Genomic DNA, 60,948 nt, shown 5'->3' on the forward strand with positions numbered 1-60,948 from the left:
GACCTGAATCTGATTTTTTTTTAAGACAGTCTAACCGGCTCAATTCAGATTTTTTTTTTCTTTCAATTCCGACCTGGGCCACCTTCAGCTTCACATATTAAAAGTCTTTAAACCGGCTAAATCAATCTTCCGATTTTAAGTGGAACCTAGTATAGAATATGCAGTTTACTCGCTTTACAAATGTTTTCTTCTTTTTAAAGGCTTAGGGTAGGAGATTTTCATAAGAGTAATATAAGATATTAAAATTACCATTTCACCGGAAAATCTTGTTCAGAACAAATTACGTATGTAGACAATTAACCTTTTATCACACTGCCATCAGTGCAATTTAACATTTCCTTTGAAACATACTACGTGGAAATCCAATTTCTTTTCTACGAGTGTATTTGAAGCACTATTTGAGATAATTGAAGAAAGAAAAACATTAGTTGGGGATCTAAATGAATGAAAATTCCCTTTGTATTGACAAGCTAATTGAAGAGCGCCACATGGAAGAGACTTGTATCATTGCAATTTTAAGCAGGATGAATGGGAAGGACACTATGGCTCCCTCCCCCGCAGGGTAACATTAGCAGCATGTCCTCGGTCATGATGCTTAAATGAAGTGAGCCGCTCTATTTTTCATATTTCACAGAATGTCTTAGAGTAAGTTATAAAGGAAAGCCAAACAATTATGAGGCTTTAGTTGCGCCTCGGTGGTCGTGCTAATGCCTCATCTGTGAGGGGAAGTGTTCGATCTTACTTAGAGGTGCTGTCACCCTGGCAATTTTGTATCCATCTCTGCTTGGGAATTTGTGCTGGCCATTTATGATACTTCACAGTGGAACTTTGGTTGTTGCGATTAATCCGAACTAAAATGCGTGACTGAAAGATTTTTTATTTAGCCCACACAGGGATGATTCGAAAAGTGAAGCAACATTTTCCATAGGATATAATACAAATCCGATTAATCCATTACAAACCCCACAAAATGTTAACAGAAAAATATTTTTGAGCTGAGGGGAAAGAAAACTGTCGAGGAATCGCATACCATGTACTTGTACTAAGATGGAATGAGTTAAAAATTCAACCTTATGGAAAAAACAAGGTGAGGACTGCTCTGGATTTTTGTGATGAAGACATTTTAGTTGAATGCATAAATGTAAAACACACAAAATTGTGGTGCATAAGCACCAAATTAGGGTGTTCAAATTCCCATTTTGATTGGAATAATTTGGCAGCCTTCTCACACAGTCAACCAATGTGGGAGTCTGAGACGGTTATAATTAAAACAGTGATCAAAGGAAATATATTTGGAGGCCGTGCAGGTGATTTGCAGCCATTTTTTTTTTTTTTTTGCCATGAGGCAGCTGTAGTGGTGGACGGGAGAGAAAATCTCTGCTGCAAATGGATAATTCATAAATGTGCTGAATCCCAGGAGCATATACACACACACACACACACACACACACGTATGTATATATATATATATATATACGTATATATATATATACACGTATATATAAACACGGAAAAGCCAACAGATGTACAATACACGTTGGAGAGGAAAAGTGCATGCAGATGCCATATGAGTGCTGATGGTTGGTACAGGTGCTCCATTATTCAAAGTATCTCCTAGGGCTTTATACCTCTGACAGAGAACTTGACAAGGTTTCTTCCTCTCCTGAGCACCCTACTCAGCCGGCAAAAAAATATTACCAGGGCTTCCCTGGGAAGACGGCAAAAAGGGAAACGTGATATGGAAGAGCAGGCGAATCCGCCACAACAACAGATGTTTCCAAATCACAACAACCTGGGGAAGAGTTGTGGGTGATATTTTATGGGCAGTGAGGGACCAGCGATGCTCATTTATTCATCTCCACCGTCAGTGTCACTGCCCGTATTTATGTGGAAAAAAATAATTGTGTCTCTTAAAATTCAAATTTCCACTCAAGTCTGGTCCAGTTTTTGCTCACTCGTATCGACAGCACTTCTGACTAATTTGAGAGCAATTTCACCCACGCATACATCAATAATATAGGACCCAGCAAGATTTAGATGAACCTTTACAAGTGTCATTCTCATGCCGTTGCTTTAGAATTGTAATTACATGCTTAACAAATACGCCGTGCGCACGAATATTCACGCGCACACAATGAGCAGGGATGCGAATTAGTCCAGAGCTGACACCAAAAGAACACAAGCCTCTGCTGGGGCTAAATTGCCCAAGATGTGTGGGAGTGGAATACAAATACAATTATTAGTAGTTGAAGCGGGCTAATCTAGGGCAGCAAGCTTGGACCCGCCTGGTTTTGCTCTGTCCCTCAGTAAATGAATCCTGAATTTGTTTTGGGATTTTTGTGACTACTGTTTCGTCGTCCTACTTAGGTACTTACAGTTTGGTAATCGAAAAGATTATCCACAATATGTCTTCATGTGCTTCTGACATCGATGTGGAGTCTTATTTAGCATTTGGATCGATTCCTCCAGCCTTGTTTGGCAATTTAGTTTATTCATTACCACCAGCAAGGGCAAAGGCGAGGGCTATTGTTTTGATCTGCCATTAGTGTAAAAATGCCAAAGCTATCAGCAATTTCCACAAAAGTCAAGCTCAAGAAGAAATTTGAGTGCAAATTGGGAAAACGTGTGAAGATTTTTCTATTTTCCCCAATTTGATTCATGATGAAATGATTCCCCGTGTATGCAAATGGTATGGTTTGCTTTCCAATCAACTTTCCTATTGTTGAACCTCAAGATGGTAAATCTCTACTTGTGGCTACCGTTAGGTAGTCCTCAAGCATCTGCTTTTTTGGGAGAACGTCTTAAACGAGTTTGCTCCTCTGCCACTACCTCGCACTCCGAACTCAATCCCCAGACCCACAAAAAACGATATTCCAGTCCTCCCAAACAAGACGAGAGCTGCGAAAATACACAGTCTCTCCCCTCTTGGCATTGTTAGAGAGAGACAGAAGACAAAGAAAGACAGCGAGAAAATATCCCATCAATCTACAGGATATTAACTTGAAGGCATCGCTTGGTACTGCCAATGATGCAAGCCCATCGGTGCCAGCATGAGCAAGTGCCACAATAAATGACTTCTTTAATCGGATCACGGCGCTCGCTCGCCCGCTCGCTCTGTGTGGGTTGTGTGATTTCGAGATGAAGATTGTGTTGCCGTGGCTGGATGTCTTTGGTGTTTAGTGGGAGGTGAGGCTTTGAAAACATAATTTATCACTTATGCTTATGATGACGCTAAAGATTTGGTGAGCCTGTCCAGCCCGCCTTAATACGACGGGACTTTTGTCGGCGTAGTCTTTTAAGTTTTCAGCCATTCTGCTTGTAAACCCAACAGATGAATCATTTAATCAATCCTCAGCAAAACATCTAAAATATAAATAATAGCGAAAGATGGTAGTGGTTCTTTTCTCCGCCGCGAAATAATGACGCCGCAGTCTGAGTTCTTGGCTTACCTCTCCTTTCCCTTCTAACTTATTCAAACCTTTAACAATCGATCATTTTCTACTAACTGATTAAAACAGAAGAGATATACAAATAGACATCAGTGGAACTACGTGTTTGACAATGTGACTGCTAATTACTGTATGACTGCTACGAACACCGCGGTCGGACACGTGCAATAGTTCCATAGTCAAGATAAATACAACTGCGGCTTCACTATGAGTGGCTACTTATTCTTAATGTTCACGGCGCATTAACCTCTGATTTAACACCAGACTCACAATACGGGCAGATAATTGAGGGAAAACTAAAGCTATGCTAACAGATGTTGGGCTAAATAATTTGATTACCGTATTTTCCGCCCTATAAGGCGCACCTAAAAACCTAAATTTTTATCAAAAGTCGACAGTGCGCCTTATAGTCCGGTGCGCCTTATATATGAATCAAGTGATGAATTTGTTGATCCATACCGGTTGTACACAGTGCTCTGCCAAAATGTTTTAGTACGTTTTAGTACGACTAGTAAATTACAAGGTCGCATCGCTTCCCAACATTACGGTAACTGTAGTTAGGGTGCGTCACCGAATAGCTGTTGTACCCGCGAGGCTATTTCATTTCAAAATAGACTGCTCCGTTAATGTTTCGAGTAAATCTACGGATCGATATGGAAGGGAAACAGGTAAGTAGTACCAATGCGTTAGATCGAACTTTAGTCAGTTCTTGACTAGGGTTGCGGTATGCACCCACTAGCCAATAACCAACGAGCCCTCTGTAAACAATCGCGTTTCTCAAACGATCTCCTATAAAATGATTGGAACTGACTAAAGTTCGATCTAACGCATTGGGACTACTTACCTATGTTTCCCTTCCATCTCGATCCGTAGATTTACTCGAAACATTAACAAAGCAGCCTATTTTGACATGAAATAGCCTCGCGCGTATAGCAGCTATCGTTATAGCATTAGCCATCCGCAATTTCCTATGAGCCTCAGCTCGCAATCTCCCATGAGCCTCAGCAAAGTGTAAACAATCGCGTTTCTCAAACGATCTCCTATAAAATGATCAGAACTGACTAAAGTTCGATGTAACGCATTGGTACTACTTACCTATGTTTCCCTTCGGTATCGATCCGTAGATTTACTCGAAACATTAACAGAGCAGCCTATTTTGACATGAAATAGCCTTGCACGTATAGCAGCTATCGTTATAGCATTAGCCATCCGCAAAAACCCATGACCCTCAACTCGCAATCTCCCATGAGCCTCAGCAAAGTGTAAACAGTCGTGTTTCTCAAACGATCTCCTATAAAATGATCAGAACTGACTAAAGTTCGATCTAACGCATTGGTATTACTTACCTATGTTTCCTTTCCATATCGATCCGTAGATTTACTCGAAACATGAACAGAGCAGCCTATTTTGACATGAAATAGCCTCGTGCGTATAGCAGCTATCGTTATAGCATTAGCCATCCGCAATTTCCTATGAGCCTCAGCTCGCAATCTCCCATGAGCCTCACCAAAGTGTAAACAATCGCGTTTCTCAAACGATCTATAAAATGATCAGAACTGACTAAAGTTCGATCTAACGCATTAGTACTACTTACCTATGTTTCTCTTCCATATCGATCCGTAGATTTACTCGAAACATTAACAGAGCAGCCTATTTTGACATGAAATAGCCTCACGCGTATAGCAGCTATCGTTATAGCATTAGCCATCCGCAATTTCCTATGAGCCTCAGCTCGCAATCTCCCATGAGCCTCAGCAAAGTGTAAACAATCGCGTTTCTCAAACGATCTCCTATAAAATGATCAGAACTGACTAAAGTTTGATCTAACGCATTGGTACTACTTACCTATGTTTCCCTTCCATATCGATCCGTACATTTACTCGAAACATTAACGGAGCAGCCTATTTTGAAATGAAATAGCCTCGCGGGTACAACAGCTATTCGGTGACCCGCTGACTACAGTTACCGTAATGTTGGGAAGCGATGCGACCTTGTAATTTACTAGTCGTACTAAAACGTACTAAAACATTTTGGCAGAGCACTGTGTACAACCAGTATGGATCAACAAATTCATCACTGGATCCATATATAAGGCGCACCGGACTATTGATAAAAATGTAGGTTTTTAGGTGCGCCTTATAGGGCGGAAAATACGGTAATCACACAAATTTGATGCATAATTTGTCTTCAGGGGCCACACAAAATGAATCTGGCTCCCGGGCCTTGAATTTGACACTTGTAATTTAAACCCAAGTTTGAAACCCTAACTCTAGTATGAACCCTAGTTTAAAACCCTAGCCCGAGCTTTAAACCCTACTTTGAAACTCCAACCTTAGCTTTAAAGCCTACTTTGAAACCGTCACCCTAGCTTTAAACCCTATTTTGAAACCCTAACCCTAGTATGAAACCCTACTTTGAAGCCCTAACCCTAACTTTAACCCTACTTTGAAACCCTAACTCTAGTATAAAACCCTGTTTTGAAACCCTAACCCTAGTTTGAAACCCTTGTTTGAAATCCTAACCATAGCTTTAAACCCATGTTTGAAACCCTAACCCTAGCTTTGAACCCTACTTTGAAACCCTAACTCTTGTATTAAACCCTACTTTGAAACCCTAATCCTAGATTGAAACCAGTGGTGTCAAACTCTTTTTTTTTGCAGGCCATTGTAGTCATAGCTTCTTTCGGAGGGTTATTGACTGTCAACCCGAATAAATGTATGAGCACCTCAAATTATATACAGTTAAAGCTTCAAAACAAATTAACAAATAACTCGTTTTCAAATCAGACGAGTAAAAACTGGTCAAATATTAAAAATACATTATTAAAAGTGAAGACAATTTGAAATTCTAGTAATGACACACACATTTGATGCACAATTTGTCTTTGCGGGCCACATAAAATGGTGTGGCGGGCCAGATCTGGCCCCCGGGCCTTGAGTTTGACACTTGTGATTTAGACAATAAGAAATATTTACTTCAACTGACGTTCTTTCTGCTATGTCGTCTGCAGCAACGCCATGTTTACTGACCTGGCAAAATGTCATATTGTGTCAAGTTCTTAGTCCTAAGAAGACTCGCTGAAGAGAAAGGTCAGAAAAAAGCACGCTTGTAAAGACATGTGGACAGCTTTTAGCCCGTGGCTTTGCTTTAATCAGAGCCACATGCAGTTGAAGTCAGAAAACACTTCGAATTTACTCATTCAACAGTGAACATTTGCTCTGAGTAAGACCTGTAGGATTTGTGGCATTGAGGGCATTGACTAAGCAACAGCAACATTTTCTCAGAGGTAAGATGCTCGTGTGTGTGCGTGTGAGAGAGAGAGTGTGTGATAGTGAGCATGAGTGCTGGTTGTCCTTGTGGCCAATTTGCGCCCTGGGCTGTTTTCCCCCCACATATTTTCGATGTCATCACCATGTGAGATGAAGCAAAGCACCTGTAAGTCATGGCATTAAGTCACCACTGCTGCGCACTTCGCAGTCCTTGCTTGTCCAAGCTTGTTTATTTCTTGAGCTTACAAAACTTCCAAATACTGCATTTGCTGCGTTCCAATTCGACCGCATCGCTGCTCGTAGGTTGTTGTGATTTGTAAAACGCTCCTCTATCACAATTAAAGACAGCCCACGCGGCTTCAAATCGCTGATGAGTTTATTTTTAAACGGAAGGGCTGCCCTGGCGTCTGGTTTCCATGTGGGGACAGAGAAAATGTAGAGCAGATTTCCAGGCTAATTCTTGTAGGGCAAGGCTTGCTACTCTGTAATTAACCAATTAACAAGCAACATGGCCCGCCAACACCGCTCCTGATTCACTTTGCAATCACGGACGCTTGTCTGCAAAGTTTTAATTGTGCCCGAGGCAATAACTTACTGTTTGTAATCACATTCTCGCTCTGCTCTATATTGCACCACAGTGCGTTTGGGACGTCCAAACTTACTCGTGCAAGCTAAATCTGCAAACCTCCACGTTGGAGGTGAGCACAGTGCGCATTAGCTGCAATGCTTGGGCTTTTGCTGAACAACACAATGTGAGTTAATAAGCTGGCCAAATTGTTTTATATCCTCTGATGAGACGTGAGAGGCAGGTAGGGAGCACTCGCTCGACTTGCCCCTCAGCTGGAAATGAAAAATGTTTCAAGGCTGAAGATGAGCAAGGTTGAGCTAAACGGGAATGACTGAGGTTGGATTTTCGGGTCGCTAATTTACTCGGTTGAGTCGAGATTGCGGCCGTATGCAGATGGGATATTTCCCTCCCTTCATACTCCACAAAGAATTGTCACTTTAAAGCTACCTGAACATAAAGGAGACAGGATCGCTTCACAGGTCTCGAAAGCCGCACGCTCGGCTCGGCTCGGCTCGCTCGGTGGAGTTGAGGCCCGTGCCAGAACTAATCATCACTCAGGAGGCTGACTTTCCGCTTGGAGGACATGAATCACTCAGCTGCCATGTGTCTGTTTCACATTCTGACTGTAGCAAAGCAAATTATAGGTGAGTCAGTGAGCTTCTTTTTTTTTTTTGGTGTCCTGCCAGACCATGTACTGAGCTGAGAGGCGGAAATATGGTCCGTCATATGGAAGCCCTCATTGATCAAAAAACGAATTTTCTCCATTTAGAAAAAAGGAAAAACATACAGATGACAGGATTGGCTAGTCCAGACTCCAAAAAATTACAAATGTGCATAATATGATCAACGCAGGGAAGATTCAGGATTAGTTTTGCCAATTGATGTCACAAACACAGACCCAAGATGCACAACACATATAATCTAGGCCAGCTACTTCACATCCAATTGTTGCGGACATGTAGCCAGATAGTTTCAGGCAGTAGGCAGAGTTTGGAGCACCACAAACCAATTAGGCACGTTTCCAAAGCAATACTCCACTATGTTGCCCAGAGGAGTGCAGCAGAACAACACTTTGATTTTCAACAGTGTGATCGTAATTTCATATTCCTCTGAAAGGCGACATGGTGGCAGTGGCTAAAGTCTCCAAAAGACCATTGGATGAAATTGTATGGTTATTTGTAAGATAATTCTTAAATCAACATGTAGAATAGTTGGAGGCCATTTTTGTATTCGGCAGACCTCGCTGGGTCTTCCCTGCAGACAAAGGGCATTTTTTATTACACGCTCCTGGCGCATCTGAGAATTCGGTGACAGAAATGAGACCGGTGAAAGCAGGTCAAAGTTATAACGCAGGTGGTATAGAAGGATTTTCGTGAATTTGACAAATTCTGCAATATGTGTGGTGGATGTTATCGTATTTCAATCATAAATATGTGTTCATTCCCACAACGGCGGAGATGCCCATTTCTAACTGCGCCTGTCTACAAAAAAATTTGAAACAAAGAAAACTCTATCCATGCTCACAGCTGGACTGCACTTTTCACTCGAGCCCAGTGTCTCTGGCAATTAGCCACATGTTCCATGAAAAATTCAATCCACGAAGGACTCTTTGATAAGAGCCGCCATGGCATCCCTCGGTACGTTAAGACTTGATCAGTCCATGTGCCTAGAAAAACTTCTGCATGCATTAAAAACAAACAAAGTCAAGGTGAAAACAATGAGGGGTCCTCACAATACTGAGCGGCAGTTTTGCTGCTACGCATCACACAGCTCAACAGAGGGTGGAGGAGGCGTGTAATTGGAGCCGAGAGATTCACAACAGTATTTATAGAGGGTGTGAGATTGTTTAGAACTGATTGTTTCTTGCACTGTATTTAAGAACACAGAGTCTGGACAAACATCATTTGTTGGAATTTCCATAGAGGTCATTTTTATGATGTATCTTCAAGTCCTCTCTTGCATCACGACATGAAATAGTTTTCCTCAAGGGTTGGGAGTCATGGAGGGGGAAGATAATCATCTCAATCGAATAACAGTTTCATTTGAGATGATGAGAGGAGAGACAATTGTTCAAATAAATCTTGGACCATTCTCGATGAATGGCCGGGAATTCTGGCTCATTTGTCACCAGGGAGGTGATGTACTAAAACGCCCCAAAGAGAGCAGAGGTGTTACTGTACGGAGGCGGCCATATTAGCCCGTCTATTCTTTGGGATTACGTGGCCCCTTTCGACCCAAGATGGGAATTTGTCAGCAAAAGTGCAGATACAGCTCTATCAATAATCTCGAGCATTGTGTATTTCCCATCTGATGCCATTATACGAGCGGAGCTATGACAGCGTTCACCGTCTCCATCATCTTATCAACAGGGACCAGGATCTCATAAAGCGCTCTCAACAAAGACATCTCATATAACGGGTAATAACTCCAGCCAGTTAATACAGAGGAATTATCAGACGGAGGAGCAATGAACCTGGCAAAAAAAAATGAAAAATCGGGTGGCCGCTACGTTATTATCGTGAACACGGAGAAAGGAGGTAGGTGGAAATAGAGAGTGTGCCAGATAAAGCCGACAGTTTGCTGAAGATAAGACCAGGAGGGGAAAATAAGAGGTGAGCTTGTCATGTGAGACATGAGCAGCAGGAGCGGAGGACAAGGACACAAATAAGTGGAAGCGCATTCATTGAAAACTCGGGAACAAATTATTCAAAATAAAATAAAAATCTCCCTAATCCAATCAAAGTCTGCTTTATTGTCAACGTCTTCACATGCCGAGACACACAAAGAGATCAAAATTACGTTTTCTCTATCCCACGGTGACAAGACATATTACACGATAGACATACAAGTAAACGACGCAATATAAAAAACAAGAAGGCACAAACAATAAATAATAAGAGTAATAATAAATAACTAGAATTTGCAATTCCTGAAGGAATTGCGTGTGAAGGTGAAGAAGTTGAATAAATATTGAAGGAATGCTGCAAAATGATGTTGAAACGAGTTGAATCGGTTGAAAAATGTAGAAATGAGAAGGGAAAAAGGAACTGGGTGTGAATTTCAAAATAAAAGATGTGAAGTTTTTGGTAAGTTGTGGAATAGGTAAAAAAATGATGAACAGTTGAAAGTTGGAATGGGTTGAATCGGTTGAAAAATGTAGAAATGAGAAGGGAAAAAGGAATTGGGTGTGAATTTCAAAATAAAAGACGTGGAGTTTTTGGTAAGTGGGAAGTTGTGGAATAGGTAGAAAAATGATGAACAGTTGAAAGTTGGAATGGGTTGAATCGGTTGAAAAATGTAGAAATGAGAAGGGAAAAAGGAATTGGGTGTGAATTTCAAAATAAAAGATGTGAAATTTTTGGTAAGTGGGAAATTGTGGAATAGGTAGAAAAATGATGAACAGTTGAAAGTTGGAATGGGTTGAATCGGTGGAAAAATGTAGAAATGAGAAGGGAAAAAGGAATTGGGTGTGAATTTCAAAATAAAAGATGTGAAGTTTTTGGTAAGTTGTGGAATAGGTAGAAAAATGATGAACAGTTGAAAGTTGGAATGGGTTGAATCGGTTGAAAAATGTAGAAATGAGAAGGGAAAAGGGAATTGGGTGTGAATTTCAAAATAAAAGATGTGAAGTTTTTGGTAAGTGGGAAGTTGTGGAATAGGTAGGCAAAAGATAAACAGTTGAAAGTTGGAATGGGTTGAATCGGTTGAAAAATGTAGAAATGAGAAGGGAAAAAGAAATTGGGTGTGAATTTCAAAATAAAAGATGTGAAGTTTTTGGTAAGTGGGAAGTTGTGGAATAGGTAGAAAAAGGATGAACAGTTGAAAGTTGGAATGGGTTGAATTGGTTGAAAAATGTAGAAATGAGAAAGGAAAAAGGAATTGGGTGTGAATTTCAAAATAAAAGAAGTGAAGTTTTTAATAAGTGGGAAGTTGTGGAATAGGTAGAAAAATGATGAACAGTTGAAAGTTGGAATGGGTTGAATCGGTTGAAAAATGTAGAAATGAGAAGGGAAAAAGGATTTGGGAGTGAATTTCAAAATAAAAGATGTGAAGTATTTGGTAAATTGTGGAATAGGTAGAAAAATGATGAACAGTTGAAAGTTGGAATGGGTTGAATCGGTTGAAAAATGTAGAAATTAGAGTAGAAAAACGAAATTTTAGAGAATTTTGGTTGAATTTCAAAATAATAGATGTGAAGTTTTTGGTAAGTGGGAAGTTGTGGAATAGGTAGGCAAAAGATGAATAGTTGAAAGTTTGAACGAGTTGAATCGGTGGAAAAATGTAGACGTTAGAAGTGAAAAACGAAATTTTATGAAAAGCAGAGATTTTATGCAAATTTTAAAAGTGAAAACGTGAAATTTTTGAATTTGGCAAGTTTGAGAATGTCCCCAATGTGATTTGAATGTGTTGAATGATGTGAATTTCAAACTGGAACAACGTAAATGTGAAATGTTGAATCTGCCATTAAGAATGAATGGGGCAAAAATCGCCATAAATTTATGAATTATGCGAAAACGGAAAATTTTTGGAACGAGAAAAATGTGAGCAGTCGTGCCATGAATATTTGGAATAAGTGAAAAGTGGAACGGAGTGAATCGGGTGAAGTATGTGGAACTAGTTAAAAAAGTGAGCGGACGTTGAATAATAATAATAAAGGACAGGAATAACAATAGTGTGAAGGTCTTCACCTTCACACTAATAAATAACAGATAACACAACAAATAAGAGCCAATGTGCATACAGACAGTAAAAGTACAGGACGCTACGCAGAACGGGGAAGCGAGTTCAGGATCCTAACAGCCTGGAGTATGAAGCTGTTTGAGAGTCTGGAGAGTACAGGCGGTGCTGGGCTTTCTTTGCCAATGATGCGGTGTTGGTGGACCAGGAGAGATCCTCACTGATGTGCACCCCCAGGAACTTGGCGCTGCTCACTCTCTCCACCACAGCACCGTCGATGGTCAGCGGCAGGTGTTGGGTGTGACCCTTCCGGAAGTCCACAACAATCTCCTTGGTCTTGTCGACGTTCAGCAGGAGGTTGTTGTCCCTGCACCATGTGGTCAGAAGGTCAACCTCCAGCCTGTATTGAGTCTCGTCTCCCTTGGTGATGAGACCCACCAGAGTCGTGTCGTCAGCAAACTTCACTATACGGTTGTCGCTGTAGGTTGCAGCGCAGTCATGCGTCAGGAGGGTGAAGAGCAGCGGACTGAGCACGCAGCCTTGGGGGGCCCCCGTGCTCAGCGTGATGCTGGCGGAGATTTTGTCGCCAACACGTACTACCTGTGGCCTCTGACAGAGGAAGTCCAGTAGCCAGTTGCAGAGGTAGGTACTGAGGCCCAGCGTGTCAAGTTTGCTGATGAGGCGTTGTGGCACAATGGTGTTGAAGGCAGAACTGAAGTCCACAAACAGCAATCTTACATACGAGTCCCTTCTCTCCAGGTGGGTGAGGGCTGAGTGGAGGGCAGAGCAGATGGCATCCTCAGAGGACCGTTTGGCTCGGTACGCAAACTGGAAGGGGTCAATGGTGGGGGGGAGAACGGATCGGATGTGCTCCATGACAAGCCGCTCAAAGCACTTCATGATGATGGGCGTAAGTGCCACGGGGCGGTAGTCATTGAAGCAGGACGGAGCGGGTTTCTTCGGCACAGGTACAATGGTGGCAGCTTTGAAACACGACGGGACGATGGCCTGCTGCAGGGAAGTATTAAAGATGTCTGTGAAGACATCCGTCAGCTCACCAGCGCAGTCCTTCAGCGCTCGACCCGGGATGTTGTCAGGGCCCGCCGCCTTACGGATGTTGATAGCGGGAAGCGCCCTCCTCACGCTGTCGGCGGAGAGGCACAGGGGCAGTGGCCTTCAGCGGGCAAGTGCTGTTCTGAGCGTCGAAGCGAGCAAAGAAGCGGTTGAGGTCATTGAGCAGACGGACGTCGCCTTCACAGCTCTGCGGCGCGGGCTTGTAATCCGTGATGGTCTGAATGCCCTGCCAAAGGCTCCGTGCGTCCCTGCTGTCCTTGAAGTGGGCGGTAATTTTGCACAAAAACCACCTCTTTGCATCTTTGATGCCCCGGGACAGGTCAGCCCTCGCAGTCCTCAAGCCACCCTCATCCCCCGCTCTAAAGGCTTTGTCCCTGGGCCTCAGCAGCCTGAAGACAGCACCTGTCAGCCATGGCTTCCGGTTAGCCCGAGTGACGATGGATTTTGAGTCACATCATCAATGCACTTCCTGATGTTGGAGGAAACAGAGTCAGTATACTCCTCAATGTCTGTCCGATCGTCGCAAGTGGCAGCCCTCCTAAACATGTCCCAGTCAGTAGAGCCAAAGCAGTCACGCAGTGCATCAGAGGCACCCTCAGGCCACACCCGTACCTGCTTGCGAACTGGCCTGGACGCTCTCACCATTTGTCTGTATGCGGGCAAAAGCATAACAGTGATATCGTCAGAAAGTCCAAGATGAGGGAGGGGGGCGGCTTTGAAAGCTCCTTTATGCGAAGAGTAGACCAGGTCCAGGAAGCTGTCGCCACGCGTAGGAAAATTAACATGCTGGTGAAGCCTCGGAAAAACAGACTTCAGGTTAGCATGATTAAAATCCCCAGCGAAGATGGTGAAACCGTCAGGGTGCGCTGTCTCTTGTTCACTGACACTTCCTGGTACAGTTCACTAAGTGCCGCGATCCTGTCGCCTTCGATGTTGGAAGGCGGGATGTAAACCGCGACGAGCAGAATCGCAGTAAATTCCCTTGGCAGGTAAAAAGGACGGCACTTAATGATCACGAACTCCGCCAGTGGCGAGCAGTGCTTGCATACCACTACAGAGTCCCGGCACCATTCGTCACGGATGTAGACGCATGTTCCACCTCCACGAGATTTCCCCCCTTGTACAATGGCCCGGTCCGCCCGATAGCACGCTAGCCGCTCCAGATGTACGGCAGAGTCCGGAATGTTGACAGTCAACCAAGTCTCAGTGAACACGAGCACACAGCAGTCCAGCACTGTCCGGTTTGTAGATCGCAGCAAGCGAATGTAATCCATTTTGTTGTCCAGCGATCGAACATTCGCCAGAAGAATGGAAGGCACGGCCGGGCGAGCAGGGTTGGCCGAAGGCCTGGCCCGGACGCCCCCGCGTTTGCCCCTCTTCAGCCTCCTCGCACACCGCTTTTGACGCTTCCCAACCGGGGGAGGAATAGCAGACGAGCCCGGCGACGCTTCAGGACGTAGCAGTCCGAGCTCCTTTAATGTTCCCGCATCAAAGTCCAGAACTCGACAAAACTCGCTTTGGCCGATGTCAAGCAGAACCTGGCTGCCGTACTTGTAGCACGACTCAGTACGATGAGACGAACAAAAAAAACTGCCGGACAAACATTCATTAGACGGACAAAACACCGTTTGGGCGGGACAGAGAGAGGTCGCTGCGTATGCACGCGCCGCCATCATGTTTTTATATTTAAAATTTCCTTTCTAGATACAATGAAAAAATGCTTTCCTGTGATCTTCAACTCAAACACACATTCCTGTAAACCTGTAACCTGTAATTTTAGTAATGACACAAAGTCGATACAAACTCTGTCTTTGCGGGCTACATAAAATGATTTGGCGGGCCACATCTGGCCCCCTGGCCTTGGGTTTGACACCTATGCTGTAAACGCTGTCAGTTTCTTTGCCTAGCCACTTAATAGTTGTCCAGCTTTCTCAGGGGAGAAGCAACAAATAGAGATTTGAAGTTGTGCTAATCTGTGTCTGTCGCTGTCTGTAATGGTCTGGGAATGGTTTTTGAGCCTTAGTGCTTGTGTCGTATTAGCCCTCTGAGATCTCTGAGATCAAATTGACCTTAGGGTCCCCTCACTCAAAGCCGAGCCTTGTTCGGTGACTACGTTTACATTCAGTCAATATTCGGCTTCAGGTCAAAGTTGTGGTTTCTGAAACATTGACCAAACATTGACACAAACCTCCATCATCATTTTTCTCACAGGCTAGCCTCCTAGGTAACGTTAGCTCTCCAACACGCCCTTCATTTAACCATCAAAACAAGACAGCAGTATGTCCACGTAAAAATAGTTAATGAACGACACGGCGTCTGTGAGCGTTAGGCCGCTAATGACTCCAGTTGCAGTCTTATCAGGCCACTATTGCTTCCAATGTCCCTTTTTAGGGGAAAGGAGGGATGACTTGAATAGTATCCAGGTGGCCGTAACCTCCCCACAGGATGCCGCTAAGTCGTGCACACTGGTCCCTTTAAATGTGGGCGTGTGCCAAACATAGGCACTATTAGCAGGCAAAGTCGCAGGAGGGGGAAAATAAATATATAAGCCAGCAAGCAAGATATCCAGTGTTTGCATTTCAGCAGACAATAAAGAGGGCCATCTGTTCCTGTCATTCCTGCTTTATTGTTTGTTTTCCTTGGCGGGGCCACTCACTTTGAAATGGCACATCGACCCCCCCCCCCCCCCCCCCCACACACACACACACACAGACACACACTGCCCTCCAGGCCCCCGCCCCGCAGACATACAAAAATTGTGTACACACAAGTTCGAGCACACAAAAACGCATAGAATGGGCTCAGAGGACATCATTGCAAAAAACAAAAACAAATGATGAGCTGCCCAAGGGGGCCATGACTTTGATTACATTTGTTGCCCTTGTCCCTCGTTTTGACACCAACAGACACAGCAAATGTTGCCAAATGTTTTTCTTCAATCCTGTGGCACAAACCATTTGGAGAGGATAGAAGGGTTGAGCTCAAGCTTCATTTTTAATATTTTTTTTTCTATCCTGTTATTGACATCCCAAAACATTTGGTTTCGGATTGTCAAGGTAAGATTCTTATGAACGTTATTTTATTCAGGAGCGAGCAAGGGATTTCTTGATATTTTTATTACGTCATCGTATGTCAAAATCAGTGCAATAGATTTTAGTTGCTTTGGAGAAGAACCAAAGTGATCATTTGCATCTGGAATCTTGGGCCATCAAGTAATAATAGCGCCCTATTTCTTATTTACCAGGAGGAAAATCAAACCAATGCATGTTTTCTCATTTCTCTTCTGATTTTCTTTCAACACCAAGGCCTGACTCGCTCCTAAACATTATTAATTACAAATTAAACCTTCTATGATTTATACATAATATCCCTCACAAGCAGTGTTTCCTCACCACCAGTGACCTGACTGCTTGCAAGATTTGCAGGTGCTTTTCCATCACAGTCAGCAAGGTTAAACTCCAGAGAAATTAAACAAATTGCTTCTCTAATGCCGAATAAAACAAATGGAGAACTTTAGTGCACACATGGAGGCCTCTTGGGTTCTAATTATGTAAAACTATCGACATCAGAAGGTAGTGCCTGTAGTCAGGTAGAGACCTTCCGGGTTCTCTGCCGGACGCCCTCTTCCTTCTCAGCCAGACTCCCAATACTTTTCAGGCTTGGACGATTTTGTTTTCTCCAGCGTGGAACTCATCTCCCTGACTCTAAAGTAAGTTTGAATCTTTTATTACACTGTCGATCTTTTTTTTTTTTCACAGTTGGAGTGCCTGGGAGAGCGGAGGCTTCGTGGCCGTTTGTCTGCCGTCGATCATCGGACACAAAGTATGGCTGCGGATCGAGAGGTTTGTGTGGCTTCGTGCACCAACTGCACCCTTCTCTTAGAGAGGTTGTCCCTGCTAGAGGGACGTGTCCGCCAGTTAGAGCAGAATTGCGCGATAACTGTAGATGTGGCGGATACAGACGCGGGCTGTAGTCAGCCTGCTAGCCCAGTTAGCATTAGCCCCAAGCGGCTTGCTAATCGCGATGAGCCAGGTAAGACGCATAGCCGTCCAAAGTCATCTCGGTCTACTGGCCCTCGCACTTTGGTCATAGGTGACTCCATTACCCGAAATATTACGCTTACAAATCCAGCCACGGTAATGTGTATTCCTGGGGGCAGAGCACCCGACATAGAAGCTAATCTTAGGGAGCTGACTCGCAATAGGTCTAGTCAACAGCGTAGTTCCATCAACACTAGCTACTCGGACATAGTGATACACGTCGGCTCCAATGATGTTAGGATGAGGCAGTCGGAGATCACAAAGAGAAACATAGCGAGGACTTGTGATCTCGCTAGAAAGATGAGTCGGCATCGAGTATTTGTCTCTGGCCCCCTGCCTGGGAGAGGCACTGATGAGAGGCTTAGTAGATTAGTCTCCCTTAATCGATGGATGGCTGGGTTCTGTAAGAAGCAGGGACTGTATTTCATAGATAACTGGCCTTCCTTCTGGGGCCGCCCCGACCTGCTGAGGAAGGACGGCCTTCACCCTAACCGTGAAGGCGCCTTCACTCTTTCTAGGAATATAGATTACTGTTTGAGCCACACATGACAGGTCACTTTAGAGCAGGCCGGGTCACAGGTGATTAGACCACCTGTCAGGATGGGTTTGGAGTCTGTTAAGATAAAGTTAACTAGCGCTAGGCTAGACTCCCAGCATGCACATAGCTCCTTGTGTAGACTAGAGCGTGATAGTTTGAATAGTGCGACAGTACACATAAACACACTTTCTACTGGGGTAGTAGACAAATCCAATCATTCCACCCCGACCGGTTTTGCTGAGGAAACGGTGCCGGTTTCAGATAATTCTACACGTGTAACAAATATTTACTATCAGATTCCCACGGTCGTATCAGCCCACCGCGCTAACAAACATTTGAGAGGTGATGTCAGGCTTAGAGAACACAATCTTACTCGCATTTCGTATAAATATCCTTCGATAAATACGCACCCGGATCGACCAATTACACTTAAACTTGGTTTTATGAATATTAGATCGCTTCATACGAAAGCCATTCTCGTTAATGATCTCATCACAGAACATAATCTAAACGCTTTTGGTCTCTGCGAGACCTGGTTAAAACCTAATGAACTGATGCCGCTTAATGAGGCCTCGCCTCCAAATTTTGTGAGCTCGCATGTGGCGCGTCCTCGAAAAAAGGGTGGGGGTGTCGCCCTCATCTCGAATTCCGAGCTTAGTTTTAGGCCTCGTTCGATCAACGTATTTAAAACATTTGAGGTTCTCATTGTCCGATCCACCGCTTTACCGTCATTTTATCTTGTTGTTATTTACCGTCCACCCGGGGCTTACTCTGGCTTCCTGGATGAATTTTCAGAATTTGTGGCTGATCTCGTAACCAATGCGGATAATATAATTATCATGGGCGATTTCAACATCCACATGAATTTACCGTCAGAGCCACTTACTTCGGCGTTTCAGACTTTAACTGATACCTTTGGTTTTACGCAAGCTGTACAGGCAGCAACGCATAAGAATGGAAATACCATAGATCTGGTATTATCCCGAGGACTTGCAACCTCAAATATAGCAGTACTGCCATACACTACTGTTTTGTCTGATCATTACTTAATAAAGTTTGAAATTATAGTTCCTTGTCAAAGACAAGAGAGCAATCAGCATTATAGGAGCCGTCATTTCAACTCTATGACTGCAACTGCGCTATCTGAAATACTGTCGCCGGCAACCACTAATTTTCTCACATACGCCGACTCTATTGATAATCTTACGAATGAATTCAATGCGACATTGTTAAATGCCATTGACTCTGTGGCGCCGTTACGTCTGAAAACTCGCCGTAGAGTGCCTACTCCATGGTTCACAGATGAAACGCGTACGCTTAAGCAATTATGTAGAAAGCATGAGCGCAGATGGCGTCTAACCAAACTTGAGGTTTTCCATCAGGCATGGCAGGATAGCCTCCTGAAATATAAAGATGCGCTTATCTTAGCAAAAACTCGATATTTTTCGCAAGTTATTAATCTCAATAAAAACAATCCGAAACACCTATTTGATACAGTGGCAAAGCTGACTCTGCGCCAGCCGACCTCCGATAGTTCCTTCCACTCAGCTGACGAGTTCATGAAATTTTTTGCTCAAAAGATTGAATCCATTAGGGATGAGATCAAGAATAGCATTCCAATCGCTCGGTCGAGCACGCCGTTTACCAACGCTGATGATCATGCAACAACCCTCTCAACTTTTAAAAGCGTGTCTCTTGAAAGGCTTACACAAATTGTTAGTGCGGCTAAACAAACAACATGTTTACTCGACCCTCTTCCAGCCAAACTACTTAAAGAATTATTTCAAATTTTAGGACCGTCCGTCTTAAATATAATCAATCTGTCTGTCTCCTCTGGGATAGTGCCAACAGCCTTTAAAACCGCTATCATTAAACCGTTACTTAAGCGACCAAATCTTGACCCGGACTGTCTCAGTAATTATAGGCCAGTTTCAAACCTCCCATTCATAGCAAAACTTCTTGAAAAAGTAGTAGCGCAGCAGCTTATTGATTACATGGTCGCCAATAATCGATACGACACTTTTCAGTCTGGTTTTAGAGCTAATCATTCCACTGAGACAGCACTTGCGAAAGTGACTAATGATCTCCTCGTAGCTATGGATTCAAACATTTCGTCTGTACTGTTACTACTCGATCTTAGTGCTGCCTTCGACACTGTAGACTTCGATATTTTATTAGGGCGTCTTAAAAGTTGTGTTGGTATTTCAGGGTCAGCACTAGGCTGGTTCCATTCCTATCTATCAAACAGGACGCACCGAGTGGTCCATGGCAATGCGTCCTCGGAGCTCTATAATGTTACATGTGGTGTCCCACAGGGATCGGTTCTCGGACCAATTCTTTTTAATATTTATATGATTCCGCTTGGGGACATAATACGTAAATATAATATCAGTTTTCAATGCTATGCGGATGACACCCAATTATATATGCCGTTATCGATGACAGATCCGCGGGATTGTTGTAATCTTGAGAAGTGCCTTGCGGAGATCAAGCAATGGATGTCTCTCAACTTCCTTCGTCTTAACCCAGATAAAACTGAGATGTTGATAATTGGTCCAGCTCGTTATCAACACTTATTCAAGGAAACCGCTATAACTATAGATAACCGTACTATCACTCAAAGCGATACTGTAACTAATCTCGGGGTAATATTTGACCAAACTCTCTCCTTTCAAAAGCACATTAAGAATATAACCAGAATTGCGTTTTTTCACCTTCGTAATATTGCAAAGATTCGTCCGATCCTTTCGACCGGTGATGCGGAAACTATTATACATGCGTTCGTCACGTCGCGCCTGGACTACTGTAATGTACTATTTTCGGGTCTTCCTAAGTCCCGCATCAAAAGTCTACAGTTAGTACAAAATGCCGCTGCAAGGCTGCTCTCTCGGACAAGAAAATTTGATCACATTACCCCAATACTAGCCAACTTACATTGGCTTCCGGTCCATTTAAGATGTGACTTCAAGGTTCTTCTATTAACCTATAAATCGCTGCATGGCTTAGCGCCTTCATATCTCGTCGACCTAGTTGTTCCTTATGTTCCGTCTCGTAACCTTCGTTCGCAAAACGCTACCCTTTTAGCGACACCGAGGGCTAAGAAAATGTCTGCAGGCTCTAGAGCATTTTCTATTCGGGCTCCAGAGCTTTGGAATGCCCTACCAATGGATATTAGGACTGCTACCTCAGTAGAAACATTTAAGACACGTTTAAAGACACATTTCTATGACATGGCCTTTAACTAACCTGTAGTGGCCGATTCGGCTGGAGTTTGTTTTCTCTCCCTCTCCACCCCCTCCCTCCCCCCTCCCCGGCCGGGGAGGTGGTTAGGTGGTACCCATGCTGACAGCGGCTATCTGGATTCTCGTGGCCAATTCAGGATAGGGGAACTGCAGCTCAACCTCCTCGAAGAGCACTGCCAGGACAATTGAGGGCTCCTTTCGGCAGCCCTCTGCTGTGACATGGACATCCACTTTTTATTTAATTGATTTTCATGTTGTATCATTTGTGCCCTCTCTGCATCCATTTCAACCTGGTGATCCTGAAAGGGGGATCCTTCCATCTGTGGTCCCTTCTCAAGGTTTCTCATTTTCCCCCTGCTAGGGGTTTTTAAGTTTTTCCTTGCCCTTTTGGGAGCTTAAGATCAGGGGATGCTTTGAGAATAATTGTCAATTTCTGTCTATGTGAAGCCCTTTGAGACTGCTTGTGATTTAGGGCTATACAAATAAACTTGACTTGACTTGACTTGACTGAATTCTTTAATGAGCACTTGAGAGAACAAAGGGAATTTAAGTACATCTTAATAAGAGAGGCGAGACAATAGGAGGAGGCAAAATGCCACAGAAAGAATAGAAACACATTAAGTCATGTCCGCCGATTCTATCATGAAATAAATCTTCATCTCAGGTAGTTTTTGGCAGCTATATGAGCATGCTGCTTATAGCTTCCCAGCGCTACAATACGCGTCCGATTAAACTGAATCGAGTGGGAGAAGATTGTATTTGCGTTGCAGCCTCTCAACTCCATCACAACCACGCTTGGAAAAAAAATGTGAGAAGTTCCTTCTAGAATTAAGATCACTTCAAAAAGAAAACAGGCGTCGTGCATTCCGGAAACGCCGTTCCACATCGCCGCTTGTTACGCTGGCTAATTAGCATTGACAAAGACTCCCATGGGAAAAGGCAGGCGCAACACCGCCCAGATAGAGCATTTCTGTTCTGGAGCCAAAATAGATTGCACTGCGGGAGGTCCTTTAATCCTAAATGCTCCTCTGAATCACGTTTGAAATCACGTATTAGTGGCGCTGGATAACACACAGCAGCCATATGTTTGTTCACGGGAATGTGCTATGCTACATCACTATATGTGTGTGTGTATTACTACGCATACTCATACCACTTGGATTTAAAAAATAAATAAATAAAATCAAGCAGTCCATATAATGTTAAACTATTCAAACCGACATTAATGCAAACGCATACTTTGGGTAGTGTATGTTAGGGGCCCGGGGCTAAACACTGCCCTGCGCTTGACTCTATCTTGCTAGCTTACGTTAGCCAAAATGACTCAATAGCCTTCCAACAGAGGTAATAAATAAAATGTCTATCTCATGATGTCCTTTTTTGTGTTATCAAATTTTTGTTGGTGTTATAGATAAAGATCTTAAATAATTTTTGGACTTGATAATAATTAGAATAATAAGTTATGTCATCAGTGTTTTGAAAACAATTCTTGACATTTGCTGACAGATGGTTGCACTTTGCTTGGTTAAGGTAAAAAGCAAACTGATCCATGTGGTCTTGCACTTCATGCACTTAAAAAATCCCCAAATATGTTTTTACAACGTCAACAAGACCAGGGAGATTGTTGTTGACTTCCAAAAGGGTCACACCCAACACCTGACGCTGACCATCGACGGTGCTGTGGTGGAGAGAGTGAGCAGCACCAGGTTCCTGGGCGTGCACGTCAGTGAGGATCTCTCCTGGTCCACCAACACCGCATCACTGACGAAGAAGGCCCAGCGCCCCCTGTACTTCCTGCGGAAACTCAGGCGAGCGTGTGCTTCTCCGGCCGTCATGACTACATTTTACCGTGGCACCATTGAGAGCGTCCTCTCCAGTTGTATTGCTGTTTGGGGTGGTAGCTGCACTGACTACGACATGAAGGCCCTCCAGCGCGTAGTGAACACGGCTGGTAAGATTATTGGTGCTTCACTCCCCTCCTTGAAAAACATTTACACCTCCCATCTCACCCGCAAGGCGACCACGATTGTGAGTGATGCGAGTCACCCCGCTTACTCTTTGTTCGATCTTCTGCCCTCTGGGAAGAGGTACAGGCGCCTGCGCTCCCGCACCACCAGACTCACCAACACTTTATACGCCAGGCTGTTAGAATCCTGAACACTCTCCCTCCTTCTGCGTAGCGTCCTGTACTTATGCGCTATATTCTGACTGTCTGCTGTATGCACACTTGGTCCGTTTTGCTCCTCTTATTTATTGTGTGAAGGCGATGGCCTTTATTGTTAGTGTGAAGGTGAAGATCTTCACACTATTGTTAGTATGAAGGTGAAGACCTTCACACTATTGTCATTCTACAACATTTTGCGCTAGCTTTCCGCTAACTTTCTTTGGCGCTTAACTAGTTCCACATACTTCAACCGATTCACTCCGTTCCACTTTTCACTTATTCCAAATATTCATGGGTGCTTACATTTTTTTTTGTTCCAAAACTTTTCAGTTTTCGCAAAATTCACAAATTTACGGCAATTTTTTCCCCATTCATTCTTAATGGCAGATTCAACATTTCACATTTAAGTCAAAGTCAAAGTCTGCTTTATTGTCAACATCTTCACATGCCGAGACACACAAAGAGATCGAAATTACGTTTTCCCTATCCCACGGTGACAAGACATATTACACGATAGACATACAAGTAAACGACGCAATATAAAAAACAAGAAGGCACAAACAATGAATAATAAGAGTAACAATAAATAATAAATAAATAGATAACACAACGAATAAAAGCCAGTGTGCATACAGACAGTAAAAGTACAGAACGCTACGCACAACGGGGAAGCGAGTTCAGGATCCTGACAGCCTGGAGTATGAAGCTGTTTGAGAGTCTGGTGGTGCGGGAGTGCAGGCTTCTGTACCTCTTCCCAGAGGGCAGAAGCTCGAACAAAGAGTGAGCGGGGTGACTCACATCACTCACAATCGTGGTCGCCTTGCGGGTGAGATGGGAGGTGTAAATGTCCTTCAAGGAGGGGAGCGAAGCACCAATAATCTTACCAGCCGTGTTCACTATGCGCTGCAGGGCCTTCAAGTTGTAGTCAGTGCAGCCGCCACCCCAAACAGCAATACAGCTGGAGAGGACGCTCTCAATGGTTACGTTGTTCCAGTTTGAAATTCACATAATTCAACACATTCAAATCACATTGGGGACATTCCCAAACTTGCCAAATTAAAAAATTTCACATTTTCACTTTTAAAATTTGCACAAAATTTGCAAAATTTCACAAAATTTAGTTTTTCACTTCTAATTTCTACATTTTTCCACCGATTAAACTCGTTCCAACTTTCAACTGTTCATCTTTTGCCTACCTATTCCACAACTTCCCACTTACCAAAAATTCTAAATTTTCAAATTTGAAATTCAACCAAATTTCTCTAAAATTTCGTTTTTCTACTCTAATTTCTACATTTTCAACCGATTGAACTCGTTCCAACTTTCAACTGTTCATCTTTTGCCTACCTATTCCACAACTTCCCACTTACCAAAAATTCTAAATTTTCAAATTTGAAATTCAACTAAATTTCTCTAAAATTTCGTTTTTCTACTCTAATTTCTACATTTTCAACCGATTCAACCCATTCCAACTTTCAACTGTTCATCTTTTGCCTACCTATTCCACAACTTCCCAATTACCAAAAATTCCAAACTTTCAAACCAAATTCTCCAAAATTTTATTTTTCTACTCTAATTTCTACATTTTTCGACCGATTCAACCCATTCCAAATTTATTCACTTTATTCACCTTATGTTTCCCACATTCACTCCCATTCACCCCCACTTCCACTATGTTTACTCAATTCAACCCTTGACCCCCAATTCCAGTGTGGCGGCCATCTTGGATTGACCCTGAAGTGCCCCCAATGAACCCAGAATGAACCGGAAGTGCCCCAAATCAAACCTGAAGTGACCCCAAATTGACCGGAAGTGACCTCAGGTAAACCGGAAGTGACCCCAAATCAAACCGGAAGTGACCCCAAATGAACCAGAAGTGATCTTTTTAAACCGGAAGTGACCCCAAATAAACCGGAGGTGACCTCAGCTAAACCGGAAATGACCTCTCTAAACCGGAAGTGACCTAAATTAAACCGAAAGTGCCCCAAATAAACCGGAAGTGACCTTATTTCAACACTTAGTGCCCCAAATAGCTACATTTGCGCTAACTTTTGCATTTTTGTCCGATTAAACCCGTTTCAACATTTTAACCCCAAAAGTGAACCTCCTGAAGCCATTTTTTTTTTCGTTTTGTTCCAAATTTCAAAACATTTTGGCGCAATTGCTTTCTTTTTTCCAATTCATTCTCTATGGGGATTCAACATTTGCTCTAACGTCTACATTTTTTAACTGATTCAACCCGTTGCAACTTTCTTTTGCCTACCTATTCCACAACTTCCCATTTACCAAAAATTCCAAATTTTCAAATTTGAAATTCAACCAAATTCTCTACAATTTTGTTTTTCTACTCTAATTTCTACATTTTTTAACCGATTCAACCCATTCCAACTTTCAACTGTTCATCTTTTGCCTACCTATTCCACAACGTCCCACTTACCAAATATTCCAAACTTTCAATTTTGAAATTCACCACAAATTCTCCAAATTTTCTACATTTCTCAAGTAATTCAACACGTTTCAACATCATTCGGCAGCATTCCCCGAAGAAGTTATTCATAGATTTCGCCTTCACACGCAATTCCTCCAGAAATTGCAAAAACTAGTGTATTGTGTTATTTGTTTATTTATTAATTATTCATCACTCTTATTATTCATTGGTTGTGCCTTCTTGTTTTTATTTTGTGTTGTTTACTTGTATGTATGTCGTGTACTATGTCTTGTCACCGTGGGATGGTGGGAACGTAATCTCGATTTCTTTAGTGTGTCTTGGCATGTGAAGAGATTGACAATAAAACAAACTCTTTGACTCTTTGACTCATTCAATCTGTTTGATTTATCAATGTCTTCTATGCACAGTCCAAAAAACATTCAAATGCACTTCCCCTCCTCCAATCATTCTCACCTCAAAATGCTTTGAAGATTTTTTTGTTATCCGCTCATCCAACACTATTGTTTAAAAAAAGGTATTTCAGCCAATTCTGTTCAAAGTTCATCACACCACCTTTGATATCCAAAGTCCAAAGGAAGTGATGCCGCAGGGCTGTGATGGACTGTCAGCCTTCCCCTGGGGGCAGGAACTGCGCTCCTCAGCTCCCTAATGATGCGCCTGTCTTTGGAAAAAGAAGATCGTGCCACAGCCTATCACTTAGAGAGATTAAGCCAACGGAGGGGGCGAATCAACGTGGAGACACCAGGACAGAAACGGAAGCAGACAGAGGTGGGACGATGTCGGCCGGTCGGGCTCCTGTCAGATGAAAGCTGTCCTTCTCGCAATTTCCAGCAAAAAAGCCAGCAGCCTTGACATGTACCGTAATGAACCATGAGCATTGATGCTTACAGGTCAAGAAGCCTGCCGTTCAGAGTCCCACAATTCATGAATGGTGCTTTGTTCAATATTGCATGACGGGCTGTGAGACAGCACTTGTTGTACAAAGGGTCAAATGGGAGATATCAACGTTTTCAAGATGGCGTCTTTTGATTGATTCAAGCATTCCCAGAAGCCAATTTGGACTGGGGGGGTTGTACCATCCAATACATGTGAGAAGCGAAAAATAGAATTACACGGATGTTAAAGAGGCAGCGACTCGAGGGCGCCGAGAGTTCTTCGTTGTTGCTTTTGTGAAATGATTAAACCACATGGAGGCACTCAGGACATCAAGGGCAGGAAAGGTGCAAAATGGTGCTTTTCGGACCAGAAAAGATGCGTATAGAGGATTCACCAGCATGTTAATTTTCCTACGCGTGGCGACAGCTTCCTGGACCTGGTCTACTCTTCGCATAAAGGAGCTTTCAAAGCCACCCCCCTCCCCCATCTTCGCCTTTCTGAGCATATCACTGTTATGCTTTTGCCCGCATACAGACAAAAGGTGAGAGCATCCAGACCGGTTCGAAAGCGGGTACGGGTGTGGCCTGAGGGTGCCTCTGATGCGCTTCATGACTGCTTTGGCTCTACTGACTGGGACATGTTTAGGAGGGCTGCCACTTCCGACGATCGGACAGACATTGAGGAGTATACTGACTCTGTTTCCTTCTACATCAGGAAGTGCATTGATGATGTGACTCACTCAAAATCCATCGTCACTCGGGCTAACCGGAAGCCATGGCTGACGGGGGCTGTGTTCAGGCTGCTGAGGGCTAGGGACAAAGCCTTTAGAGCGGGGGATGAGGCTGGCTTGAGGACTGCGAGGGCCGACCTGTCCCGGGGCATCAAAGAAGCAAAGAGGGCGTTCTCTTGCAAAATTACTGCCCACTTCAAGGACAGCAGGGACGCACGGAGCCTTTGGCAGGGCATTCAGACCATCACTGACTACAAGCCTGCACCGCAGAGCTGTGAAGAGACGTCCGTCTGCTCAATGACCTTAACCGCTTCTTTGCTCGCTTAGACGCTCAGAACAGCACTTGCCCGCTGAAGGCCACTCCCCCTTCACACGAGCTGCCTCTGTGCCTCTCCGCCGACAGCGTGAGGAGGGCGCTTGCCGCTATCAACATCCGTAAGGCGGCGGGCCCTGACAACATCCCGGGTCGAGCGCTGAAGGACTGCGCTGGTGAGCTGACGGATGTCTTCACAGACATCTTTAACACTTCCCTGCAGCAGGCCATCGTCCCGTCGTGTTTCAAAGCTGCCACCATCGTACCTGTGCCGAAGAAACCTGCTCCGTCCTGCTTCAATGACTACCGCCCCGTGGCACTTACGCCCATCATCATGAAGTGCTTTGAGCGGCTTGTCATGGAGCACATCCGTTCCGTTCTACCCCCCATCATTGACCCCTTCCAGTTTGCGTACCGAGCCAATCGGTCCTCTGAGGATGCCATCTGCTCTGCCCTCCACTCGGCCCTCACCCACCTGGAGAGAAGGGACTCGTATGTGAGATTGCTGTTTGTGGACTTCAGTTCTGCCTTCAACACCATTGTGCCACAACGTCTCATCAGCAAACTTGACAAGCTGGGCCTCAGTACCTATCTCTGCAACTGGCTACTGGACTTCATCTGTCAGAGGCCACAGGTGGTACGTGTTGGCGACAAGATCTCCGCCAGAATCACGCTGAGCACAGGGGCCCCCCAAGGCTGCGTGCTCAGTCCGCTACTCTTCACCCTCTTGACGCATGACTGCATTGCAACCCACAGCGACAACCGCATAGTGAAGTTTGCTGACGACACGACTCTGGTGGGTCTCATACCAAGGGAGACGAGACTCAGTACAAGCTGGAGGTTGACCTTCTGACCACGTGGTGCAGGGACAACAACCTCCTGCTGAACGTCGACAAGACCAAGGAGGTTGTTGTTGACTTCCGGAAGGGTCACACCCAACACCTGCCGCTGTCCATCGACGGTGCTGTGGTGGAGAGAGTGAGCAGCGCCAGGTTCCTGGGGGTGCACATCAATGAGGATCTCTCCTGGTCCACCAACATCGCATTACTGGCGAAGAAGGCCCAGCGCCGCCTGTACTTCCTGCGGAAACTCAGGCGAGCGAGCGCTCCTCCGGCCGTCATGACTACATTTTACCGTGGCACCATTGAGAGCGTCCTCTCCAGCTGTATTGTTGTTTGGGGTGGCGGCTGCACTGACTACAACTTGAAGGCCCTGCAGCGCATAGTGAACACAGCTGGTAAGATTATCGGTGCTTCACTCCTCTCCTTGAAAGACATTTACATCTCCCATCTCACCCGCAAGGCGACCACGATTGTGAGTGATGTGAGTCACCCCGCTCACTCTTTGTTTGAGCTTCTGCCCTCTGGGTAGAGGTATAGGAGCCTGCGCTCTCGCACCACCAGACTCAACAACAGCTTCATACTCCAGGCTGTTAGGATCCTGAACTCGCTTCCCCTTTCTGCGTAGCGTCCTGTACTTTTGCGCTACGCTTACTGTCTGCTGTATGCACACTGGCTCCGTTTTGCTCTTCTTATTTATTGTCAAGTCAAGTCAAGTCAAGTTTATTTGTATAGCCCCAAATCACAAGCAGTCTCAAAGGGCTTCACATAGACAGAAATTGACAATTATTCTCAAAGCATCCCCTGATCTTAAGCTCCCAAAAGGGCAAGGAAAAACTTAAAAACCCCTAGCAGGGGAAAATGAGAAACCTTGAGAAGGGACCACAGATGGAAGGATCCCCCTTTCAGGATCACCAGGTTGAAATGGATGCAGAGAGGGCACAAATGATACAACATGAAAATCAATTAAATAAAAAGTGGATGTCCATGTCACAGCAGAGGGCTGCCGAAGGAGCCCTCAATTGTCCTGGCAGTGCTCTTCGAGGAGGTTGAGCTGCAGTTCCCCTTTCCTGAATTGGCCCACGAGAATCCAGATAGCCGCTGTCAGCATGGGTGCCACCTAACCACCTCCCCGGCCGGGGAGGGGGGAGGGAGGGGGTGGAGAGGGAGAGAAAACAAACTCCAGCCGAATCGGCCACTACAAGTTAGTTAAAGGCCATGTCATAGAAATGTGTCTTTAAACGTGTCTTAAATGTTTCTACTGAGGTAGCAGTCCTAATATCCATTGGTAGGGCATTCCAAAGCTCTGGAGCCCGAATAGAAAATGCTCTAGAGCCTGCAGACATTTTCTTAGCCCTCGGTGTCGCTAAAAGGGTAGCGTTTTGCGAACGAAGGTTACGAGACGGAACATAAGGAACAACTAGGTCGACGAGATATGCAGGCGCTAAGCCATGCAGCGATTTATAGGTTAATAGAAGAACCTTGAAGTCACATCTTAAATGGACCGGGAGCCAATGTAAGTTGGCTAGTATTGGGGTAATGTGATCAAATTTTCTTGTCCGAGAGAGCAGCCTTGCAGCGGCATTTTGTACTAACTGTAGACTTTTGATGCGGGACTTAGGAAGACCCGAAAATAGTACATTACAGTAGTCCAGGCGCGACGTGACGAACGCATGTATAATAGTTTCCGCATCACCGGTCGAGAGGATCGGACGAATCTTTGCAATATTACGAAGGTGAAAAAACGCAATTCTGGTTATATTCTTAATGTGCTTTTGAAAGGAGAGAGTTTGGTCAAATATTACCCCGAGATTAGTTACAGTATCGCTTTGAGTGATAGTACGGTTATCTATAGTTATAGCGGTTTCCTTGAATAAGTGTTGATAACGAGTTGGACCAATTATCAACATCTCAGTTTTATCTGGGTTAAGACGAAGGAAGTTGAGAGACATCCATTGCTTGATCTCCGCAAGGCACTTCTCAAGATTACAACAATCCCGCGGATCTGTCATCGATAACGGCATATATAATTGGGTGTCATCCGCATAGCATTGAAAACTAATATTATATTTACGTATTATGTCCCCAAGCGGAATCATATAAATATTAAAAAGAATTGGTCCGAGAACCGATCCCTGTGGGACACCACATGTAACATTATAGAGCTCCGAGGACGCATTGCCATGGACCACTCGGTGCGTCCTGTTTGATAGATAGGAATGGAACCAGCCTAGTGCTGACCCTGAAATACCAACACAACTTTTAAGACGCCCTAATAAAATATCGAAGTCTACAGTGTCGAAGGCAGCACTAAGATCGAGTAGTAACAGTACAGACGAAATGTTTGAATCCATAGCTACGAGGAGATCATTAGTCACTTTAGCAAGTGCTGTCTCAGTGGAATGATTAGCTCTAAAACCAGACTGAAAAGTGTCGTATCGATTATTGGCGACCATGTAATCAATAAGCTGCTGCGCTACTACTTTTTCAAGAAGTTTTGCTATGAATGGGAGGTTTGAAACTGGCCTATAATTACTGAGACAGTCCGGGTCAAGATTTGGTCGCTTAAGTAACGGTTTAATGATAGCGGTTTTAAAGGCTGTTGGCACTATCCCAGAGGAGACAGACAGATTGATTATATTTAAGACGGACGGTCCTAAAATTTGAAATAATTCTTTAAGTAGTTTGGCTGGAAGAGGGTCGAGTAAACATGTTGTTTGTTTAGCCGCACTAACAATTTGTGTAAGCCTTTCAAGAGACACGTTTTTAAAAGTTGAGAGGGTTGTTGCATGATCATCAGCGTTGGTAAACGGCGTGCTCGACCGAGCGATTGGAATGCTATTCTTGATCTCATCCCTAATGGATTCAATCTTTTGAGCAAAGAATTTCATGAACTCGTCAGCTGAGTGGAAGGAACTATCGGTGGTCGGCTGGCGCAGAGTCAGCTTTGCCACTGTATCAAATAGGTGTTTCGGATTGTTTTTATTGAGATTAATAACTTGCGAAAAATATCGAGTTTTTGCTAAGATAAGCGCATCTTTATATTTCAGGAGGCTATCCTGCCATGCCTGATGGAAAACCTCAAGTTTGGTTAGACGCCATCTGCGCTCATGCTTTCTACATTGTGTTATCTTTTTATTTATTATTTATTCATCACTCTTATTATTTATTGTTTGTCACCGTGGGATAGAGAAAACGTAATTTCGGTTTCTTTGTGTGTCTTGACATGTGAAGAGATTGACAATAAAGCTGACTTTGACTTTGACTTTAACTACAGCCCGCACTGTCAAGGACGGCTCAAGCACTTGTCTTTTGTCCCGCCCGCTGCTAACCGAGCAGATTTTCTGAGCTGGCAAAATCTGAAGGATTTGCCGCAAACCAGGCCGTTGTTTGATGTGGGACATGTTTTTTTAAGGTTTATCATCCCTCGGTTCTCTTATGCATATGCTGCTTCAAAAGGACTTTTCTTTTGATAGCCTAGGCCTGTTAACTCTGGAAGAAATGGCACTCCCTTAAAAACCAAGTGAGAAGTCTAATATTTGTATATGCATAGTCGGTAGGGAAAAAAAACATCAGCTGGAGGATGCAAAACAGAAGAGTAGGTAGGTGGACTAGGAAAGGCACAACGTGATTTGGAATAGAATTCACTTTGGGAGTAGAGAAAGCAAACTATCTTTGCATTTGACACAGAAAAAAAAGACACCTGCAAAACTTTTCGGTGGAACAGGCAGGTAGTTGGGAGATGAGACACAAAAGAATAATCACAATATTTTTGTTCTGTCTGCTTGGGTAGAGTCTTGATGAGAGTTTACAATGTGAAGATGAATTGGCAGGTGTTGACACAAACACTTTGTGATGCTCGCTGCAGTTATTCCAGAGAGACGTACGAGGGGAAACAGACACCCGCCGTCCCTGCGAACCCTCGTGGCTTTCTTTCCGACTCTCTCAACAACCACATATAAAAGAAAAATCTTGCTATCTATACCTAACTGTAGCTAATCTATTTTAGGTGAAAACCAAAGGACGGTATAGCGTCGACTCCCATTTGTGGGTGAGCACTGTGGTAGCGATGCTGGAGAGGCTGTGATCGTACCCAACTTTCATGTGAAATGCCTGAGCTGCCGTCGCCGCCACGACGTCAAGCGAAAACCCACAAGAGCGGAGAGCGCGGATAAGAGAGTGGTGAAGAAAGAAGAAAGAAAAAAAAGCCCAACTGATTTCCATCAAAACAGTTGTCAAACCAGATGGGGACGATGCCAGAAATGGGCCAGGATGGGTAGGGAGTCATCTTGATTGGGTAGATTTGAACACATACACGCAGAAAAAAATGGCTATTCCAAGAATCCAGTTTTTACTTGATGAATTTCTGAGGTAGGTGGGAGGGGGTCTGCCAGATAGCAAAGATTCAACTCTCTTGTGGAGCTCTATGAACAACTGACAGACAACTAATTGACAAATTACCGTTTTTTTTCCATGTATAATGCGCCCCCATGTATAATACGCACCCTAAAAATGGCATGTCGATGCTGGAAAAAAGCCTGTACCCATGAATAATATGCACCCAAATTTTGACTCCTACTTAAGTCCGTGAACGTAAAATTATTTCAGAAAAAAGATCATCTTTGGGAACAACCGGATGTTATTCTGACGGTCAGTATCACTGCGCATGCGCTAGCATACTCAATAGCGAAGAAATGTTTCGGATTTGTGTAGGGTACATTGTGACAGCAAACGAGCAGGTGATCTAGCAAGCGTCTGATACGAGAGCATTGTGTTCGTATGGAGCGTGTTTGAAGTGAACAGCAGAGAAGAAAGCGCATCTGTAATGGCGGCCTCCGTATGATATCCGGATTTTAAAAAAAAAAAAAATCTTTTTTTTTGTACCCATGTATAATGCGCACCCCAGATTTTAGGACAATAAATTAGTTAAATTTGGCGCATTATACATGGAAAAAACGGTAAGATTAGATACGTTTTGCCAATTGACATTTTTGCAACACTGCTCCAATGTCAATTAGCAAGACATGTTTACAAATCTGCAAAACCCAAGCTGTCTTGTTGATGACAGCCTGAGACGAAATAGAAAAACACATCTCGAGATTCTTGGGACAAACTTTAGATAGAAATAAATATATACATATGTATATCAATAAATATGAATAAATGATTGTCCAGCCTTGGTTGAGGTCTTTGATTCAGGTTTATTTTCTCCGTTGGTGAGTTGCAAAAATGACCTTCTTGCAACTTCACTCCTTGACACTCTCCAACGAAGGCGATTATCGACAGTGAAATGAAGAGCTCATCTCAGCAGCCTCGATTCAGGCGCACCACCTGATCGCCCTAAAAACATGCCTGTGGCGTTCCTCAAGGTTTCTCGCGTTGCCCGCGGCACTAAGATGCCATCTTATCAGACAGTCTCTCTGCCCAGATGTTTCTGAGATGAGCTTGACAGTGGCTTTTATAACCTTTTTCCGTAGATTTAACGATTTGCATCTGTGACCGTACATATTGAATCAATAGAGAATATTTTAATTGTACTCGGTCACTTAGGTGAAGAATTTGATTTCCCATGAAAGTAATATTGCACTCGTCCTCTTGAAATATACATGTTCTCCCATAAAGTCTACTTATTAAACTCATTCTATTTGGTGACATCCACATCTCCCGGGTTCAGCGTTGTGTGAAAATCGTTCCAAGGAATGGGTTGTCGCACGACAAGCGCTTGTAGGTGTTAACGGGTCCCAAAATCTTTTGTGTCAAATCCACACTGTGTCTGACAATTGGTGTCAAGATGCAGCACAATATGATTGAGAGGGTGACAATATTTAAAATGCGGCGCCTTCCGAGCAGATGTGTGAAGATGTGTTTCCGATTCAAATTGTTTTATCACACTCAGTGTTCGCGCTATCTGTCAAATATCTAATTTTACTGGAACCGCCGTTTAATATGACGCAAGGGAGGGTATTTCTATTGGTCTTTTAGATAACTTTTTTTTCTAAATATAAGGAACACTTGAAACCCTTTGATTTTCTCAAAAATCAACAGTGCACCTTATAATTATGGATATCGAAATGTACGTCGTTGGATAAAGTTGGACTTGCTGTACTCGTTTGTCCGTTAATGTGCCTTATAACCTAGTGCGCCCTATATTGGGAAATTGAAAAATACATAGATCTGCTCTTTGAGAGTGTGCCTCGAGTGCTCCAACAAAATAACTTACGCAAAAGCCAGTTAAGGTGCGAAAAAGATTCCGCTATATTTCCCCCCCCCCGTGCCTGGTGATGCTGTAGTTCCAGTCACAGGAACAGAATCTTATTAATTCCAATCTTGTATATTCCTTTCCAAATGTTTGATTGAATTACCATATTTGGACCTGTGTGTGGATTTGCGCATGTGTCCGTCATCTATGGGGAACTATTTGTGTCTCTCTCGCTCGAAATAATAATGAATATTGTTAAAGTTGTTCAGGTGTAAGGCGGGTCCAGAATTCTGTCTCTCGGGCTCACTGTGTCTGAATCTGATGAACAGGTGGGATGATGATGCGGAAGCGTCACATGGCCGCGTTTGTGCAGATGAGCCTCTGTTGCCTTGCATAGTGGTGGGGGAGCTCGGAAGGAATTTCCTTGAGGGAATTGTGTGTTTCAGTATGGATATTGCAAGCTGTGGTGGGGAGAGAATAAACAGACTTTGTCTAACAAAGGGGATGGGCCTGTTCACAGAAGCGCTTCGGTGACTGATGATGTTTGTCTATGTTGACGTACGGTGTTTGTTTGCCACACAAATGCATTATTAACAAAGCGCCGCCGCAAATGATATGATCCTGGCTGGGTTGTTTCAGTGTCTTTTTCCATCATATGAGTCGGCCAGGTCGTTGCGTCATCTCAAAAGTAGCGAAATAAAAGAAGCGTGATAGAAGTGGGCGGAGCCTTTTAAAAATTGCGATGGATTTTTTTTTTGCATCCCTCATGCATGGAAACAAATTGGATACATCTGTGTGCTTAACGTTTTGAAATAAGTACAGGATAAAGGTTGAATCTGTGGTATGTATTTAACGTATTTTTCTTTTTTTTTTTACAAAGAGACATCCATTCTGCTATTTTGTCAAAGCGTGAAATTGGCCTGGTGCTCTTAACCCAACGGTTGAGATTCAATACATGTCAACAGCTTCCCCGCATTTGCTTTGACCTTTCCTCCCCTCAATGCTGGCAGTTCAGAATTAAATACATGTCCATTCATCATTCATAAAACACACTTGAATGGAGTCAAGGTCATACAGCCACTCCAAGCTAAAAGTGCTCCCACATAAAACAAGAACAAATTTGAAATATGCTTGATAACAAATTGCTCGTTTGTTTCATAATCTGATAAATTTTGTAACGAGGACAAATTGTGAGAATGTAACTTTTTTTTTTTTTCAAAAGTGATGACGCGCGTTTCCCAAAGTATCTCCTATAAAATGGTCGGAACTCACTTGTAGTTTGATCCAACACATTGGTACTCCTTACCTATGTTTCCCTTCTATATCGATCGGTAAATTTACTCGAAACATTAACAGAGCAGTCTATTTTGAAATGAAATAGCCTCGTGTGTATAGCAGCTATCATTATAGCATTAGCCACCCGCCAACTCCCAAGAGCCTCAGCTCACAGACTCCCATGAGCCTCAGCAAAGTGTCGTGGCAGCCCCCTGTAAAGATTCAAGAGTTTTTTATTCGCCATGTTTGAGCGTGCCAAACAAGGAATTTGATTTCGGTAAATCACACCCTCCAACACCGAGCCGCCTATATTATATTATATTATATTATATTATATTATATTATATTATATTATATTATATTATATTATATTATATTATATTATATTATATTATATTATATTATATATTATATTATATTATATTATATTATATTATATTATATTATATCATATCATATCAGGCGGCTCGGTGGCGCACTGGGTAGCACGTCCGCCTCACAGTTAGGAGGGTGCGGGTTCGATTACTCCTCCGGCTCTCCCTGTGTGGAGTTTGCATGTTCTCCCCGGGGCCGCGTGGGTTTTCTCCGGGCACTCCGGTTTCCTCCCACATCCCAAAAACATGCTTGGTAGGCCGATTGAAGACTCCAAATTGTCCCTAGGTATGAGTGCGAGTGCAAATGGTTGTTTGTCTCTGTGTGCCCTGCGATTGGCTGGCAACCGATTCAGGGTGTCCCCCGCCTACTGCCCGATGACGGCTGGGATAGGCTCCAGCACGCCCGCGACCCCCGTGGGGACTAAGCGGTTCAGAAAATGGATGGATGGATATATCATATCATATTATATTATATACAAATATTCTCAAACATCCCCTGATCTTAAACTCCCAAGAGGGCAAGGAAAAACTCAAAACTCCAGCTAGGGGAAAAGAGAAACCTTGAGAAGAGACCACAGATGGGAAGGTCCCTTATCCAGGATGACCAGGCTGCAATGGATGCAGAGAGGACACATAGGACAAACAGTGTGGACAAATTAAAAAAAGGTGTGGAGAGCAGCATGTTATTGCACAGTAATGACTCTGAGACTCTAAGAGTTGTGTGAGTTCATCAGAGCAACAGCCTGGGGGAAGAAGCTTTCTCTGTGTCTGCTGGTTTTGGCGTACCGAGCTCTATAACGCCGTCCGGAGGGGAGTAGTTCAAACAGACTGCAACCTGGGTGAGAAGGGTCTGTAGAGATGTTCCTTGCACGTTTCCTGGTCCGGACAGGTACAAGTCTTGTAAGATGGGAGGTTGATTCCACTTATCTTTTCTGCAGTCCTGATTGTCCGTTGCAGTCTGTGGTTGTCTTGTTTGGAGGCTGATCCAAACCAGACAGTGATGGAGGTGCAGAGGACAGACTGGATGATGGCAGTGTAAAAGGTCTTCAGAAGCTCTCGCGGCAGGTTGAACTTCTTGAGCTGTCTCAGGAAGTACAGTCTCTGCTGGGCCTTCTTCTGGACATGCAGAGTCTATCTGGCCGGTCCATTTCAGGTCCCGAGAGATTGTGGTTCCCAGGAACTTGAAGGTGTCTGTGGAGAGAATAGTATTACTGCGGATAGTGAGGGGTAAAAGTGGTGAAGGGTCTCGCCTGAAGTCCACTGTCATCTCCACGGTCTTGAGCGGGTTCAGCTCCAGGTGATTTTGGCTTTACCAGTGGACCAGCTGCTCCACCTCCTGTCTGTACGCAGTCTCATCACTGTCCTGGATCAGTCCGATGAGAGTGGTGTCGTCTGCATACTTCAGGAGCTTCACAGGAGAGTCACCTGAGGAGAAATCGTTGGTGTCGAAAGAGAAGAGCAGTGGGGAGAGGACGCACCCCTGAGGGGCTCCAGTATTGGTGGTCCGGGTGTCAAATGTAAAACAATCGCGTTTCTCAAACTATTTCCTATAAAATGATCAGAACTGACTAAAGTTCGATCTAATATCTATCTATATTGATCCGTAAATGTACTCGAAAACATTAACGGAACAGGCTAGTTTGAAATGAAATAGCCTCGCGGGTACAACAGCTCTTCAGTGACGCCCCCTGACCACGGTTGCCGTAATGCTGGGAAGCGATGCGACCTTGTAATTTACTAGTGGTACTAAAACGTACTGAAACATTTTGGCAGAGCGCTGTGTACAACCAGTATGGATCAACAAATTCATCAATTGATCCATATATAAGGCGCTCTGTATTATAAGGCGCACTGTGTTTTTTTGAGTAAAATTTTTTAGTGCGCCTAATAGTGCGGAAAATACGGTACATAAATGTGCATACATGAATGCATCAACCCTCAAATATGTCTTTAAGAGACCTCGGACAGACAAGTAATACAAAGTCTGCATGAGTTCAGAGCTATTTAATGGCATCTCCAATTTTGTAATTATCTTTACGCACCCTGTAAAGCTGAATAAAACACCATCTGCGCTTCAGTAAAAAAAAGAAAAAATGCAGCCTATAGTTAAAGAAAATAGTTTTTATATTCTACGAGAATGTCGATGACTCTGCAAAAATAAAAAAATAAAAACTACAATTCAGGTTGCATATCATAAATCTTAATAATGGCACTGGAGTATCATTAGAGGAGGATCAAGTCTCGTGGATTTTAATCCTTCCTGTAGTATTTATATCAAAAGTAAGAAAAGTAAATCATCTGATAGTTAGCATTGTAGTAAAACAGAGTTTGTTTGGAACTTTGTCTGTTTGATGGTCCTAATAATCCAAACGCAATGTAGGGAAGCTACGGCCCATGGGCCATATAGAACCGAGGAGAGCAACTGTAAAAATTAATTAGGAAGAGTTTGTTCAGGTACAATGACTGGAAACGGGCCCAAATCCTCAAGTTTCTTTTGGAGTCGTTGGGATGTTCTCCTATGATGACATTTTTAATTCAGGGCTAAAACGATCAGTGTTTATTCCCTGACATGGAATAAAATGGCTTAGAGTGTAATTACAGCACTAAAAAAGGTCACACACTAATAAGATCAGCGCTAACGAACATTAACGATTGTGTCCTTTTGACCCAAAGGGCTCGCATTAAGGTGAGATTAAAAGCTCAGGACCATCGACCAACAACAAACACAACAGACAATTGGAACTCGCAGTTTGGAATTTCAGAATGGCTGCCTCCGAGCTATGACGTGGCTCCACTTGATTAAATATTCTGAAAATGATTCGCTCGCTTTGGAAAAGCCCTCGCCCATTAAATGGGACTTAAATGTTTACATGAAAATACCATTTCAAGTATCAAAATCATTTGTTTGAATTTTTTTTGTTTGTTGTGTGTGTGTGTGTGTGTGTGAGGCACATGGAAATTTTTTGATAGTTTGAGTGTAGCGACAAAAGCTTTTTAATTCTCACTATCGCACCATATTTAATATTTGTTTGTTGTTCAGTATCAATGCCATTAAACGTGATATGAATAAACTTTTGCGGATTGAAACTTGGCCTCGTTCCCACTACGCCGTTGCCACGTGGAGCTCATTTGAATGAAAGATCTGCGCTTGGTCTATCCAATACAATATTTTTTATTAAGCGGGACATATATAGGGATTCTTCTATTGTTTTCACATTTTACATTTAGTGAGCAATGTCACTTCAACATGAAACCAATCAAAAGCTATATGCAAATTCCGCAATGTAAAACACACTAATGTGAAGAATAAAAATTATTAATTCATTCTGTTTCTTTTTTTTTTTTTTTTTATAAATAAAAGGGCTCGCCAAGTCAAGTCGTTTCCAGTGGCCTCTTCTTCTTTTCATAAATAAATCTTCTTCTCTTGGCCCAAATTTGGCTTATTTTCACCATCCAAACATAACACCGCTGACAGCACAAAACATAAAGGAAAAAAAAATATCTGTTCGTGCAAAAGACAGCTTTGGGCGTTAAAGCTTTTCTCTCTCTTTCTCTCAGCTTGTCGATAATTCCATATACTTCACTTGGACGGAAACCATATATTCTTTAAGGCTATACAGAACTTAAAATAGAGCATAATAACTCGTCGCTTCTTCCGTGCCATCTCTTCTCTTCCTTTAACGCTGTCCTTTTTTGGCAAAGTTTCCCAAGCCAGCAAAAAATTCCAAACACCACCACGACGTCCTGACTGCGTACGAGTTGATGGATGTGAATATTTGAATCTCCAAGTTTCATATTGGACAAAGAGAGGAGACTGATGTGAGGAGGAGGGAGAGGAGGGGGAGGAAGAAAGGGGGGAGGAGAATGGTTGAGGACATTCAGGAATTTCATCGGCTTCCTTGGCTGACAAGTTCTTCGAGTTTCAAATCAATTTGCATGGTGTTGCTTTTTTTCATGTTGTCGTTCCAACCAGGGTCCCATCCAAGGTCAGATTATAGAGGAAAGACCAGAAAGCCTGAGAAGGTGGAGTATTTCCATCCGCCCATGAGGGTGCCTCGCTCCAACTTCAGGTAGACACGGTCCTCACGCTCCACCATCAGCAGTACTCCATTACTGGCCGCCTCCCGTGTCACGTCCTGGTCGCCGGCAAAGGCTGATATGACTGGGTAATCGTTTTGCATCAGGTTTACCTGCAGGGGCGGATAAGAGAAGAGGGCGGGGGTAAGTTTTTTTTTCTTTCACCCCATGTGAGCTTATACATTTGATCTTGCGTGCCAAAATCACAAATGCTCACCTGAATGGTTTGTCTGTTGTAGACCTTCACCACATGGAAACTGAAACTGTAAATCCCCCTCCTTGGAGCTTGGAAAACACTCGCCTTCAAGTCAAAATGGTTGCCGATGTTCACTAAAACCTGTAAATACAGATATTGTATTAGTGGGGGCGGGGGGGGGGGGGGGGGGGCTTTGCCAGTGCCAACTGCTTCAGACGGGTTTGATTTGGTTCCAAATGATTATCGTACATTCAAAAGGACACAATATGTAAGCATGCATCAAAAAACGTAATTTTAGCACTGGGCTCTACAAAACACATTACAAGTGGCTTAAAAAATATGTTTCGGAATTACTGAATTGGAATCAATGCTTAAACAATTTATACAAACAAAGCCCGTTAGGCCAGACGCTTAAAATGGTTGCCTTTTGGCTGCACATCAACAAAACACTCATTATGCGCACATCAGAAAGCCTTAACGTTGCTGCTTCTTCAATATTCACTTAGATCAAAGTAATGACTGACAAATATAGCATTAAAGAAGTTAGAGAAATAAATGAAGTGTTTATACTTGAAGTGTACAATTCATAACTTTATGCGTAAGATGGTTGCGGCTTTAAACGGCAAATGAGATCCAACGTATTAAAATGTCTGTTTCTTTAGATTCGGGTTACAGTAAATAGGATATACAGAAATAAAATCTCCAGTTACACACTCCTAGACCGCAGGTGAAATTAGATTCGGTCAGTAAAATGTAGCGTAAAAAGCTCTTAAAAGGCGAGTTACGCATCCTAAAAAAAAAAAAAGTCATAACAGTTCATAACATATAAAGTGAATTAGCTACTTGATATGACTGTAAAATTAAACAAGGCAGACGCGGGACGTAAATAAATTACCGTAACTTGCTTAAGGGGTCAGTTTTACGCACATTCAATAAACTGTAGCTCCATTTTAGCTGCTTTATATCATTCAAATATTGATTTACTTATTTTTCCCAGTGTTTTCACCTGGTCAAAGTAGATAGTCATGGAGGTGTTGCTCATCTCTGACGGCTCATGGTTGGTTCCACGCACGGCGGAAAAAGCCACCTTTGCGCCTGCAGAGCGCACCGATATGCCGAGGGAGGACGTGACGCCTCCGTCCGAAGAAGGGTTCGAATCGCACACGACGAGACACTTGCCCTCCAGCACGATGGGCTCCGTGTCGTTCTGGCCGAGGCACAAAACCACGGTGCACCCCAGGAGGAGGACAAGGAGGGCCAGTCCCAGGCAGCGCGCTGGCACCATGGTCGCTGATCCTGTGTTCGAACCCGGCAGCCCCCGTGGAGGTTTGTTAGCACTCGAGTACCTGGTCCACACGTTCCTCCTTTTCTCTCCTCGCTCTCGTCCTCTAGCTCACTCAAACACTCTCTGACTCCGCGCTCCCCTCCTTCTTGCGCATCTTACTTGGCTTATTTTTTAGAAGGTCAGTCACACAAAGGTTGATGTGCATCCTGAGAAAAAAAAAAATGTTTTGTGTTAGAAAAAATCTTATTGGGGGTCGATTGATAATCATTTTCATTTTCAAGTTGCAATTCAATTTAAGCGCGTTGTCCGTGCGTAAAATGTCACAACCAATCTACTTGTAATCTACGTTGTAAAAATGAATCGGTTTTTTTTTTTTTTTTAGCTCGTTCTCAACCTTTCTTGTTAAACTAAGCCTCAAGACGAACTTTTTTTAAAGGTTCCACACAAAAAATCAGACCTACCTGCGCACTCGTGCTGCTGGTTCCTCCGCTGCCTCTCACCGACTGAACTGAGCGCTCAGATGTTGGTCCAAAGAAGACGAAGAAAAAAACAAAACAAGGAGCAGCCAAAGTCTCCGGGCTCTCTTTCGATGGATAACTCACGCCCATTCTTTGTGTAACACCTTCCAAGTGTTAAGGAATGAGCAACACGGGTGAACTCATCGTTCGTTTGTTTGTTTGTTTGTTTGTTTGTTTGTTTGTTTGTTTGTTGTGTTTTCTCCTAAGTTAGGGTGGTACGTCCACTTGGTTCTCGCTTTGTGTCATTTATATGCTGCCGCTGTCTCATTTGTGCATCTTATTAACTCGAAATACAGGGTGGGGTTCGCAGGATAACCTTGCAGGATGCGTAAACCACATTTGAGCATCCATGTACAGAACAGTATACATTAACAATTTGACAAGTACCTCGGAATCTAAATAAAGATGCTTTACCGCCACCCAGCGGTTGCTTTGAGTTCTTCCCCCACTGGTCACTATTGAGCACATTCTAAAATCATCCTTTACAAAATACCAATTATAAATGTACTAGTTCAACAACATATTTTTTATTATTCATTTATATATATATATATATATATATATATATATATATATATATATATATATATATATATATATATATATATATATATATATATATATATATATATATATATATATATATATATATATATATATATATATACACACACACATCTATATATACATATATATACATATGTATATACATATAATGGATGTTTTAATCTCAGAACATGTTTAACACAGATACAAGCAACACTTCAAGGCTTTTTAATGAGCGACCACTTACCTGCTTAGCCTGGAACTGTGCAATGCACATTTGAACGCTGCACCCTTTATGTGTGTGTTTTAACATTCACTCATTTAGCCGTTTGGAATTTCATGAGAATTTAGCTCCATGTACATATCTTGTGCTGTGTGTGTGTGACGAGAGGAATCAAAGGGGATCAGATAAGCACGAAGCCGCAAGCAAGATTACAGGCGGGGTGTCTCTTTTTTTAAGGCAAGGGCTGCTTGAATATTTATAGATCGGCAAATAGATGAAGACCAATATGTCGGCTTTTTCTGGCATGAATGGGTTTTTATCCATGTGAGGAGGAAAAAATATATATTTTAACGACGTGCTGTGATTTGGGGGCTTGAATCAAAGCGGGGGTGTTTTTTTAAAAGCTTTGGAAAAGTACACTTTGCTTATCAAGGTTTTGGGGGAACACGGGTAATCTCGATACACAAGCCTCACGGTGTCCTGGTGCAAAGCTGCGTGTAGCTTGCATAGCAAAGAAAAGGGAATTTTGGGCTTAATTGCAGCAGGACCTAGCCTCTCTCCCTCACTCAACCCGATTTGACAAACATTGCGCTGTCAGAGTCGACTGCCAAACCATGCGGAAGAGTGACATCAGGTATCCAAGAGCCACAACTGGCCCCGTGGCCTTCAAGGACACGTAGCAATAGGAAAACATTAAATGTCAAGTACCGGGGACATGCAAGCAAAAGGGATGTGGCCTATGTGGCATTAACATACAGGGCAGCCATTGCCCTAAAAGAAGCTGCGCATCCTTCAAGAAAGCTGATTGGCCAGACTGACGACCGCGTTACGTTTATTTTTCTTGACAGCTAGCAGTGCCTACTGGCTTCCAGGAACGGCGAGGTCGATGATGTGCCGGCTCTTAAAGCCAGCCATCTACCTTTTTTGTATACGTGTGAGGGAAAAGGACTCAGCCTTTTGTGTTTCTTTCCAGCTCCTTTTTTTTTCCCTTCATGCAATGAGGCCACATAGAGGTCATATGTGACGTGATGACACATTATTCCCTTTGGTTATTTCCGACATATTGTCTGGTGTGTGTTAATTGCAATCAGATGCAATCAAAACATCACGCATTAACAAGCATTACTTTAATGTCGGCACGCCCCTCCAAATCCATCTGTCCTCCCATCCATCTGTCAACTATAAATATCTGCATATAATAGGCCGAAACTCACATTTTGAATTAGGCCGACTTGTCATCTTAGCCTGAAAGGAACCCTTGAGTGGAGTTATCGTGTCATGTCTTTCATCACTATGTGTGAGCTCCTTACGACATCAGCATGACCACTTCCTCCCAGGCGATTTGAAATTCAATGTGTGCCACTGTAGAGGTGACGAACTAATTGAGTCAAGCTTTCACACTCTTATTATTGTGTGTCAAAATATTTCATTCGTTTCTCCGCTCGCCCTCGTTAATGACATGACAAGCATGACCTTGACTGTAAGTCATGAATAGATGGAACTACAAGACAGCACCATGCTACCAAAATACACCTGACGATTACATGAGGCAACTGATCCACGTCGACTCTGCTTACCTTTTGTCTTTAGTTTTTTTGTTTTACTCACCCATGCCCAGACTGTAAACAATAGAATGCCTTCTCTGGCTGATTTTGCCATAAGTTTGACATCAATTTCCAGGCAGTGTTGTCCAGCCACTAAACCATCTCTTGAAACACTCAGTGGTTCCCTAATAATAAAAGTAAGAGTAATTATGAAACAATGTGCACAGAAGGAATCACTCACAGTTATTTTTTCTGAACAAGGCAGAAAACAAAATACAATATAGTCTTGAATAATAGGCAGGCAAGAACCAGCAGTTTGTATACAAACATTAAAAGACATTTTTCCAAAATAGATGTCATTTTTCTTCAAGGATTTTCTAGCTTACTTGATACGTTCGGTTTTTCAACTTTACTACATTCATTCATACAAATATTTCCGCTGTGCAAGAACAAACAATTTTTCGAAACGATTGCGTGTAGTCTTACTGTTCGTATTTTCAATTCTCATAGTTTGTCAAAGATATCTTAATTGTAGGCGGAAGTCAGTCTCATGACCCGGAAATGAAGGTTGCCAATTAAGGGCGTTGCTACGGCAACAGGACGCAGATGTTTGATGTCATCGTTCAGTGGGTTTCTCTTCCACCTTTAAGTTCATAAACACGCTCGGTCAAACTTTTAAAGGTAGTGTGCGACGACATGTTTCCACAGGCTCATCGACCAAACTTTATGGGCTAAACGCATTGCTTGAAGTAGGTGCGACAAGTGCGAACATGTTAGCATTGAAAGCAACGAAGCGTCAACGCTCTCGAGCCTCCCTTGGAAACTTTATCGAAAGGTAACATGTCATGCACGTATTTCTCGAATGTTTTTGACTGAGAATCGGAGTACTTGTGCCAATACTGTCTACTGAAAATACGAATTTTCAAAATAAAGCTCCACTTGTTTATATTCACATCACGTGGCATTTTTCCATCATTTTATACAGTCAAGCAGATAACTGCCAGTGACAGAAAATAACAGCAGGAAGAACAGCAAGTGGCATAAAAACACCTTTTTTTTTTTTATCTTCCCCTCCCGTTTTTGATATTATGGTACTTTTTTGTAGACTGCCATATGAGATCCAGAATAAGATCCTGTCCTACTTGGATGCTGGCACAATAATCTGCATCAGCCACGTTAGTAAGACCTTCTATCAACTTGCCAATGATGAGTAAGTATCATCACACACACATTGCATTAAAAGGCACCAATAATACAAAACCACTCCAAAGCCAGGAAAAAGCCAGGTCGGTGGAACCTTTACAGAGATAATTAGAATTCAACTCCGCAGCTTCCTGCAGATCATAATTAGGATGTAGGCTATTTCCATTATATGGCATCAGTGTCACTGCTAATTTAGTGCCAATTTCAGATATAGAGCTGTTATGTGCATGTTGGTGTTAGTAGGAACATTGCGGACGTGAAGACTAGATTAGAAGCTCCACGTTATGTGCTCAGAATGAGCAAAAAGCCTTTCATTAGATAATTCTACACATGATACTTTTGACATTTCTCAAAAATGTCTCGTGTCGATACAATCAACTTTCTTATGGAGGAATATATACAAGCGGCAGCTGATGAAGATGGTTGGGGAGATGCTGGAGATGACCACTTTGGAGTCTCAGGATCAACCTTCGGGTTACTGGAAGCTCAGTTATTTGAAAGCCCTGAGTGCGTGGAATCAGAGCAAGTGAAAGGCACGTTCGAGTTAGCCGTCACATGGGTTTGCCTCAGCACGCAGTTGAGATACTTCGGTAATAGCACCGCACAATGGTTGTCACCTTCAAGTCACAATTATGGAATGCACTTTCATTTTTACTTCCACGCCGCTCGCTGTGGTACAGAGAGGAAGTAGAAATAAGTGTTTTCCTCTCAGAGGCTGCCTGACTTGTTGAAATAAATGACTTCCCCACGCCCCCTCCTGACCTCTCATCTCCAACATATACTTTTTCTCTCTAAGTCAGACATTTCCCCCCCATAGGGCTGTGTCTGTTTGAGACACTTTGGGGAGCAATCTACCTTGCTAATAATCATTTCAGAACACATCACACACACAGACAACGGCGGGCCAAATCCCCTGGGTCATCTCGGTCCTCGCGGGGTGCTCTAGTTTTTTTTTCTTTTGTTCTTCTCTCAGGGAGGCACCAGTTAAATCACAATAGGGACAATCCCGAGTCTCAGTTTAGACCAGGGATGGGCAAACTACGGCCCGCGGGCCACATCCGGCCCACGGGACCGTTTAATCCGGCCCGCCAACCCTGAATAAATTGTATTATTAATCATTTTCTTTTGGTCATTTTTCCTGCAATGACTGCGTTTCCCCAGTAGATGGGGAACCGCTTGCCTGCGCATTTACTACCGGAAGCCGTGTCAGAAAGCTCGGTGCACACTCACAAATGCGTACTCAGTAGTACGGACATGGCGCACTCGCGCTCTAATTGTAGCAGTGCCGAATTTAGAGCGTGGGCTGTGACGACAACATTCTTGTAATTCGCGCGCTGAACTTTCAGATACAGTTTCACGCTAAAGCCACCCACAAACCTTCCTCTGGAATCCTTCCATTAAAATGAGTCGCCCAAGGAAAAGCAAGGTGGACACTGAGTGCCGAGTATTTAAAAAAGAGTGACCAATTTGGCTCGACGTGACGTTCAGCCACATGAACATCAACCCGTCACAGATCTAGGTAAACGGACCAACACCTCGGATCTCTCCTAAGAATTGCCACAACAAATTTTACTCCAGACTATGACACACTAGCAAAAAAAAGGGAGACCAACATCACTGTTCCCACATTATGAAGGGGAGGCTCTCAAGTTTGTTGTATAAAAATGCATTTTGAATATGATTTGTACAAATAGCAGTGATTGAAACTAGCGACCATTCTCATTTTCAAACGATGCAGGATGCTCAAGGACATTCTTCAAGATGACATATTTGGTCAGAATGTTTGCCGTTTGATGTGATCTCATAAGATAAACATCTTTCATTAATCTGACCTGCAGGCACTGAAGTGATGGAGACTGTTATTCATAATAACAGTGTCGTATTTTATGAGAATCACTGATAGCAGTTTTTTAGTGTGTTTTTTTTTTTTAATGCTGTTAATAAATGCATTTGTTTTCAAAAAACCTTTTTGAATACCCATGCTTTACTACCTACTAAAGGCCAAAACCTTTTATGCAATGACCTTTACACGTCGTTTATATTACTTCAAACAAACACTACATCCATCTGCTCCTGGTTCGGCCCTCCGGTCCAATTTTAGAACCAAGTTCGGCCCGCAAGTCAAAAAGTTTGCCCACCCCTGGTTTAGACTGAAATACATCAACAGATTCATCCGAGCAGCTGCGGCTTTATGTCACGATTGTAGTTTATTCCATTAACAAACTGGCCGAACGTTTCTCGGCTGCTGATAAAACACAATAGCCTTTAAACGCTCGGTCGGGCGAGTTGGAAATGTGATCGCAAAACCATCCTTCCATCCATTTTCTGAACCGCTTAGTCTCCACGGGGGTCGCGGGCGTGCTGGAGCTTATCACAGCCGTCAGCGGCAGTAGGCGGGGGACACCCTGAATCGGTTGCCAGCCGATCGCAGGGCACACAGAGACAAACAACCATTTGCACTCGCACTCACACCTAGGGACAATTTGGAGTCTTCAATCGGCCTACCAAGCATGTTTTTGGGATGTGGGAGGAAACCGGAGTACCCAGAGAAAACCCACGCGGGCCCGGGGAGAACATGCAAACTCCGCACAGTGAGGGCCTGAGGTGGAATCGAACCCGCACCCTCCTAACTGTGAGGTGGACATGCTATCCAGTGCGCCACCGAGCCGCCTCTCGCGGTACCAATGACTGCAAATATTTTGCCTGTCCTTAGATCCAGAGGGAGTAGGTAAAAAAATTATGCTTTATTATCTTACATAGCAGACATGTAACCTGGGAGCTGACGGTCATGGACAACTCCAAAAAAGAAGCCACATACGATCTGGCCTGGTTCCAGTTCTTTGAGACCTCCATGGTACGGTGCTGGAACGGAAGCCTCTGGCCCGACTTGAATCAAATTTCCACCATTCGGCTCCACGGCGTCCGCAGAGTTGCCCTTGCCTGCCCCGGACTCAAGGTGTAAGACAGTCGAGGTCAATTGTCGTATCTGTGGAGTTAATTAGAGTTTTCCGTGTGCTGACAAACCCGGTTGGAGATCCCTCATGGATGTGGTGGACATGGAGCGTGCGATCAAAACATGCAGGACTTCGGCCAGGACCACCATGTTGAATTGAAGCTGGTAAAGTCTGACATGGTGGTGGGGCTTTGGAAGGTAATTAAGCAACGCTCCTTCATGGCGTATCAATATAAAGTGAAGCACTCGACCCAAATGTATCATTTTCATTTATTGGACAAGCAACTCTGCAGTCAGATAAGCACCAGCATGTGCTGTGACACTTCAAATAGTAGAGTGAAAATTTCTTTCGACCTAATAAGATCAGGAAGTTCTAGGTGTTAACTATATCACACACCCTTTTCCGGCTTTCTGTTATTTTTTTCTTTCACTTCTAACACCCTCCAAAGCTGGCCAATTGCACGGTTGCCTTCGTCTTCCCGCCAATTATTCAGCTTCTCTACTTCTCACAGGAAACTGACGCGGGAAATTTAAATAGATTAATCGACAACAAATCGATTATCATTTTAATCGCCTCCTATTTTTATAATCGAGTAATCGTTTAGAGACATCTTCTGATTTCAGGCATTCAAAGGTAATAAGTATTTTATTTCTCGAGTCTGACATGAAATTAGACCAATTTTATCTTTTGCATTCAATCAAAATTTGACATTTGCAGACATCTGTTTTTTGGAAAACAATGAAATTTTTTCCGATGATATTGCTTAACTGTTTTTTCGTTTTTTTCATTCACAAAATAATACAAAATACCCCCAAAATATCAGGGGAAAAGAATACACTCTAAGACATATAAAATTGTATTCGATTAATCGATAGAATAATCGATTCTAAAAACATTTGATGCTCACAGTCCTACCTGTGACCATGTTAAGTTAACAAGAAAAGAAATACCAAATGTTGCTTTACCTCAGTTTTTATCAGGACAATGATGATGATGATGATATGATCATAGAACTTTATTCATCCCACAGCGGGGAAATTTACTTGTCACAGCAGCGCATTCAAGTGCAAGAATACAAGTGCCAAAATTACAAAAAAGGATAAATAACAGACAAGGACAAAGACAAGTACCGCTAGTAAAGACAAAACACAATTCTATCAGGTGCCACGCATGTTGTAGAATCTGACAGCAGAGGGAATTAAGGACCTGCAGAATCGTTCCTTCCTATACCGTGAGTGTAATAGTCTGCTGCTAAAGGAGCTGCTCAGGGACCGCACAATGATAATATAACAATGCCGATTTTGTGTTCACAGGAGCAAGGCAGCGTCGCCTTTGTCACATTCACCCTCCACTTGTATAGGCTGCTGGAGAGAAGTACCCAGGGAAGCTCTCTTAGGTAGGCGCCACATGTTCAAAGTGTGTCACCAGCAAATGCAAGTGACAGCGTTCATTCCCGGGGTGATCCGTCTTTGATGCTCTGCTCGCTGATGCGTTGCTGGCACTTCCACTACCACATTGGTTGTTATCTTGTCAACATTCTGCCATTTCCCCCCCTTTTTTCTCATTTGTCCGCATCGGCTTTGACTCGCCGTGCTAAATCTGCCGTTTCCCTCAGTCTGTCATCAGCGAGGACTAAAAGATAGAATGGATTGAAATCTAGTCAACTGGACGAGGCCTTAAATTTGTACGACAAACGAATCCCATGTGTAGTACAGTAAAATGTCAGCCATATTTTATTTTTTTTAAACACAGGGATATTAACGCTTCATAAGTGTGCTCACAGCCCCCTCTAGTGGCAATATTTAAGAACACATTTAATATTCTGTATGAATTATTTTCCTTTCAATAGTCCCCACGTGGAGCCCATGGTCCAAGCCCCGTTTGATGACATCGACCTTGATTACGGTCTCCATGGTTACCAGCTCCACATCGCTCTCCACAGCACTGAATATGAGATTATGTCTGGAGGTTTCCCTGAGTTATTCTGCCGAAGAGGTAATACTAGTGAAATATATGGCCAATTAAAAAAAAAATGTATCTGTTGATTGTGAACATCGCCTATCTTTCAGATGAGATCTGCAACGGCCATATCCAACTCATTGCCATTTATGACAGCCGTTTATCACAGCATGTAGCTTTGTCAGGAAATGTCACCCTGCCCTGGAGGTGCAAGGCCCTGCGAGGTGAAGTAAAGGTACCACTTAGTTAGAAGACTTGAAATCCAGTCATCTGCATCTTTTTGTTTCTGTGACGACAGGGGGTCAAATTAGGAGTGAGTGAGTGTCGTGAAATCCACAAATTTGCCAAACGTTTTAGTGGGTGCCAAAGCTAACGCTGCTATTCCGCAAGCTAACGCTAGTCTGCACTAACAGTGTAGTTTTGGAATCATGCATCGCAAAGATGACTAATTGCAGCATATTTCACACAGTGAATTTAAACAAATGGCCCTGTGTGATGGATGTGGTATCGAGGGAATTGAGGGGTGGACTACCATGGGAGCTGCTCTACGCGGATGACCTGGTATTGATGGCTCACAGTCAAGAAGTCCTAGCTAGGAAGCTTGCGGCCTGGAAGACATGCCTGGAAAGGAATGAAGGTGAATGCGGCAAAATCAAAGGTCATGGTCAGTGGTGCTGGCCTGGGAGTGATACCGCAGTCAGGAGCATGGCCATGTGGAGTTTGCGGAAAGGGAGTGCAAGCTAACTCTATCCGGTGCAAGGGTTGTCAGAGATGGGCACACCGGAGATGCAGCGGAGTAAAAGGCAGCCTACTAGCTGCAAGTGAGACCTTCCAATGCAAGCAGTGCAGGGGAGAAGTCGCCCAAGCAGACCCAGCTGAGCAGAGGGGCTCGTAGTAGATGGGAAGATGTACGAGGTGGTGGACAGCTTCTGCTACCTTGGAGACAGCTCAGTGGCCTAGTGGTAGAGTGTCCTCCCTGAGACTGGAAGGTTGTGGGTTCAAACCCCGGCCAGGTCATACCAAAGACTATAAAAATGGGACCCATTGCCTCCCTGCTTGGCACTCAGCATTAAGGGTTGGAATTGGGGGGTTAGATCGCCAAATGATTCCCGAGCGCGGCACCGCTGCTGCTCACTGCTCCCCTCTCCCCCAGGGGATGGATCAAAATCACATGGGGATGGGTTAAATGCAGAGGACAAATTTCACCACATCCAGATGTGTGTGTGACGATTATTGGGACTTTAACTTTAACGCTGATGGGGGGGTGGACCTAGCAGTGACCACAAGGGTGAGAAGCGGGTGGAAGAAATTCATGGAACTTATGCCCTTCTTAACATCTAAGGCCCCATCCCTGAAGATGAGAGGCCAAGTGTACTGAGCCTGCGTCAGAAGTAGTATGACGTACGGAAGTGAGGCATGGGCCCTGAAAACAGAACACGAAGACAAACTAAACAGAGCAGAAATGAGGATGATCAGATGGATGTGTGGTGTGTCAATGAGGGAGGAAAAGACCAGTGCAGAGCTGATAAAGAAGATGGGAGTGGAAGCCATAGTGGATGTGGTGAGGAGAGGCAGACTGCGATGGTACGGACATGTAGTGAGGAAGGACAAGAACGACTGGGTGAAGAAAGTTATGTCGTATAACGTAGAGGGGACAAGACCCAGTGGCCGACCGAAAAAGACCTGGCAGACGACCGTGGGCCATGGACCGTTACCGGTGGAAGAAAGCCATATCGAGAACCCAGTCCAACCCAGCGGCGCCTGGAAAGCGGACTTTAAACCGATGATGATGATGGCCCTCAAGTCCATTTTTATCATTTGTCTTCTCTTCATCAGAATGACTGTATTATGATTCTCACTCTTCTTGATGAGGGCGACAAACCCTTTTGGTGCATCAGCTCACCGGTTGCCACAAAGCATCTTGAGAAGCCCTATTCACTGTATTATGCCGCCCAACACTTCCAAATCCACTATCAGGATTCTGAGGGTCAAGTGTTGATGAAATTTGGGCAGATGGACCCGCAGGAACCGTTTTTCCTCGTGAGTTATTAGTTTATTTGACAACCGATAAAGTCAACAAGCACTTCCAACAAGAATTCTGAACATGTATTGTTTGATATTAATTGGATTGAATTTAAATCATATTCAGTTTTCTGAGTGAGGTTCATGCTCGCCTTGGAAAAAAAAAAATTCTCCAATGTTGGGGCTGATGATTACAGACAATATATAATATAAATCTTTGAAAAAAAATACATGACGCTTTATTAAAAGCATCTCTGGCTAATTTTTGTCCTCTGTGAAAGAGCAGACAGTCCTTTTATTGGAATCAAATCAAGAAATGCTTTTTGGAATATGTGCCTGTAAATTAACAAGGTTCAAAAGCATAACTTCTGAGCATTGATCACTCGGGAAGCCCCACCACTACATCAAATCATCTCTCCATTGTAAGGGCCATTAATGCAACACCCATTAGCGATGTTAGCCGTCAATTTTCTTGGGCTATCTTTAATATCCACTTAGCCATAAGTGTCAAAAGTAAATGGAAATATGTTGAGAATTACTGGCATCCGGCAATTTAATATTAGGGCATTAACTCGGAGAGCCGCCAAATGACTTGAAAATTGCAGAGTCAGTGTTTTTTGAACGGTGATGTACTTTTGGTGACATTTGTTTATTTGATTTAAGACGTGGCGGCTATGTTGAACATGTCATCACAATGTGTTGTGTATTATGAATGGTAATATTTGTCACTCTGTAAACATACTTTGAGCTGTACATTGTGATAAGAAGCTTCATTGTCCATCGTAAAAAAAAAACATACATAGAATACCATGCACATAAAATTAATTGTAACAGTTTAAGCACTATAGAAAATGGACGGCTTGAATCTTTTTTTAATTTTAACTGGAACCATAGCTTATTAATGGATGTGGAAAGTGACCACACGAGGTCAGTAAAGCACCTTTTGGCTCTCTTATAGAGTGATGGATGAATGGATAGTCAGGCAGACCTACAGACAGACAGATAGAATCGCAGGTCAGTTGCCACGGTAACATGTGATGCATTTCCTGAAACTGGGAATCAAAAGTAAGATGGAGGCCCGCAGCAATAATGCTCAGTTTGATTTTGAGAAGTGCCCATTAGCAGTCTGTACAGCAGTCAGATTAGCAGTCTTCCCCATACTTGTGATTTAGTTTACTGAACCAAGCTAAGTGTTTTTCAAGGCTCAGGAAACCATTGCAGGTGTTTTGAGTTAATTAGACGATTCAAGTGATTAGTTGAATACCCTACTAGTATACTTTTTCATGATATTTTAATATTTTGAGATAGTGTTGGATTTTGTCCACAATTTAGGGAGCGCGCTATCTGCGCCTCACGGCAAAAGCCATTGCCAATCACCTGTTATCCAATTTACTCCCTGCGTGCTCGTTTGATTTCTTCAGATTTAGGAAAATGCTAAGACACTGAAGCAGAAATTAGACTTACAGAGGTTGGTTGAGTTCAATCACAATTCTTGTTAACAAAGCTCTGTTTTCAGGAAAGTACAATACAGCGCTGGGCCTTTTGTGCGACCATGCTCAAGAGCAGAAAGTCTCCATTCAGAAAAGGCAATGTTCAAGGTTCATTGCTCAGCTTATATTCAGTTGCACATGTCGGGAAGGGCCGAGTTTGATGGGTGATGAGTCTTTGGGCAAGTTCGCAGTAGAGTTTGATTCCATGGGAGTGGGTGCTGGTTCGGTGAGAGCTGGTTCCGTGGGGTTGGGTGCTGATTATGACCGGCAAAAATGACCGAGTCCGACCGAGTCCGAGTCCACAGCCCTGGTATGTACGTGTGTATGTATGTATGTATGTATGTATGTATGTATGTATGTATGTATGTATGTATGTATGTATGTATGTATGTATGTATGTATGTATGTATGTATGTATGTATGTATGTATGTATGTATGTATGTATGTATGTGTGTATGTGTGTATGTATGTATGTATATACAGTATATATATATACGTATATATGAATCTGTACGAACACGTAGGAACGAGCTGACCGGTTGACCGCCAAGATGGCGGCATAACACAAAATCACGTAATAAAAATCACCTGACTGCAAAGCCTCTATAGTCCGAAAATTACGGTACATATATATATATATATATATATATATATATATATATATGTATATATATATATATAGGAACGAACGGTCAGCTCGTTCCTACGTGTTTGTACAGATTCCGTTTGATTTCTGCGCTACATTTTCACCGATTTCATCCGAATTATGGCTGATTTGCTATCCAATGAAGTTGGGCATTTGGATGAAGAATCCAAGAAACGTTACCGAGAGAAGTCGAACCTTGTTGGCACAACGGATCCGTACCTTTTACCAAGAAGCATGCTAAAATCACCTGAGCATTTTGCAACAGCCGACCTGCCTGATTTCTCATATCCAGATATTTATAATTACCTTGTCGATTCACCATCTCCGTACACTGGAAAGGACCTTAAGGCATACAAGAGTCTGGATGCCTACAAGTATTTTACAGCAGCTTTTGTGCATGATGGGCTGATATGGCAGATTCCAAACAAGAATCGTTTTCTTCTCATGACCAAGGTAAGGAAAATATCATATTGAAATCTGAGAAATTAATTCCTACAATAAAACATTACATAATTTCCAACTATTCAGTATAGACCGCAATTTCTACAAAAATACTTTTTAGAATTCATGCTTAATAATTCCTTTTGGTCTCTTGCTCAAAATGAACCAGGTTTAAATTTTCAAGCTAATTTAATGAATGATTCATGAGAAAATTTACCAAATGCCAGGTAAAATATGCATAAATGGACAGTAAGATGTCTAGCCTTGTATATTATTTCCAAATTAGGGACTGATAATAATATAAGGTATGTCATATTATCAGTTTCAGGTAAAACACTCTCAACGGATGAATGATCCTCCCCTCAGACCTTGGGTAGCAATAGCGAAACATGGTTAGATCCTGTGCTGCCACTGTACCTGCATGGCTGGCTTGGGTGAAAGATGTTCACATTCAGCAGCATCCCTGTTCGCCCTGGAGACATTAATACGTATGAAGACGGGCACTTCATGCACATCACTACCTTGTCAGTGGCTGAAACCACTGCAAAGCACATAGAATATGCTGAAGGATGCAATATCGATTTTTGCCCGTCCAGCCCAGAAACGAAAGTCAGAAGTTTCAACTCCTGAGGAAAGTGCTGCGAGAAAACTGCTGAATGTTCCTCCACCAACTGGAGAGCAGAAAGCTGCCTTTTACAAGGCTTTGTCTGAATGCGGTGGAAGACCAGCAATTTTGAGCATTGTCCCTGACTATGCTGACAACTTTGTGCCAAGGGCAGTGTTATGTTTTTGGTTTATTTTTGCATGGTGCCTCATCTGATTGGCTTGAAAACTTAACCAATAAAAATGTTAACCTTGTGCCAATGGCTTGAAAACTTTATCAATGTAGATTTTATCTTGTGCCAAATGAAGTAACAAAAAGCCTCTTGTTCAAAAATGCTTCATTTAAAAAAAAATTGTTTCACAAGGTTCATAATATTTTTTGGGGAAATTTCCTAATGCATTCACTCACGAGAATTAATTGTTCAATTCCAATATGAAGTTCAATATTTACATTGATAAAGTTTTCAAGCCAATCAGATGAAGCATCATGAAAAAATAAACAAAAAATAAAAATGTAGGGGGGGGGGTGAACTGAAGAAATCATCCCATTCCCTGCCTTGCTGCCTTTCTAAAAATGCACCCAGCATTTTCAACAATCATATTTGTATCATCCCATATTGTATTATTTCACATTTTGTGAAACAAATCCGGGGTGAATAATTTGTTTACATACCTGATATGAAGTGCTCATTGCATATCCTTGTGTAAATCGTAGGTTTCCATCGTTCACGACGAATCGCCGCGATCCATTTATCACGTTTTTGGATGTTTGCTGGAAATCTATAGAAGCTAAGATTTGGTTTATCGCCTCGTCTATTGCTACATCCAACAGCACAGCAGGTTTCCGGCATTTTCAAGCTCAAATAGCAGCAGATGTAACAAGAAAGCGTGTGTGAGTCGGCACTGAAATGTTGACCGGCAAGATGGCCGCCAAGCTAATGGGCGCGGCTGATGACGTCAGCTGCAAAGCCTCTATAAGTCGCGTTTTTTTTCATAGTTTGGGTGGGGGTGACTTATACTCAGGAGCGACTTATATATGTTTTTTTCACAAATCTTTACTTGATCATTAACACATCACTTACAAGTATAGTTGACCACTTCACATGTTATTTTTAGTATAGTTGATCACTTCACATGCTTTGATATCTTTATCTTGAACATATTCAAAACATGAAAAATAGAGAGAAAAAATCAAATAAAGTAATTAACACTTTATCCTCTGGACATGTCCTCTGTCACCAGGATGACATAAAGGACGAGAAATTTGATCGATGGATTTAATGATTTGGAGTGACACAAATGGTTTGATAATATCGTTGTTTATGTGATAGTTATTTAAAATATAGTTTATATATCGTTGTATGGGCCTGTGGAATAATTTGAACTGCGGCGCGGCACACGGCATTGTTGACAAAGGACGATCGATGGATTTAATGAATTGGAGTGACGCAGATGGTTTTATAAACGTGTTATTTATGTAATTTTTTTTTTTTAAATAACTGAATGTTACGTCAGGCCCGTTCTCAGCTCCTCGTTTGTGTTTGTCACGTTAGCATGCCGTATCGTTTAGCCTGTTGTTGCTCGTTCATGTCTGTTCTTGGTGTTGGATTTTGTCGAATAAATTGCCCCCCAAAATGCGACTTATACTCCGGAGCGACTTACATATGTATGTTTTTTTTCACATTTTTGGGCATTTTATGGCTGGTGCGACTTATACTCCGGAGCGACTTATAGTCCGAAAATAACGATATCTGAATGGCAACTTTGAAAATGCGCAAGAGCACATAGTTTGTTGATTTTTTTTTTTTTTTTAACGAAGTCTGGCTAGACCAGGGGTGGGCAAACCTTTTGACTTGCGGGCCGAACTTGGTTCTAAATATGGACCGGAGGGCCGAACCAGGAGCAGATGGATGTAGTGTTTGTTTGAAGTAATATAAACGACCTGTAAAGGTCATTGCATAAAAGGTTTTGGCCTTTAGTAGGTAGTAAAGCATGGATATTCCAAAAAGGTTTTTTGAAAACAAATGCATTTATTAACAGCATTAAAAAAAAAAATCACACTAAAAAACTGCTATCAGTGATTCTCATAAAATACGACACTGTTATTATGAATAACAGTCTCCATCACTTCAGTGCCTGCAGGTCAGATTAATGAAAGATGTTTATCTTATGAGATCACATCAAACGGCAAATATTCTGACCAAATATGTCATCTTGAAGAATGTTCTTGAGCATCCTGCATTGTTTGAAAATGAGAATGGTCGCTAGTTTCAATCCCTGCTATTTGTACAAATCATATTCAAAATGCATTTTTATACAACAAACTTGAGAGCCTCCCCTTCATTTTCAGTGGGAACAGTGATGTTGGTCTCCCTTTTTTTTGCTAGTGCGTCATAGTCTGGAGTAAAATTTGTTGTGGCAATTCTTAGGAGAGATCCGAGGTGTTGGTCCGTTTACCTAGATCTGTGACGGGTTGATGTTGATGTTCATGTGGCTGAACGTCACGTCGAGCCAAATTGGTCACTCTTTTTTAAATACTCGGCACTCAGTGTCCACCTTGCTTTTCCTTGGGCGACTCATTTTAATGGAAGGATTCCAGAGAAAGGTTTGTGGGTGGCTTTAGCGTAAAACTGTATCTGAAAGCTCAGCGCGCGAATTACAAGAATGCTGTCGTCACAGCCCACGCTCTAAATTCGGCACTGCTACAGATAGAGCGCGAGTGCGCCATGTCCGTACTACTGAGTACGTACACGCACTTGTGAGTGTGCACCGAGCTTTCTGACACGGCTTCCGGTAGTAAATGCGCAGGCAAGCGGTTCTCCATCTACTGGGGAAACGCAGTCATTGCAGGAGAAATGACCAAAAGAAAATGTTTAATAATACAATTTATTCAGGGTTGGCAGGCCGGATTAAACAGTCCCGTGGGCCGGATGTGGCCCGCGGGCCGGATGTGGCCCGCGGGCCGTAGTTTGCCCATCCCTGGGCTAGACGGTCCTGACCGTCACATGTACAACGTCCTAGAAGTCGATCCATGCAGGTAGACCTTGATAACAAAAACTCGGTGTATGTCCTCCTCTGCTGTCGTTAGATCAACCTTGTGAATTGGAACGCGCGCCGCGTCTCATCTGATAATTTTAGCTAACACTCAGAGGACGATATTCATCAACGTCATGGGCGTTTTTGCCAGTTGTGCATTTCTACAAATGCCCTAGACTGGCGTGTGCCCAGTCCTGTGTATTCCAGCAGCACCCCGTGTGGCCTTTGCCACCTCAGCAACGCTCTGTCAAGGTTAGGCGGTCATTGCGAAGAGACAACCATCTTCCCTCAATCGTTGGCTTCCCTGAAAATGATCAAATATGTGGTTGGATTAAGAATGCATTTCCATTGAGTGGCAAAGCTTGTTTTTCCACGCCGATGCATCAACTGTCCTTTACGACTCAAGTCCATCCATCCATCCATTTTCTGAACCGCTTAGTCCCCATGGGGGTCGCGGGCGCGCTGGAGCCTATCCCAGCCGTCATCGGGCAGTAGGCGGGGGACACCCTGAACCGGTTGCCAGCCAATCGCAGGGCACACAGAGACAAACAACCATCCGCACTCGCACTCATACCTAGGGACAATTTGGAGTCTTCAATCGGCTTACCAAGCATGTTTTTGGGATGTGGAAGGAAACCGGAGCGCCCGGAGAAAACCCACGCGGGCCCGGGGAGAACATGCAAACTCCACACACACTCAGTGTACACACGGGTCATTTGAAGCCTATTTCAGATGTGTCAGGAGAAGCACGCCTGTTGTAACAGTTTGAGTGGAGCGGCCTCATCTGAAAAAAATCACCTTTGCTTCTGAGGAGTCGCTTCTATTTTCAAAAGCTTCTGATCGGACATGTATTATTTTAATTGTCATTAGCTGTAGGTTAAACAGAGCAGTGTCAGGTGAGGTCACATTCTCCCGTCCTCCATTAAAATCACACTCCACCGAGATCATTCGGATCAACTTTGGAAATGTAATTGGAGCTTGACATCATTCCAAATCCCGGGCTATCTGAACTCCAACTATTCCGTACACCTAAAAGAAAAAGGTCTGAGTGTAAAAGTATAAAAAAGAGGCTACGGTAATATATGCAGCCCCGCTGCTCTGTTGCATAAAATCCATTCCTCAGTGCCCATTATGTTTCTTGTGAAAGCTTTCACTTGCAGAGTGTTTCCGCAGAGCATATATCATGGACGAGCTGTGGTCTGATGACAGAAAGTCCCCACCTCCCCTTGAGGCCTCATTCAGTATTTCTGAATAATTACCTTCACGCAATTAAAGAAATCAATAAATTGCAGTGGCGGCTCGGTGGCGCACTGGCTAGCACGTTCGTCTCACAGTAAGGAGGGTGCGGGTTCGATTCCACCTCCAGCCCTCCCTGTGTGGAGTTTGCATGTTCTCCCCGTGTCCGCGTGGGTTTTCTCCGGGCAGTCCGGTTTCCTCCCACATGCCCAAAAACATGCTTGGTAGGCTGATTGAGCGCTCCAAATTGCCCCTAGCTGCGGATGGTTGTTCATCTCTGTGTGCCCTGCGATTGGCTGGCGACCAGTTCAGGGTGTTCCCCGCCTACTGCCCGATGAAAGCTGGGATAGGCTCCGGCAAGCCCGCGACCCCTGTGGGGATAAAGTGGTACAGGAAATGGATGGATGGATGAATTGCAGTCACTCTCAAGGGCACTAAGCATAGGCTAAATAAAAGCTCAGATTGTCACACATTGTTCCCACCTGTCCGGCTCTCTTGAAGATCCCGTTAACCTTCAGTTTCTATTGTACATTTAAAAAAAGAAATCATCCATATCAGTTTATTGCTAATCAACAATTGGTTCTTCGGCGTTAAGAGGAAATAGTGGGGTGGGGCTGAGGTTTTACATGAAATGATTAACAGCAACTCCAAATCTGGTGGGATTTTTAAGTTTGATCTTATAAGGCTTAACAAGGGAAAGCTGCCATTGTGGCTCATGTGAATCACTCATCAAAGATTTAACACAATAAAACAGAAGCGTTGAAAAACCTTAGTTGTTATGAAAACCAAGTCGGGCCGGCCCACAAAGGTGCTTGTGCTCCAAAGTAAAGGAGAAGCAGTTTGGGCTCTAATTTGTTCCTGGCAACACGTCAAGCAGCTGTTCAAGTGTTCC

At 43.3% G+C, this 60,948-nt stretch overlaps 2 protein-coding genes and 1 long non-coding RNA gene across 3 annotated transcripts; 2 read left to right on the forward strand and 1 right to left on the reverse strand.

Moving 5' to 3' along the window:
• The first annotated feature begins 16,629 nt into the window (after positions 1-16,629).
• LOC133143652 (uncharacterized) lies at positions 16,630-21,359 on the forward strand. Its single transcript, XR_009710456.1, has 2 exons — positions 16,630-16,879; positions 20,946-21,359. It is a non-coding gene; the product is annotated as an uncharacterized LOC133143652 (long non-coding RNA).
• Positions 21,360-39,357: 17,998 nt separating this feature from the next.
• On the reverse strand, positions 39,358-42,524 carry cbln2b (cerebellin 2b precursor). The gene is made up of 4 exons (XM_061266323.1): positions 42,096-42,524; positions 41,356-41,840; positions 40,371-40,490; positions 39,358-40,266 (listed from the first exon to the last, which is right to left on the reverse strand). Exons 2-4 carry the CDS (start codon positions 41,632-41,634, stop codon positions 40,069-40,071), a joined length of 597 nt encoding a protein of 198 aa, XP_061122307.1. The 5' UTR covers positions 41,635-41,840; positions 42,096-42,524; the 3' UTR covers positions 39,358-40,068.
• Positions 42,525-45,085: 2,561 nt separating this feature from the next.
• fbxo15 (F-box protein 15) lies at positions 45,086-53,471 on the forward strand (the record flags this gene model as incomplete). Its single annotated transcript, XM_061266329.1, is given in 12 exon segments — positions 45,086-45,300; positions 45,571-45,676; positions 46,049-46,209; positions 46,211-46,258; positions 48,432-48,624; positions 48,671-48,740; positions 48,743-48,819; positions 49,936-50,018; positions 50,472-50,617; positions 50,692-50,816; positions 52,418-52,622; positions 52,625-53,471. Coding segments are annotated over 12 exon segments (1,488 nt in total), but the record flags the coding sequence as incomplete, so codon positions are not given.
• Positions 53,472-60,948: the final 7,477 nt, after the last annotated feature.

This window comes from Syngnathus typhle, linkage group LG19, assembly GCF_033458585.1.
Source record: "Syngnathus typhle isolate RoL2023-S1 ecotype Sweden linkage group LG19, RoL_Styp_1.0, whole genome shotgun sequence".
Taxonomy (NCBI): domain Eukaryota; kingdom Metazoa; phylum Chordata; class Actinopteri; order Syngnathiformes; family Syngnathidae; genus Syngnathus; species Syngnathus typhle.

What these genes read in the sequence shown, in the direction of transcription:
- cbln2b (XM_061266323.1), bottom strand. Translation starts at nt 41,634, where the DNA reads ATGGTGCCAGCGCGCTGCCTGGGACTGGCCCTCCTTGTCCTCCTCCTG. An exon ending in TGACTATCTACTTTGACCAG is followed by an intron (nt 40,491 to 41,355) that starts GTGAAAACACTG and finishes CTGTATTTACAG; the next exon opens with GTTTTAGTGAACATCGGCAA. An exon ending in ACAACAGACAAACCATTCAG is followed by an intron (nt 40,267 to 40,370) that starts GTGAGCATTTGT and finishes CCGCCCCTGCAG; the next exon opens with GTAAACCTGATGCAAAACGA.